Genomic DNA, 72,089 nt, shown 5'->3' with positions numbered 1-72,089 from the left:
CACTGGTCCCGCGGCTCGGGTGGACCTCCCGCAGACATGCCTGCAGATACTCCACCGGAGCCGCCGGACCAGCGAACCCTCCGCAGCTGCGGGAGGTCCACTGGAGCCGCGGGACAAGCGGATCCTCCACAGTCATGCCTGCGGGAGGTCCGCTGGTCCCCCGGCACCGGTGCACCTCCCGCACGCATGACTGCTTGGGGCGGCCAAATTGCTAGAGCTGCCCCTGCTTCCACTTTCAAATGTTCAACCAGTTCCTCTCTGTTTGTCAGAATCAAATCTAGCACAGCATCTCCCGTAGTCACTTCCACCACCTTCTATAATAAAAAGTTGTCTTCAAGGCATTCCAAGAACTTGTTGGATAATGCGTGCCCTGCTGTATTTTCCTAAAAGATGTCTGGGTAGTTGTAGTCCCACATCACCACCAAGTCCTGTGTTTTGGATGCTTTCTTTAGTTGTTTTATAAAAGTCACATCCACCTTTTCTTCCTGGTTAAGTGGTCTATAGTAGACACCTAGGATGACATTGGACTTGGTTTTTACCTTTTTTATCCTTACCCAGAGACTTTCAACAGGTCTGCCTCCCACTTCCATCTCAACCTCAGTGCTAGTGTATACATCTTTGATATACCAGGCAACACCTCCTCCCTTTTCCCCCTGCATGTCCTTTCTGAACAAGCTGTACCCTTCTATGCCAGTGTTCCAGTCATGTGAATTATCCCACCACATTTCTGTGATGCCAGATTATTCTCTAGTATTTCTAGTTCTTCCTGTTTATTTCCCATAGTCCTTGCATTAGTATACAGACATCTAAGATGTTCACTAGATTTCTCCTCTGTGTCCCCACTCCCCTCTACTCCCCAATCCCGACCCTTCACCCAGGTCTCCATCTTTTGGACTTATCTGTGGGCTTTTGTCTCCTGCCCCCATCAAATCTAGTTTAAAGCCCTCCTCACTAGGTTAACCAGTTTGTAGATACCCTTCCCCTTCCTTCATAGGTGGACCCCATCTCAGCAGTCCTTCATCTCAGAACACCATCCCATGGCTGAAGAAGCTGAAGGCCTCCTGACAACACCATCTGCGTAGCTATTTGTTCTCCTCCAGGATATGTCTGTCTCTGTCCGGGCCCCTACCCTTGACTGCAAGGATTGATGAGGACACCACCTGTGTCCCTAATGCCCTCACCCTCTCGCCCAAAGCTCTGTAGTCATTTCTGATCTGCTCAGGGTCATACCTTGCAGTATCATTGGTGCCTACATAGATAAGTAACAAGGGGTAGTAGACAAAGGTCCAGATGATCCTCTGCAATCCTTCCACAATGTCTTTGGTATGGGCCCCTGGCAGGTAGCACACATTTTGGGGTTCCAGGTCAGGCCTGCAGATGGATGTCTCTGCCCCCCCCCTTAGGAAGCAGTTGCTGACCATCACCATGTCCTATTGGGTGTGGTGGTTGCAACCCTCCAAACCTTGCGGGTACATGACTTCTTCTCCACCATTTGGGAGAGATTCCTCATCTGTCAGTGCCAGGGCAGCATACTGGTTTTCCATCTCTATGGATGGTGGGTGCAGGGGCGGCTCTAGCAATTTCGCCGCCCCAAGCATGGCAGCACGCCGCGGGGGGTGCTCTGGCAGTCGCCGGTCCCGCGGCTCCGGTGGACCTCCTGCAGGCAGCAAGTGGCTCCGGTGGCATGCCTGCGGGAGGTCCACCGGAGCCGCGGGACCAGCGGACCCTCCGCAGGCACACCTGCAGGAGGTCCACCGGAGCTGCCTGCCGCCCTCCCGGCGACCGGCAGAGCGCCCCCCGTGGCATGCCGCCCCAAGCACACGCTTGGCGTGCTGGGGCCTGGAGCCGGCCCTGAGTGGGTGGAAGCAGCGGTGGAATGCTGCCTGCTACCAGAAGTAAACAGAAGCCAGCTTCCTCTCTGTGAAGCAGCAGTTTCCTTCTCCCCGGGTGGTGTTACTGCAGTCCTCTCCAGGTGGATTGTTCAGCCTTGGAGGTCTCTGTATGCCTGTTTTCAATGAATTCCTCATGTGTATGTGTAACCCACACACCTCCTGGGTGTGGTGTTCTGTCCCATCTTGTGGCACCGAGATCACTTGAGAGAAAGAGAGATTAATGAGTCTGCTCTACAGCCTTAGCTAATAGCCATAGAGCTTTTAGCTCATGCCGTAGAGGTTCATGCACTAAGCTCCAGAGGTCCCAGGTCTGATCCCACCCACCGCTGACCAGGGTCTGTCAGCATTATACATGGATGGTTCTCAGCCTACATACCTCCTCCTGTAGCTCTCTCCCCTGCTTCCTGAACTGTTTCCTGAGAGAGTCTACCAGTAGGTACCTTCCTAGTCTGGCTTTCTATGATGGGGAAATGCAGGCCACTGTCTCTGCAAATCCACACCAGGACCTGGGTAGCGGAATCCCTGGTCAGGTTCTCTGTCTGCATATGGGTGCAGGAACAGTGTTGATACTGGCAACAAGGCCTTTCTGAACCATGCTGACTTTATTCTTTCTCCATCCTGTTAGCTCCCCTTGGTCCAACAGTGTCTGCCTTTTAAGCCCTTCTCGCCAAGCTCAGCCCTGCTCCCTTGTTAACACACTGGGGAAGGCTGATCACCAGAGTGATCAAGGATCAAAGGACAGGAGGCTAGAGCCCGGCTCTTGCCTCTGGCCCCCATTCCTACACAATTCCCCAACAGGCCACTCTCCAAACTTTAAGCAAGTCAAAAGAAAAATCAAACAGCCAAACGAGCTCGCCCACTCACCCCAAGAATTAATCCTTGCTCCTTCTTCAGCAGGGGAACTTCCTCCCAAACCCCCCACAACACAGAAGGGTAGCGTATAAAGAGGGTGAAGCCTAGCATGAGATTAAAAATAAACGTAATCTTTGCCTGGTCTATAAAGAGATGATAACGCATCATTCTTTTCACTCAAGGATGTTCCATTTTCTCACAGCTTGACCTAGAAAGCACTGCACAATAGCACTGGCAAAGATCTAGTCAGATTTTAAACCTGTGCTCAGTTGAGCCTTGTTCATTTCCCCTTGTTATTTCAAAAGAGGCTAAGCCAGAAGGGACCATTCTGACCATTTAGCTTGACCTGCTGTATAACATAGGCCAGAGAATTTGAGTTAGTAATTCCTGCTATTCATGAACCTTGGAGATGCAGGGAGAGTTTTCATCTATGCGGAAGTGAGACAGGTGAAAGACCTTTCCAGAGCTGTCCCTCCCTACTTCCCAGCTGCCAGAGATCCAGCCCGATCCACCATGGCCTACCAACCACTGGGGGCCTGTCCAAAAAGCCAGTCTCTGCTTTTCCTCTCCTCAGCTTTTAATGGTTAAGCTGAGAATAACTTTCCACCTGCTGGGAAATCTTGTGGGAAGCAGGGAACAACTGAGGCAAAAAAAACCAGAAATGGTTTTGCTTTAAACTAAACCAGCAAAAAAACCCTGAGAAGAACAAAGCGCTGCAGAGGTTTATTTTTAATATTCCAGCCTCCATAGCAGGCAGGCCCAGCTGCTAGCATGGGATGAAAGCAGACTTGGAGAGTGGGAGGTTAAGGAAGCATAAGAGAGATTTTTTGTTTTGCCTGTGCCAAAGGAGATTGTGTTTACTTTTCTGTTGCATTGGGCTGGCCACCTCAGAGCTTTTAAACAATACAGGAAATTGCTTCTCTCCTCAGCTGCTCCATGTGGTAACAGGAACTTCATTATTGGAGGGGACTACTGAAAGGAAAGGGCTTGGCACCTAACCTGCTTCAGGCAGAGGGCACTCATAACCCTGCCCTCTCTAAAATCGGTTGGCCAGGAGCTGAGACGTCTCACAGCAAAGGGGAACTCTAGATTTGTTGCTTGTCATATGCAGCAAACTGGGCCTGCATTCTGCAGTGACATCTCTTGATTTCTGCAGCACTCCAGGGTGAGGAGAGGAAAATGTTGTGTGTGGCGGGTTTAGCTGAATTCACAAACTGAGACTTATTCTGGTACCCTCCTTCCATGTAGCGTATTAGTATAGCACATGCAACAGATCCTACGCTCTACCCACACCTTTTCATGGGGAGTGGGAAACATGCCTGCAGGAGTGTAGACTTGCTGGGGAGGGGGTTGACTCTGCCCGAGGAGGTGGCAGTTCTCGCCTGTTATCAGCTCTCCCCACAAGGAGGCAGCAGTATGACTTGCGACCCAGTGGCTTTCCTCACTGAGGGGCTCCCTCCTGCTCTGGGCCAGCCCCGAATCCCCTGGGAACTCCCCACCTGCGAAACCCAAAGGCAGAACCATCTCGTCTCCTGATTGAGCTTCTGAAAAATCAGATGGTAGGTGAAAAATAAAGAGCTTGGCTGGTTTGTTTGAAAACTCATAATTTTGTGTGCGTGGGGCGGGTCCGACTCTGGAATGCTGAAGGCTTGGAATCAGCAATACTCTATTGCAGGCACAAAAGTACTATCGAGGCAAAGGGCAGGACAAAAATGTAACAAGGCAGAAGTCCAGACATTTACAGCTAAGCCTGAAAGTGCAGCTTGAACTCTCTGATTTATGCCTGAATCTAAGGCTTCACTTGAGATCATTTTAAATTCAAACAGTACAACTTACAATTACAAGCAAACCAGAATTGCTGCTAGCCCCACACTTGCTGTAACTGACAGTATCACACAGGCCCTCAGCACCGGGGCAGAGCTTCATAGCCCCAGCCTGGCGGAAGAGTCTCTGCATTTCTCATCTCGGCCACACCCAGTGCTCCCCTGTCTGTGATGGCAGCTCTGCCAGCAACTGCCCTAGCCCCTCAGAGCCCCACTTCCCCGTCAGAGACAGAACAGACAGTGAACCTGCCTATGAATCCCTTATTCATATTATTTTTCTGGCCTCCAAACATGGTTAGAAAATCCCAGAACCCACATTCCCAGGATCCATGGAGATCCCACTACCATTTTCCCAGCTCTCAGCCATGAGAAAACACATCAGAGCCTCACTGATGTAGGGCTTTCCCTGAGCTTGTTCCCCTGTTTGCACACAGCACCCTCCTCCCCCATTCTTCACTCACAGAACCTCTCTGTGCCCAGGGATTTCTATGGTTGCCTCTTGTTTTCCTCCCATGATGCCCACTAAATCTCTTCTTTCCTGTGGGTAATTTCTGGTGGGATGACATCACAGTGCCAAGCTGAGATGCTCTCCTTTCTGGCTTTTCCTTTTCACCCACAGCTAGGCAGTATTTTACTCCCACACTTTTTGATGGAAAGTATTTTCCTAATGGATAAGATGACAATGTCACTTCCACCATCCCTGCCATCTGTAACGGGGCAGCAGACAGTGGCTGTGGAGGTTTTGATCTCTCTTCTGGTACATTGGATGCACCATCATCCAGTGCCCAAGTGCTTCCTTTGGAAAATTGCTCCCACATGTTTTCACAGACCATGACCTATGGCAGGACACCAAGATCTAGGTCTCTAAGGCAACTGTTATTCCTACACTCCTTTATGGATGAGAAACTTATCAACAGCACCTCAAGAGTCTGGAGAAGTACCACCAATGATGCCTCTGGAAGATACTTTGCATCAAGTGACAAGATCGCTGCGCATCCTCACTGCAGCCAATGTCACCAGCACTGAAGCAATGATCCTCCTGCACCAATTCTGCTGGGCTGGACATTGTGTGTGGATGCCAGACTCTTGCCTCCCAAAACAAGCCCTCTGCTCTCAGCTCACCCATCGTCAGAGATCCTGTGGTGGGCAGAGGAAATGCTACAAAGACACACTGAAAGTGTATCTCCAGACAACTGATGTGGACATCACAAGCTGGGAGGAGCAAGCCACCAACCGACCTCAATGGCGCCACAGCCTCCATCAGGGAGTGGCTAGCTTTGAGGAGAAGCACCTTGTCCTCAAAGCTGAAAAGAGAGAGAGAGAAGGAAGGAAAAAGAAATAACTTTTTCCCAGCAGGCAGCTGACCCGCCAGGAAATGTCTGTACCTACTGAGGGCGGATCTGTGGTTCCAGGATCAGACTCCTGAGTCATCTGTAAATCTGCGGTAGAGATCATCCTTGAATTGTGGGATTGCCTATCATGATGATGCACCATCATCTTTCTCTGGGTTTCCATGGGTTTGGTGTCTCCCATGTTCTTGTTCCAGTTTGTGATCACCTATTTGCTATGCTGTATGGCTCTTGCCAGTTTTCCAGATCTCACTGTTGCAGAGGACCAGCTACTGGGAAGGTTCTGCTTCAGGATCTGCATTTGCTGACTGATCTTCCCCAGTGATTAGTTCATTCTCGTGTTGGGTCTTTGTTTAGTGTTTGGAATCTAACTCAGTTCTGAGTGGCACCATTTGCCCAGTTATTCTAGATGTCAGTGGGAAGATCTGGGAGTTGTGCAGCATCTGTCCTATCCCAGCAACCAGCCCTGTGCCTGCCACACCATGTTCTAGTGTTCTAGTGTCAATCCCATTGCCACATCCTCTCCAGCACTCAGCAATAGAGCAGATTCCCCAGTCTAGCTCCCCTGTTCCCCAGTCTAGCTCCCCTGTTCCCCAGGATCCATCACACACCTGGGTCCTTCACTGAGAATCCCATGTCAGCTGCACAGCTTGGGAAAGGACATTTCCCGTGTCTGTTCCCTCGGTTGTTCTTCTTTTCTTCCCATGCTGCATCCTGAACCCCATTCTATTTCTTTATGTCTGTTTTATTTCGCTCTCCCTCCCACTTTTAGATCTGGCTGGGAAATGGTTTTCCCATCTCTTGAAACTTTTCAAGATTTCAAAAAAATGTTCAATTCCCAATCAGGATGAAAAGTAAAAATCTCCAAAATTCTCACAAAGAAATTTTGGATTGGGTCTATTGAATCTTTTTGTTTTAATTTTGACTCTTTTTTAATTTCTTCCCTTTTTAAAAGTATAGATTTAAAGATTTTAATTAATTTAATGTCATTTCAAATTCAAAAATAAAACTTTTCCTTTAGAAAATGTCAAAACCAGGATGTTTTGACAATGTCAAAGCTTTATTGTTTTCAAAAAGATTTCGAATCAGGGGAAGCATCAAAACTGGCCCTTTCCTGTACACAGGTTCGGTTTCAATGAGTCAGCATTTTCCAACAAAAAAAGCTTCATCGGGGGATTCCCAACCAAGCCTATTCACTTTCCCCCTGTCTGCCCCAGGGCTACAAAACTGCACCAGTTCAGCTGGGTTTAGAATCAATCATAGAGTATCAGGGTTGGAGGGGACCTCAGGAGGTCATCTAGTCCAACCCCCTGCTCATAACAGGACCAATCCCCAGACAGATTTTTGCCCCAGATCCCTAAGTGGCCCCCTCAAGGATTGAACTCCTAACTCTGGGTTTAGTAAGCCAATGCTCAAACCACTGAGCTATCCCTCCCCTGCATCACTACAGTAGAGCAAGGCAGCTGAAGTGAACCGATGAAGCTGGCTCTTACTGTGCAATTGATGTATGGCTTTAGAGGGCTGTGTTGGTGAGACCGGAGCTGGGTGAGAGGCAAGGGTGGATGAAGAGCCCAGACACCCTGTCCTGATATTTTCAGGCCTCCCTCTGTACTGCTCGCCCAGCAGTGCTGCCTCAGTGTCTAGTGGAGCCCAGGCAGCAGTACTCAGGGGAGCCTTTCAGACACGGATACCCAAGCCAGCATGGGGTCACAGAACCTTTTAAGACTGGGCAAGTAGTCTACCTATGAGCACTCTTGCTAGCTGGAACCAGAGTCTCTCCTCCACTGAGCCATTACAACCTATAGAATTGATGCTGATAGCTGCAGAGGAAGGCTGATGTTTGCTTTAGTTACCTCCAGTATCACAATAGACCCACCTGAGCGGTTTACCTGCCCTCTCCATTGCTCATACAACATTCATTATTAACCTAGCATAATTACAACCTAGTTTGTTCAACTCCAGCCCATGCACAGGATTTCAATTAATTTTAGCAAAATGGAAAGTTTTAATAGTCTGCTGTTTCCCTATTAAGAGCAGACAGATGCAGAAGTTACATCTCTCAGACTAATTTTAACTCATAAACCAATTCACAGATTTCCTTGTAGACCCTCAGGAAATTTATTCTGTGCCCAGTGAGTCAGTGCTGCCAGTCTGGGGAGGAGATGCTGTTATTTTTTGTATCTAACAAAGAGATTGGATCCCTACCTTGAGTACAAACGGAACTGAGCCTGAACTATGGAGTCACAACCGGCAGCTCAATAATAATAGTTCTTATTTAGCAATAAGCTCAGATTCTCTCAACAGGGGTTTCCTCTATTTCCCTAATGCTATCTTTGCACATCAGTGTCGCGTCCGATTGCACTGGCAGCATGTGGTCTGGCGACTGCGGCCACTTCCACAGCTCATTAACTTCCTGCCCCTTTTTGGCACCGATTGGCAGCATTGGAGACAGGAAAGGCTCTGAGTGTATTAACTGAGTGTCACTCGCAGGCTGGAGAAGAGCTAGGACCAAACATCTTGTGCCCTCAAAGGAAACCGCAGGGTCTCACAGAACTGGCTTGTTCACCAGATGTGCTGGACCTGAACAGTCAGAAAAAGTGGCATTAAAATAAATTGGCTGCAAAATTCCAGCTATGAATTTCCAAAGAGAAAATATTTTGCCATAAGTTTTCAAGGAAGCACGTTTTAAAAAACAGCTTGAATTCCTTCATGTAATTGTTCCTTTTTGTTGTCTGAACAATCGTCTTGGAAACTGGGAAACAGCAGGAGTGCTCTTATTCCTGACCACTGCCATGAGTTCAGGCTGCACCTCCACACGTGGGTATGTCTACACTGCAATCACCAGGTGTAATTGCAGCACATGTAGCTATACCAAATCTAGCTTTGATCTAGGTAGCTCAGTTACCAACAGAAATGAAGCCACAGCAGAACGGATTTCAGCGTGGGCTAGAGGCCTGCATAAGTAACCCCCAGGCCAGGGTGGGCTTCTCCAGCCTATGCAGTTGCAGCTTCGCTGCTATTGGTATTGGTACTCACACGAGCTAGATTAAAGCTATTGTGGATATGTCTACACATACTGCAATCACATCTCTGATTGCAATGTAGACATACACACAGATGATGCAGAGCAGGGCAGCGACTAGCCCTTGCTATGCTGCATAGGGGAGGCGCTATTTGGTCCTGCACACCTCAGTACTAGAGGAATAGTTAAAGGTTCGATCCTGCAAGGAACTGAGCACTGCTGTGTGGTTTTGAGCCCCTTCAACGCAATGGGAGTTGAGGGTGCAAAGCATCACATAGCAGCTGCTTGGCTTCTGGCAGGATCAGGCCCACAGTAGGCCACAGTTCACCTCTGAGATAATGCCAGTGGAGCACATTGGGAGGCAGTGTGGTCTAGTGGGCAGAGCACTGAACCAGGAGTCCAGAAAGCTGAGTTCTAAGCTTGGTTCTGTGACTGACCTACTGTGTGACCTTGTCAAGTCACTTTCCTTCCCTGTGCTTCTTCGCCGCTTCCCACACTCTGTCTATCTGGTCTAATTAAATAGTAAGCTCTGCAGGGCAGGGAGTACCTCTCACTCAGTGTTTGTACAGCACCTAGCACAGCAATCTGATCTCCTCTAAGGGCTACAATGTCTATCGCAACTGAGGAGGTGACAGGCTGAGTTGGCTTGTATTCGCTAGCAGTTACTGAAAGTGTGCTCATTAGGAGTGAGAGGGTGAAAGGAAAATTTAGGCTGAATATTATTTATACCATGGCTTCCATTTAAAAGTTGTCAAAGTTACTACAGAACATCACCAGAGATTTCAGAGATTCATTGTTTTCTAAATGTATGTGATCACTCAGTATTACACCATGAGGAGTTTTAAACAAGTAGCCTTTACAACGTACAAGATCTTTACGCATCGAAATGGGAAAACTACTGTCTAAAAATTTATCACCAGTAAATCCTGACCACAAACCGACGCTGTAGGTTTGGATAGGCAGAGGGTTTGTTGAATGCTCTGCAGAATTCCTGCATTTTAGGGGCTCAAATGTACTCCTTCATCTTCGATTTTCCTTCAGATTCTTGCAGCACCTCCGAGCGCATCAGTTCACTCCTTGATTTGCACCATGAGGCCATTTCACTCTTTTGTTGACCACGATCCCCAGTTTTCTTGGATTGTTTGGACAGTTGCACGACAGTGACCCGGGGCTGCTTACCCAGGGCCGGCTCTAGGTTTTTGCCGCCCCAAGGAAAATAAAATTTGGCTGCCCCCACCCCAGCCCTGGGCTCCCCCCCGCACTCCCCCTGCTGCCCCAGCCCTGGGCTCTCCCCTGCCACCTGCACCCCCTGCTGCCCCAGCTCTGGGCCTCCTGCTTCCACCACCCCCCCCTGCCTCCTCAGCCCTGGGCTCTCCCCCACCTGAACCCCTGGCACCCCAGGCCTGGGCTCACACACACTCTGTGCTGCACCAGCTCTGGGCACCCCCTTCTCCCCACCAGTGCCCCCATCCCATGCCACCCCAGCCCTGGACTCTGCCCCCTCCACCTGCACCCTCCTTCTGCCCCAGCCCTGGGTCACTGGTAACTCGCTCCCAGGGCAGGTCATTCAGCAGGAATTTTGGATGTGCGCAGAACACAGACAGGATTGGTTCCCATATGGTTGCAGAACTGCAGTAAAGAGGAACAATTTTCTGCTTGTGTGATTGGAGGATATCTGGATGCATATTATAAGACTGTCCTCCATAAATGAGAAAAAGTCAAGGTGCCTTTATTATTCTTTTGTTCCACTCTTTGTTTCTATGGGGAATTTTCCAATGCAATATCACTGTCTTCCTTTTAAACAACTAAAAAAAAAGGGGGGGGGGCAATGACTGTTGAAAATAGCAATTCCAGTCCTAAAAACCACTGGGAAGCATTTCTTGCTCAATTTTATCTACTTTTTCTACAGCAAGTTACAGTGGATCAGTATATTTGATTTGGGAAACATGAAGTAACAGCTGCCCAAATTGAGCTTGAGCACTCCTGAATTTTGAGGTGTTCAAATCTGGAAGGCAGGTGCTAGATTCCCTTTCTGAATATTAGCTAAATCTGGAAAGGAAAAGTCAATTTCTGCTTCCATGGCTCAGAAGTGGAAATCCTCCTAAGTGCCTGGTACTGTATCTAAAGCTACCCAGGTCCAGTAGAGCCTCCCCTCCCTTACTTTTCATTTTAAATTCTAGTGGGATCCACATACCTCCCTTGCTAGGCTTCAGATAGAGAGGGGCACTGTCCATTTAGTCCACCCAAGTCCTTCTTTGGGGGCTGCAAGGTGAGGTCACACCAGTATCCCTAAGCCAGTCTGGGGATGTCTTCTGAAGGGGATACCCGGGGCAAAGCCGCCTACTCCTTGAGCACACTTGTTCCCCATTCACAGTGCCACCCTACTCTAGCAGTGAGCTCAAGCTGCAGCATGAGGTTTCAGCTACCATGCTCCCTCCCCCCTTTCCTGTTGGTAGTGGCCAAGGGAATGCTGGGAAATGTAGTTCTTTCCCTGCTCCAGGGCTGGTTCTATAGGCAGGGAGCTAACCAAGGAACTACAACTCCCAGGGCCCCTTGTTGGTTCTCAGCTCCCAGGCTGGATCCTTGCCAGCTGCCGCCCCTGCAAATGGGCTGCCCCAAGCAGCTGCTTGCTTTGCTGGTGCCTAGAGCCGCCCCTGTGCTTACCTCACTTACTGCCGGGCAAGAAACCTGCTGTCCAGTCCAGCCAATCTCATCTGAGATCTCCTTTATGCCGTTCATAATAATTATATATTTGCCTGTATTCTCCATATTAGGTTGGGTCAGCAGGCTATCCCTGCTGGGGTATTATAGTTGTTATTAGCCAGACTGTGGTACCTTTACTCAGGTTGGGTAGCACCTTACTGCACAGATAATCCAGTTGACCTCAGTGGAACTATTTGTAGAGTAAGGTACAATTTAATATGGGTAAATGCATCAGAATCTGGCCCGGAGATGTTAAGGTACAATAGGACAGGAAGCAAGGATTGCTATAGCTAGATGGAACTGTGAGTGAATTTAGAGTCCTATTGGTAGAATGAAACAGTGCAGTTAGAATTTGGACAGATGCTGGGGCTAGCACCCTACCCTTTTGAAAAGTGCCATAGCATATTTGATGACCACAGTAGGTCAGGACCTTGGTTTTAATCAAAAGACAGCACCTGCAGCCATGCGGTGCTGCCAACACTATGCTGAGGCATCAGAGCCGTGCTAGCTCAGAGGGAAAGCACCGCATACAGCAACCCCAGCCCCACTTTCTGCAGCACCCTGATGTTAACCAAGCCCGATGTTGCTCTGCTTGAGAAATCTAAGGTTGAGGCTAAATTCGCCATCATCAAGAAACTCAACACTGGCAGCTCTACTTCTAGGCCATTGAGGTTCCAATCCTGCAAAGGGTTATGCACATGCCAATCGACTTTAATGGGACTACTCCTGGAGCTTGATCCTGCTCCTATTGAGGTCAGTGGCAAAAGTCCTATTGGCTTGACTGGTGCAGGATTGGGCCTATGATGTATAAAGTTAAGCATTGCAGAGGTCTTTGCAGGCTTGGAGCCCAAGGTTGCAAGCATAGAGCAGAGCTGGCACTTCCTCCATAACTCATCCCATTGTTCTGAGTTTCTTGCTTATTCATTTCCTTTTTGTTTTTTAATCAGCAATTTTTAAAAAATATATAAATGTTAAAAATAACCCCCCCTCAAGGAGATAAAGGAAGATCAGCACAATCAGCTCACAGCACTTTTGTTGGACTCATCACACACGTTGGCATAACCAAGAATTTCAGGGCGGTTGCCTTGACATGCTTATTTAGGAGCTGTGAAAGCTGCAGAGCCATTACTAAATATGGCACCAGGGTGACTCTCAGGGGTGCTAACATGCCTGGTAAAAATTTGGTTGCAGAAAGCCAATTCTAGAGGGAGGAAGGTGAGGTTCATGACTACTGTACAGGATGGGGAGCTGGAGAGAAAATGGTTGTTAGCTGAACATACAGATGCTCGAAAAAAGTCTGTCCAAGTTTTAAAAAAATGACTAAGGCAATGTCGACTCTACAATTGCTAAAGTGGCACGGCGATGGCACTGGAGTTGTGTCGCTGTCACACCCTTGTGTAGATGCTTCCCACATCGATGGAAGCATTTTTTTCTATTGATGGCATTAATCCATATCTCTCAGAGGTGGTAGCTAGGTCAGTGGTAGAATTCTTCCATCAGCCTAGCTGTGTCTACACCAGAGGTTAGGTCAATCTGACCATGGGGGCTCAGGGTGAGAAATTTTTCACAGCCTTGAGCAACATCACTTTGAGCAATGTAGCTAGGTTGATCTAATTTTTAAGTGTAGACCAGGTCTAACGTCCAGGAATGGTGGTGCCATGTCTATCCAAACCACTTGTAGCTGTACATGGTGAGTAAAATTTTCCAAAGTGCCTAAGGCACTATTGATATCTATGGGAATTAGACACCTAAATACATTTGAGGATCTGGGCCAAAATGACTTAGGAGCCCATGATGGAACTTGGGGTCCCTCGACACTTTTTAAACTTTTGCCCTATGTATCCACGTGTCCCTTTCCATCTCAGAGACAAGATAGAGGCTGGGCTTTTTAAAGGAGCATTAGGGATTTAGGGTGTGAAGCGACCCTTGAAACTGAATGGAGGGTGAATCCTTTGCAATGAAAGGAAGGTTGAGTTTGGGGAGAGATTGAGAGGATGCAGGCCTGTTAGACTGGGAGAGAGAATAGCAGCATAGAAAGACTGACCAAATCTGACCTTCTCTGGAAAAGAGGGAACATGAAGCTTGCCGTAGTGGATCAGACCATCTTGTCTGGCACCCTGCCTCAGGCGTAAATGAAACATCTGAAACTGCCTGGTTTACTCTCTTTGTGCAGCAGCTGCAGTTCTTTACCATTCAGACTGCAAACTGACAGAATGAGTAGCTCTTTAAACAACATCAGGGTGCTTTGGTTGAGTGTTAGAGATTGGAAGAGAACTCCAGGCTATGTGAATTATACTTTAATCGCTGTAATCCCCCTGAGAGTTTAAAACTGGACTTGATGCGCTCACCTTGGGGTAAAATCTGATATAGCTAAAGCATATTTGAACGATGCTGTTTTGAATTACAATGGCGCTTCTATGGAAAACATCTGATGTTCAGAGCCAATCCCACAAAAATGTGATCAGTACCATTAACAGTGAGCACCAGATACCATAGAGTACATTGTAAACACGAGTGCCTTCCAAATAAAAGACACAAGCCAGTGGGCATGGGAGATGGGAAGATTAAAGGTATGTGAAGAAATAGTTTAGTTCTTTCAGTTCCTGCGTAATGGGAAAAGGATTCTTTCTTTTAACAGAAGTAAAAAAGCTAGCTTGGTAATGAATAAAACATATGCTATTCTGGAGGTATAACAATGACAATAAAATTAAGCTGCAAAATCCAGACTGGAGACATTGTCATGAGACTTCCCTTTAAGGTATTTCCAAAACCGTATTAAATCAAGTTGTTCATAGTAACATTTTTTAATAATGAGGTACAAAGCCACTGACCTCTTGGTTATTGATTCAAATCCAACACAGGTATGTAGTGACGTGAAGTCATTACCAATGGAGGCATGGGAAAAACTTCCATATGAAGAGAGAGAGAGAAAAGGCTGGGACTGGTTACCTTAGAAAGGACATGAATGAAATGGGATGTGATTAAAGGCATACAGATAGTGAATCCGCTAGAAAAGGTTAACCCAACCTGTAAGCGATGCAGGTGGGAAGAACTTTCCCTGGGGGCAAATTATCCCATAACCGCTGACTGCATGGTTCCTGCACCTTCCTCTGAAGCAGCTGGCCCTGGGCACTGTTAGAAAAAAGGCTCGAGCTAGATGGAGTCTTGGTCGGATCTGGTATGGCGATTCTTGTGTTCCGATCTAATAGCTCTTTGGTGACCTATGTGAAATCAGCTCAGTGGGCTCAATGGATCCCCATGACAAAAACGACATCCAGGTTGGCAATAGGCTTCTTGTTATCTGATCCTGCCGAGGGGCCGAGGACAGAATGGGCAACAGAGAACAAGCTCTAGAGATCGTCCTTCCCACCTTGCACTGCTGCTGCCCAGGGACATTCCTGTTCTGTACACAGACAGAGGACTTTAAATGCTGTTAATTGTGATTTCAGTGGTTTTTATACAGATGTGAGAAGTTGGACTGAGACCAATTCCTTTGACCCAGGTCACTGATCAGCAATCGTCTTCAGTCATTTGTACTGATTATCAATGCTGACCAAGCCCTTGGCCTACTACCATTTCCCCTGAGCCATCCAGTCACCACTCTGCCCGACTGTTGCTGGGGCTGAATTGCAGGTGGCCATGCATACTGCTGAACAGATTCTTTTGCATTAGGGAAGAATAAAATGCCTTTCGCATTCCATCTGAAGTGAAGCACCCCGCTTCTGTGACTCTGCAGCGAAACCTCATGATCGGGAAGCAATCCTTCACTCTTGAAACCCTTATTGGCAGAGATAATGTGGTATTTATGAGGTTTTCCTTGTTTACTACAGATGCTGATAAGCAGCTCTGGAACAAGCAAACTGTCAGGCTCCCTTTTTTTCTCAGGGGCTGACTAATTAAATAACTGGTTGAACTCTCAGTAACTGTTCTGAAAAACGCATGCAGCGATGACAAAGTCACCGTGCAAAGAAGTGTGGGATTAGATCTCAGCAACAGGGCTGATGTGTTCCTCCAGCAGAATGCTGAGTAGGACACCAGAGAGGTAGGAGCATTGGTCATTAATCCAGAAGACAGTCACTGGTGAAGTCAAGTGATCTTTCTGCTGAAACTAAATGTATGGCATAGTGTGTGGATCCTGCCAGCCTGAAGAATTGCTTGCCTTTTGAAGTCTTAATAATAAAACAAACATTATAGCATAGGTGGTTGGGGCAGGAGATAGTCTCATGTTCTATCCCTCCAGCCTGGAGAGCTAAGCATCTCTGGATGCCTCCCAAGAATTAACAGAAGGGGATCTTGATGGATTTTGTGAGGAACTAATGAAAGATAGATAATTGACATTGGCGAAAGTGCACGTTCCAAGCCAATGTGCATAGAACCCCTCATTACTAATGTGTCTTTTCAGTGTGCAAACAAGAGTGGGGAAGGGGGAGCTCCTTGTGACCAGCAGGAAAGATCGCTGATTTTGACTGATGATCAGTTTGACAGGATTCCCGAATGGTGCAATGTGCACCCATGAATTAGGAGATGATTGCTTTAGTAGGATTTTTTTTTCATTCAGAGACAAGACAAAAATCGAAAGCCTGATTCTCCTCTGCTACACTGGCCTAACTCCATTCAGTGGAGTTGTTCCTGATTTACACCAGTGTGTAAGTGAGAGGGAAATCAGACAAAACATATTTGAAAAATGTACATTTTTACCTGAGTCATACCTCAGGTTATGAAAAAAACAACAGGAGGGGTGTCACGGGTGTGTGACTAGTGGCCCAGCTTGTGTTCCTCCTCTCTAACTGACAGCCACAGCTAACCCAGCTGTGCTCTTGACAGCATCACAGTGAGATTTGGGTTGACTCACTGAATGAAGTGAGATCATTACAAACTGCTGTACGAACATTTAAAATGACAGATCTATCGCGGTCCCTTCCAGTCCACACTTCTATGATTCTGCGATTCTAGGGAAGGAGCTAGGTAGTTTAGGAGATTAGCAATACAATACAACACCTTTCATCCATCAGTCGCTGAATATACCCCAGATCAGGTTGGTAGTGAACAAAACGTGACAGCATCTTAAATCTGTTCAGTGGCTATGTGATATGATATTACCTCACCCACCTTGCCTCAGACAGATATCACAACTGTTCTGTGGGTACATGGAGTACTTCACACTTCCCAGTGGAACTATTCCAGATCCATGCTAGAGTAACTGATCCAGGGCATGATTTTCCCAGAAAAACCCAAAGTAATAATTCCTCAACATAATTTGTTAGGACATAGCCTGACAGAGGAACTGAAATTAATAGAAAAACACAAGTAAATAAGAAAAGAATTTTAAGATATAAAATCATCAACAAGATATATGTTGACAGGTAAAAACATTGAAAAATATGTTCATAATCAATTCCTCGTTCTCTTAGCAGTTTCAATCTGGGACCCTGCAATTCCCCTGCTACAAGATGATGTGCAAAACACAGTAAGAGCATAAGAATGTAAGAACAGCCATACTGGGTCAGACCAAAGCCCAGTATCCTGTCTTCCGACAGTGGCCAATGCCAGGTGCCCCAGAGGGAATGAACAGGTAATCATCAAATGATCCATCCCCTCTCACCCATTCCCAGCTTCTGGCAAACAGAGGCTAGGGACACTGTCCCTGCCCATCCTGTGTAATAGCCATTGATGGACCTATTCTCTATGTATTTATCTAGTTCTTTTTTGATGCAAGAACAGGAGCAGAAGCTTACAAAATCTAGTAACCTCCTAGGAGAAATCTTGTTGAGGTCTTTCTTTTGCTCAGTATGGGAGGTGCTGAGATATTGCAGTGATGGGTGCCAGAGAAGAACCTAGGTAGATTATCAGGGTCTTGATCTGTTTTAAGAAGTAGAGAATTCATCATTCATTCAGCATCACAGAAAAGACATAAACGTTCTCTGGTCATGTCAAATAAAAGGACCTTCAATTCACCTTTTAAATGCAACATGTTGGAGCTTTGGAAGCCAAGCGTATAGTGGGTCAGGGCGTATTTCTGCAGAATGCTTTTCTGTCTTGCTACACAATAGGCTCTGATCTAGTTGTGTAAGCAGCATTGACACATTTCTGGCACGGGCTAAAGGAAGCTGACCCAACACACGCCGTAAATCTCCAAAAAGTACAGTGGCACCGCTTGTGTGTGTGCTCGAGGGCTTTTTTACTGGAGAGGCACAGGTGTAACAGGGACATTCTCAAGGAGACATTTGTTACTTTGAAACATAAATAATATCTCTCGACTTCTAACTTGCATGGAATAACTACAGAGAAATGTCCGGGCTTGGACGAGCCAAGAAAACATTGCCAATTTGGCAGTTAATCGTATAAATAGTTATGCAACCTCTATTTATATTAATTACAAATATTAGGGGATTGAAGCCATGTGGCTCTAAATCAAAATGGAGGGTAGTTAAGACAACAGCATTATAACTGTTTACATACAGAAACGTGAAACTTAGCAATGGACAAAGTGAACAAAATAGATTAGAACATTTGAGGAAGGCAACATTCCATGGGCTTATAGGACTGAGAGATGGGAACGCCATGAAGGCCTAGCTCTCTGCCAATACAGAATTGTTCCTCACAATGTACTGTAACACATCCACAGCTGTGTAATGTAATGTACTGGTTAGAGCTGGTCAGATTCTTCATTGCAAATAATGGACCTGATTCTTCATCGCACGGCACCTTAGGTCATCAATTACAATTTGTAAACTGAGTCTAAAGCAGGTGGAAAATGCTGCCTCTGATCTGGTAGCATTTTATAGCCACTTTGCACTTTCTGTGTGTAGAGGGAAATGGCAATACGAGGTGTAAGGCATCAAGGATTGGGCACATTGTTGTGAATTTAACCCTTTTCTCTGTTTGCAGTTTGTGTGGCCTGCGTTGTGCAGGAGGTCAGACTAGATGATCATAATGGTCCCTTCTGACCTTAAAGTCTATGAGTCTATGAGTCTATGATCCTGATTTCTGCAAATATGCTGTCTCTTTGCAGTAATTCGTCATATTGTTCATTCCAATGTTAGGCTATGGCTTATTCGTAAACGGTTCCCTTTCACTGTTCTGTATGTAATGCTGTCTGGTTGGTCAACCGAGTCACATGGTGTTGCTTTTGCCTCATGACTGAGTAACTAAAAAACGTTTAAAGCTGAAGGATAAGAACTCTTCAAAGAGATAATGGTTCATTTCTAAAAAGCCTAACCAACCCTTTCCCGTCCCTTTTTATTACATACATTCGTCATGCTTTGGGAGCCTACTTGGTTGTCCCTGTGACCCAGGGACTTCTCAGTGTCACACCATACTGTGCAAACTGATAACATGCTGGTCATTGATACTGTGTGATGTAAGCATGGGTGGTGCATAAAGAATTATACATGTGTGCTGGGAATATATTTTTAAAAGATATTTTGCAAGATAAAGTGCACAAGCCCAGCATCCATTCACACACACACATACACACACACTCACACAGCCCAGCTCGGCCATCCTGAGGCTTTTTCTACACTTGGAGCTGGGGGTGTGATTCCCAGCTCACGTAGCTACACCTGCTTGGACCCTGGGGTCTCCCACTGCCCATGCTACCTACGCTACACTACTATTTTTAGCATGCTTGCTCAATGAGAGCCACTGCAGGTATGTCTGCACGAGCTGGGAATCACACCCGCCACTTCATGTGTAGACGTAATCTGAGAGAAAGCTACAAGAGGGCCTGGGGCCCAGGGCCGGCTCCAGGCACCAGCGAAGGAAGCAGGTGCCTGGGGCAGCCAATAGAAAGGGGTGGCACTCCGTCTATTGTCGAGGCGGCACGTCCAGGTCGGCGGCACTTCGGCGGCAGCTCAAGGTCCGCTTCAATCTTCAGTGGCAATTCGGCGGTGGGTCCCTCACTCCCTGTCTTCCTCTTAAGTGGCAGCTCAATCGGGGTTGTTTTTTAACCCCCACTTGGGGTGGCAAAAAGGCTGAAGCCAGCCCTGCTGGGGCCTGGCTCAGCTCAGCCCATCTGAGAGAGATAGAGGCAGGGATACAGCCCAGCTCCGACTAACTGAGTGAGAGAGAAACCTGCAAGGGCACAGCCCAGCTCATCCCATCTGAGGGAGATCCACAGGAGTAGCTGGGAACAGCAATAACAAGGAAAGTCCAGCATTTCGTCTGTAGCCCCAGGATGGTGCATGCTCTCTCCAGTCATGTGTGGGCGCTGTGAGGGGATGGAGCCAGCCAGGAGAGAAGGGATTTTTGGAGAATTTAGCTAGTAAATGTGAAGACTCTCTATTGATTGTGTGAACTGAGATTTTTCAGCAACTCATAACTTGGGTACATGTAGGTAAAATATCCTGGGGACAGCAAAAGGCACATCCCCGATGCCAAGTCGACCATCCTGCCAAATTTCAAGTCCCTGTTCCAAATCATGGGGAGGTTAGAGTTTCTCAGTGAAATGGTTTTAAGAATGTTGTTGTCGTGGTTTATAAAACCAATGTTTGTTTCTCCTAATCTTATTCGGAGAAATGGCTGAACAGTTTTAGCTGAAGTTTTCAAAAAAAATTCAGACACCCAGGAAATTTCAGTGCATATGACTGTTTGGCAAAGCCTTAAGCCACTGAAAACAGGTTGTATAATGGGAAGCATCAGGCAACCTTCACTGTAGATGGAGCTGCCAACGCTGCCTGTAATAATACTACAGATCCTACACAGGTGCTCTGATGCTACCATGATGATGATGGCATAACAACCTATATAGACTAAAATAACAGTATCCTTGGAGATTTTATGATTTATATCCAGAACAATTGCTATTACTGAAGCATAAGATTCAGAGCTCTATGACTGACATCTGTTCGGAAAGAGCTTCCTTGTAACTTGTTGTCAAAACACCCTTGGCGTCAGCAATAGCAAGAGTGACAGGTATTACATATTCGTTTATTTTATTCAGAGGTTTGTCATTTTCACAGCTTGACCCAGGGTGGCTAAGTTCCTTGGGTAAGCATAACACTCATTCATCATTCATGTTTATAACATGACACATAGCAAGACCACAGACAGAAAACGGCCTTGTGGTAGCTATTGCATTGCAATATGTAGAGATGTGTTAACACCACTCAAGATATGCGGTAACTGTGATTGAGGGCCAGATTTTGCAAGGTGCTGAGAACCCAACAGATAATAGGAGCTGAGGGCGTGCGGCATCTTGCAGGATGAGTCACACAGGTAATTGTACACGGTATCATTTCAGAAGTGGCATAGGATGGATCACAAAATCAAGCTTTGCTGGAGATTTCTGCTGGTTTGAATGTTCTGCTTCTTATTCTGGTTTCTAACCCATGGTTGACTTTTTAAGATGGAAAAAGCAATTTCCACTGAAAAATCCAGCTTCATCAAAAGCGAACTGCTTCTTGGAAATAGAGTGATTTTGACAAACATTTTCAGTGGGAAAATTCAGGCTGAAACACATATTTTCATTTCATTTTGAATTGCAATTTTCATTTTGTTTTGGATTTGGATTGTCAATGTTTGAATTTTTAATGTGACCCTCATTTTTTCATCCCCTCATCCCCCCATTAGCAAAGATGGGGGAAACTACAGAAAGAAAAAAAAGGAGAAGAAACACCCCCCCCCCATTTTCCCCACTTTTTCTCACCTTTTCCAGTAGGAAAGGGGGGTGGGGGAAAGAGATGGCAAGAATATGAGAGGAATGGGAAAAAAGGAGATTTCTTTACATTTTTTCTCCCTTTTCTACCCCCACTTCCTCCTTTTCCTATGGAAAAAAAGAACAGAAGCAAGAACCACCACCACCCCTAAAAAAAATTCAAAAACTGAAAATTGCAATGAAACAAACATTTTTGTTTTCAATTTTTTTATTAAAAGAAATCTATATTTTTTGTGGGGGAAATCTTACATTTCTGTTTGTTACTAACATTAATTTCCTACTGATATTTAAACATCCCCCTCTTGCACTCCCTGATGCCAATCCCGCATAGAGCCAGCCAAGTACAGAGGAGCTTGCGTGGATCCACCCCAAAAGGATGGGTTTCATCCGGTGCACTTACCCTGATAATTCCCCATTCCCAATGTACCAAAGTAAAGATCATGGCAGGTTACTGCTTGGGGAAGTTATGCAGAATCCCATCTGCTGCATTAATGCTTTTTTTTGCCTTTGCTAGCAAGACTGAAGGAGTCCAAGTGTGGCAGAGGCTCTTCCTAAGGGTAGAGAGTTTGGCTCTTAGTGTAATTTGTTTCATTTACACTATAATTCAAGTCCAGGAACAGAGGTGGACACAGACAGCATGCAGGCAAACCCTTCATTCAGGGATCTGAGTCCAAAAAACAAAGCCCTGTTCCCAGGAAGCTAATCTCTTCCCCCGCCCCCATATATGGCTCTAATTAGAAAGGTTAAGGCAGAGAGCAGATTTTCTTGCTGCTTGCCTCTGCTCTCCTGAAAACTGCACCACAAGATTATCAAGAGCACAGCATTTCTTATGAGACTGTACACTGCTCACACACTAAGGCCTGGTCTACACTAAGAAGGGGGGGTCGAACTAGGGTATGCAAATTCAGCTACGTGAATAGCATAGCTGAATTCGAAGTACCCTAGTTCGACCTACTCACCCATCCAGACGCGGCGGGGTCGAACTCCGCGGCTCCCCCGTCGACTCCGCCACCGCCGTTTGCAGTGGTGGAGTACTGGAGTCGACCGCAGCACTTCCGGAGTTCGAACTATCGCGTCTAGATCAGACGCGATAGTTCGAACTCCGAGAAGTCGAACTCACCGCGTCGACCCGGAAGGTAAGTGTAAACCTACCCTAAGAAAAAGATCTTGTAAATCTATGTGTAACAGTGCCAGTTGGTGATTCCAGTCACATTATTCCTTCTTTGTATAACAGTAGTGCTTAGAGACCTCAACCTAGATCAGGGCTCCTTTGTGCTGAGCAGGGCACATCCACATCATTTTCCCTCCTGATGTCAGTCTTGTCTATTGAAATTGTAACCTCTTGGGTGCGGAGAGTGTCTCTTACCTAGGCACAGAGAAGTAAAGTAACTTGCCTGAGGTAATATTACAGAGCCAAAACTAGAAAACAAATCTCCTGTCTCCCAGCCTAGTGCTCAGTCTACCACAGCACACTGAAGCATAGTACCAGCCCTGCCTGTGACACTGACTCTCTCTGTGCCCTTGAGCATGCCAACTAACTTCTCTGCCTCAGTTCCCACCACATGTAGAAGGGAGATAATAAAGGAATAATGCAGAAGGGAGATTTAACTTAGACATTTTTAAATCAGCAGGTCCAGATAACTTGCATCCAAGAGTTTTAAAAGAGCTGTCTGAGGAGTATGTTGGACCATTAATGTTGATTTTTCAGTATATCTTGGCACAAGGAGGAAGTTCTAGAAGACTGGAAGAAAGACAATTTTGTGCCAATTTTTACAAAGTGTAAAGAGGATGACTTGGGTAATTATAGGCCTGCTCCTGGGCAAGATAATGGGGTGGCTGATATGGGACTTGATGTTTAAAGAATTAAAGTAGGGTAATATAATTAGTGTCAATCAACACAACTTGTGGAAAATAGATCCTGTCAAACTCACTTGATACCTTTTTTTGATGAGATCACAAGTTTGGTTGATAAAGGCAATAGTGTAATATGCTTAGAATTCTGTAAGGTTAGTACCTTAGTACTGCACAACATTTTAATTTAAAAAAATCCACTAGAATGATATAAAATTAACATGGCAGACATTAAATGGATTAAAAACTGGCTAACTGATAGGTATCAAAATGTGACTGTAAATGGGGAATCACTGCTGAGCGGGTGTGTTTCCAGTGGGGTCCTACAGGGATAACTTCTTGCCTCTATGTAATTTAACATTTTTTATCAATCACCTGGAAGAAAACATAAAGTTGTCACTGCTAAAGTTGGCAGATAATGCAAATGTTGGGGGAGTGGTTAAATAATGAAAAGGACAGGTCACTGATTCGGAGCAATCTGGATCAGTTGGTAAACTGGGATCAAGTAAACTATGCATTTTAATACAGCTAAATGTAAATGTATACAGCTGTAATAATCTAGCAACAAAGAATGTAGGCCATATGCAGGGGTGCTGGAACCATTTTTATAGTGGGGGTGCTGAGAGCCATTGAACCACACAGTAAATGCTGTATATGATAGAAACCGCTTCAAACCAGGGGGTGGGGCAGCACCTCCATGACCCCTAGTTCCAGCACCTGTGATCTGAAGGACTGAAAAAGATTTGGGGGTCGTGATGGATAATCAGCTGAATATGAGCTCCTAGTATGACACTGTGGCCAAAAGAGCTAATGTGATCCACAGCTGCATAAACAAGGGAACCTCAGGTAAGAGCAGAGAGGTTATTTTTACCTCTGTCTCTGGCACTGGTGTGGCCACTGCTGGAATGCTGTGTCCAGTTCAGGTGCCTGCAATTCAAGAAGGATGTTGATAAATTGGAGAGAGGGTCAGAGAAGAGCCACGAGAATGATTAAAGGCTTAGAAAACCTGCCTTATAATGATAGATTCAAAGAGCTCAGTCTATTAAGCTTAATAAAGAGAAGGTTACAGGGTGACATGATCACAGTCTGTAAGTACTTACATAGGCAACAAATATTTAATAATGGGTTCTTCAGTCTAGCAGAGAAAGGCAATACATGATCCAGTGGCTGGAAGTTGAAGCTAGACAAATTCAGACTAGAAATAAGGCGTAATTTTTTAATAGTGAGGGTAATTAGAACAATTTACTAAGGATTGTGGTGGATTCTCCATCACTGACAATTTTTAAATCAAGACTAGATGCGTTTCTAAAAGAGCTGCTCTAGGAATTATTTTGGGGAAGTTCTATGGCCTGTGTTATGCAAGAGGTCAGACTAAATTATCACAATGGTCTCTTCTGGCCTTGGAATCTATGAATCTATAAAAAAAGTTACCTACCTCATATAAGAGATGTGAGGAGTAAACATGTATGAAGCACTATGTAATTATCAAGTATGAATGCTGAATGCAGTCTACAAAGGAAATGGGGGATGCTGGCACATTGATATGCTATCTAGAGCCCCAATACTTACCTGGGGCGGCGGAGGTTATTCCATGATTCTATTAGGCCCACTGAGATTCAATAAGATATTATGGCATTTCCAGGACATATTGGATGGATGGCACTGGTAGTGATGGGACATGAGACATTTCATAGTCAAGGCAAATAACTTACCATTGAACTAATCATACAGAATCACATCCCATTTCAGCTAGAGTTGTTAGAAAATGTATTTCTGTTTTAAATTTGAGGATTAGTTGTAGCAGATTTAGGGCTTAAAATAACATACGTATTTTAGATTTATTTCAGGGCCTTTGACTCCCAAACACTTAGCTTTAATAGATGGTTTTCTGGGCAGACGTGTCTTTCATTTTTCATCTCTATTTTACATTCTAGCACTTGAACAGTTCACGCAGGGGAAACCTGCCTTTTTCAAAAGCTGAACTTCTGTTGCTGCTCAAATGATGTTTTCTTTTCTTCCATTCCTGGAGCAAGTTTTTAGTCACAGACAACTCTGCACTTAAGACAATTCAATTGCCTGTCATTTAATAAATGAGAGTTTGAAATAGCTAATTCCCGATGATATCTGGCCTATTGCAAAGATTGAGTTCCAGATGTTCATGGTAGCACTCTGTCTTTTGCTTTAGAAGATTTTTTTTATGCAAATATATTTATTTCTTTTGATTTAGTGCTAGGAAAAAGTGCTGCACCTAGAGACTGAGATGTGATTTGCCAGAGCACTCAACATTGTCCGACCTTTGCTCCTGCTGAAGTAAGTTGGCTACTCTGAAGCTCTGATCATCTACTGGAGAGGTCCAGTCTGGGCAGTAGCAAGGGAAACGCTCTCTGTCCTAAACCCTGTTCTGGAAGGAATCCTACTGTAGGTGAGAAGGGAATTCAGTCTTCATGGCCTAGTCATTCCTTGGACTCTGTGTTGAGGATGCCAAATGTGGCCTTGTCAGGGCTGAGAGTTTGGAGTGAAATCCAACACCTTTGACCATCTGAGGAGGTTGAGTGGGGATGCTAACCTCGATTTCATGGGTATGAGCCAAACTAAGGGTATGTCTAACCCTCATTAGCTAACTCAGGTTAAAATACCAGTGAAGATATGGCATGTTAGCTTTTATCTTGGGTTAGCAACCCCATTATAGGCTCCCCTATAAGCTTTGATGTGAGCAGCTTACCCAAGTTAAAAGCCCAGTTGCCGTGTCTTCACTTCAGCTGAGTTTGCTAACCTGAGTAAAGAACACATCTCTTTTTTGCAGTGTAGACATACCCTAAAATCTCAAAGGTCCAAACAGCTCAGAACCCTGTGTGGGGGGGTGGGGGAGTTGAAATCCAGAGATGAGTTTTGTAGTCTGGGTCCATCTCTAGACACTAGCAAGTCAGATTGTACGTGTAAATGCAAAGGTGCTGTCTGCCAACGCCAACTGCCCAAGTCATGAAATTCACAGAACAGGCCTCCTCTGCAAAATGTTGCTTTTTGGTCCATTGATGTGAATTGACTCTGTGTTGTGTGCCACTAGCCATAGTCCATTTCCAACAAAAATCAGAGTTTTTCCACTGGATTTTGCTGAAATATTTGCATATGTATTACAACCTTCCCACCTGAGGCTGTGCATGGCGAGAGACTGATCTATCCAAGCTGAGATGATGTGCCTCGAGTTCACACAGCTGACTTACGATCAACCTCGCTAATAAAATTTAACTTGTAAAGAAGACAGCTTGCTCCTGACAGCTCCAAATGCTTTGGCACAATTTTGTGGAAATACAATTACTGATTGGACAGCTCTCAATTTGTTCTAGATAGAGAAAATATGGGTGTTTTATTGAAAAAAAATCCACTACCATTGACCAGACTGTTGTTTAGTTCAAGATCACCTCCTCGGCCGGACAGCATTGTGTTCATTGCAGATATAACTCAACCGATTGCCTTAAGCTCTGAGGTTAAAGATGGCCTATTGGCCACAGTGTGAGACTGGGATCCAGAACCGCCTATGATTTGGTTGCAGCTCTGACACCCATTCCCCTTTTGTGCTTGGGTTGTGGAAGCTCTCTGGCCTTTGTGGAACAGGGATCATGATAACTACAGTAGTTTCCTAACAAGGGCTTTGAGAGGATTCATTGATGACTATAGATGAAAAATCTTGTAATCCTGATTCTGATTTACACTGGGGATTTACTTTACCCCAACATATACTCATTTTAAGGCCCCTTTACATTGCCAGAGTGGTGTGCAGGGGCTTTGGCGTAAATGCACATCAAGCTCTGTGTTCTTAGTTTTTACCAAGGTGGCAGAAGGATCCCAAGGAAGGGCGCACTGCTTGGGAAGTCCAGCAATCTAATCCTGCTCTGCCACTGACTTGGTGTGTGTTCTTAGCACGTTAGGGCCTCTCTCTGTGCCTCGGTCTCAGCACCTGTGCCTTGGGCATAATAATGCTGATCTATCTCCTGAGGTGGGGCGTTCGGATGAATTAATGTTTGTACAGTGCAAAGCATATACACAGCACTATGTAAGTGCTAAATATTACTGTAGTGTAAATACAGCCTGGGGAGGCTGAGGTTTCTGAACAAAGCACTGACTCACAATAGAGGTTGGGACTGTGGGCTAAAAAAAAAAAAAAGCAGGGGCTTAAAAACAGCTGAATAAAGAAATATAGAAAACGCACATGACAAAGAGGCTATTGAGTTCGCACAATCCAAGCCCTGAGCTAGCTGTAACGATGCATCATGTTCATCACCCAGGAGAACTAGGCCAGCGGGGAGCCAGGGGTAACAGCGTGGGCAATGCAGTTAATGGAGGAGGCATGTTGGTGGATGGAAAACATCTGGTTTGTGTTTGAATTTAGATGGGCTATTTAACTCTATTACTCGGATTTGTATCTGTCTATTACTTACTCAGATTTATTAGCATGGGGCTTCCACAGCAAGGTCATGTGGGACTGAGACATCCTTGTGTGTTGGGAGCAGCAGAAAACTCCTAAGGATGGTAATAAAGTTGAAACAAATGCCTGCCTGGGGAATCAGTCAAGTCTTTTACGTATGCGTGTGTTTGTGTCTATTTGTGAGCATGTGTGTGTATCAGTGACTATATATTTTTGAGTGCGTTTCTTTTTTTGCATTTGGGTTTGTGTGTGTCTGATTTTGTGTACGTTTGTGACTATTTGTGCGAGTGGGTGTGATTGCGTGTGTATGTGTGATTGTCTATGTATATGTGTGTGTGTATGTGTCCATGAGACTGTATGTGTGTATCTGATTGATTGCACAGGTATGTGTAATAGTGTGTGAGAGTGTGCGTGTGAGTGTGTGCACGCACATGCATTTCCCTCACAGCCTTTAGTTCCAGGTCTGAACAAAGCGATGTGCCCATGTTATACATTTAGATCCCTTTCCAAGAGGCAATGCAGCACACGGTATGCGGTTACACTGTGATGATTTTATTTATTTCTCACAGTGGCAGATCCAGCTAAGGCAGATTGCTCAAGCTTCAGTCTCAAACCCAAGGATATGTCTACATTTAAAGCTCTACAGCCGTGCTGTAGGCAGAGAGATTCCCCAGTGGGCAGTGTCGAGGGAAGAGCTGACCAAGGCAGGCAGCAGGGTTCAGGTTGAAGGTTAGGGTTTGCGTATCGCACCACTTGTGAGCTCGGCCGACATAAGCAAAGAAGTGTGTGACCCTCTAGTCTAAACACAGAGTGACAGACACTCCTTGACCCAGAATTTACAGTCTAAACAGATCAGGCTGGAGGAGAAGTGACTTGCCCTCACAGCAGGTCAAAGGCAGAGCTAGGAATAGTACACATGTTCTCTCCCCTGCCCACTGGGTCAGCCTGCCACACTACAGGGACTAATGCTAACCCCCAACAGACACCCCCTCCCAAAGTAACTGTCCCCCTAGCGACCCTATCTCCACAGGCACTGAGACCCACAGTCACCCTTACTGTCCTGACCCTGTTCCCTGCTCCATCCTAGGGATAGGTGGCCTCTCATCTGGCCTTCTCCAGCACCTTCTTTATGGGGTTCCCTGATAACACCCCCTCCTAAGCCTCTAATCCGTAGAGCTCTGCAGGGAGCAGCAGCCCCAGCTGGCCCCATTAGAGGACAATGAGAAAGGTGAAACACCCCTTTACCTGCTGCCAGCAGTGCTACACCAACCCCTCGGGCAGGCAGCACCCCTTACAAGGGTATGATCCAGTGGTTAAAAATCATCGGTGTCAGGATGCTTATGCTCTGTCCCCAGCTCTGACACTGACTCGTTGTGTGACACGGGGTGTATGAATTAACCTCTCCATGCCTCCGTCCGAAATGAGAATGATGTCCTTTCTGGTGCAGTGAATCAATGGGCAGAGAGAGGAGGGGTGTTTTGGGGTGCCTGCCCCTTCTTTTTATAGTCCTGTCTCCCCTTCGAGAAGCATTTCCAGCTGGGAGCAAGGCAATGGCAGTCTGTGTGGAAGGAAACTCCATGCTGTTTCTTTGCTAAGATGTAGAAACCCTGCCCCCTTTCCTGCCAAAGAATGGCCACTTATCAGATAATGTTCCATCAGCCTTGCTGACACCTGGCTGAGGTGTCATCTCACCCTTTGTCTTTGAGGAACTGGTTTGGCCACTCCCCAGACTTACCTGGGAAACATACTTTTAGTCATGATCTCAGCTTGTGTTCATAACTTCACATATGTGCATTTTGCCATGACATTATTGATCAGCAAATGATGAGTTTCCAGATGATATCTCACAAGGCATACCTTGTACAAAGTTTATTACATCAGTGTGTAGGGTGTGGACCTGGGTACATTCCACCACAGCAGGATCTTTGCTGTTTGTTATTCTCGCCATCAAGGTTCGTCTCACTGAAGTAGCTGGGCACCTCATAAACAATGACTTTGCTTTCATGTCATCTTTAAGAGGCAGGTTGTATTATCCACATTATACAGCTGAGGAAACTGAGGCACGAGGAAGTAAGGCCAACATTTTCAAAAGTGACCTCTGACTTTGGGTGTCTGTTTTTGAGTGCTTGAGATATCTTGGGCCTGATCTTCAGAGGTGCTGCATCAATTAAAATTTGTGGGAACTGTGGTGGTGATCACCTCTGAAAAGCAAGCCCAAGTGATCTAAAACTGGGCACCCCAGATCAGAGGCCTCATGAGGAACATGGTTGTCTGCGACCGGCCCCAGATCACCCAGGAGGTCTGACAGATCTAGGAACTGTACCCACACAGTCAGAACGCCATGCTAGTACTGCAGCCACAAGATCATCTGGACTCCTTTAGTGTCTCACTTGAGACAATTCAGTCATCTGGTCAGGGAGCACAGACTGCAAAGAGTCAACACAAATAGTTTGCAAACAACTAATTGTGTGAAAGTATTAGTTCTACTGTTCTGGGAATCCCCAGGAATCCTGAATTCATACACCACTAGCAGAAGTGTTCTGTGGACCCTCAAAGCTCTAAAATCATAGAAGATTAGGGTTGGAAGAGACCTCAGGAGGTCATCTAGTCCAACCCCCTGCTCAAAGCAGGACCAACCTCAACTAAATCATCCCAGCCAGGGCTTTGTCAAGCTGGGCCTTAAAAACTGGTAAGGATGGAGATTCCACCACCTCCCTAGATAACTCATTCCATTGCTTCACCACCCTCCTAGTGAAATAGTTTTTCCTAATATCCAACCTAGACCTCAGCCACTATCACTTGAGACCATTGCTCCTTGTTCTGTCATCTGCCACCACTTTGAACAGCCTAGCTCCATCCTCTTTGGAACTCCCCTTCAGGTAGTTGAAGGCTGCTATCAAAGCCCCCCTCACTTTTCTCTTCTGCAGACTAAATAATCCCAGTTCCCTCAGCCGCTCCTCATAAGTCATGTGCCCCAGCCCTCTGATCATTTTTGTTGCCCTCTGCTGGACTCTCTCCAGTTTGTCCACATCCTTTCTGTAGTGGGGGGGGGGGCCCAAAACTGGACACAATACTCCAGATGTGGCCTCACCAGTGCCGAATAGAGGGGAGTAATCACTTCCCTTGATCTGCTGGCAGTGCTCCTACTAATGCAGCCCAGTATGCTGTTAGCTTTCTTGGCAACAAGGGCACACTGTTGACTCATATCCAGCTTCTTATCCACTGTAATCCCCAGGTCCTTTTCTGCAGAACTGCCACTTAGACAGTCGGTCTCCATACTGTAGCAGTGCATGGGATTCTTCCATCTTAAGTTCAGGACTCTGCACTTGTCCTTGTTGAACTGCATCAGATTTCTTTTGGCCTGGTCCTCCAATTTGTTTTGGTCACTCTAGATTCTATCCCCATCCTCCAGAATACATACCTCTCCCCCCAGTTTAGTGTCATCTGCAAACTTGCTGAAGGTGCAATCCATCCCATCACCCAGATCATTAATGAAGATGTTGAACAAAACCAGCCTCTGGACAGACCCCTGGGGCACTCCACTTGATACTGGCTGCCGACTAGACATCGAGGCATTGATCACTATCTGTTGAGCCCAATGATCTAGCCAGCTTTCTATCCACCTTATAGTCCATCTATCCAATCCATATTTTTTTTTTACTTGCTGGCAAGAATACTGTGGGAAACCATATCAAAAGTTTTGCTAAAGTCAAGATATATCACGTCCACTGCTTTCCCCGTATCCACATACCCAGTTATCTCATCATAAAAGGCAATCAGGTTGGTCAAGCATGACTTGCCCTTCATGAATCCATGTTGACTGTTCCTGATCACCTTCCTCTCCTCCAAGTGCTTCAGAATGGATTTGTTGAGGACCTGCTCCATGATTTTTCCAGGGACTGAGGTGAGGCTGTAGGTCCCCAGATTCTCCTTCTTCTCTTTTTAAAAGATGGACACTATATTTGCCTTTTTCCAATCATCTGGGACCTCCCCCGATCACCACGAGTTTTCAAAGATAATGGCCAATGGCTCTGCAATCACATCAGCTAACTCCCTCAGATGCATTAGATTCGAACCCATGGATTTGTGCATTCCAGCTTTTCTAAATAGTCTTTAACCTGTTCTTTCACCACAGAGGGCTGTTCACCTCTTCCCCATACTGTGATGCCCAGTGCAGCAGTCTGGGAGCTGACCTTGTCCGTGAAAACCGAGGCAAAAAAAGCATTGAATACTTCATCTTTTTCCACATCATCTGTCACTAGGTTGCCTCCCCCAGTCAAAATGAAATAGTGATCATTTCAAGACTGCTAGTCAGCCAGCTGTAAGCAGGTGGAAGCCTAGGTTTAACGATGCTGAGACCAAATTGTTACTTAACTGAAACTAGAACAGTTTTTTCTCCCAATCCCCTTTAGTTCTTCTCGGATTTTAGCTATAATTCATCATGCTTATGCCGTCTGAAGTTAACTTAACTCCCCTAGAATTCCATAAATAACACTTTTCCTGAATAGCTTATTCACAGTGTAAAAACGCCTTCTTCCTCAGATTTTTCTCTCCATAGAATGAAACCATATGAGCTGGCTGAGATTTCCATGGGCAGGTCTGGCAGCCTTTGCATATTTACTGGGACTGTGAGATATAAATCAAAGCAAGGCCTCTCTCCAAGAGCAGGTTATTTGTTATCCGGGTGAGAGTGTGTTAGTGGATCAGTCTTGATAAGATGTTTTGTGTCTAATTGCTCTGGGTAGGTAGGGTTTATATTGTTCTGTTCCGATTTCCATGTTCGATTGTATAATCTGTTTCTTTCTGATGTATTTTTTCACAATTGGCTAGGGGGCATTCTGCGTGACAAATGTTCATTCAGGGGATATTTAAAAAAACAACCCTAGAAGCAATTTCTCTGTATAATTTACAGTCATATTTCCTTCTGTAAAGGCACCCATTGAGGTCACTAATAATAAATGTATTGACTTCAATGGGATCCAGATCAGATTCTGATTCAGGGCTCAGCTCTGTGATTCTTACTCACAGGAGTGGTCCTTGGGAAGAGTCCCACTGAAATCAGTAGGACTGACTGGTACATTTCCACAGGATCAGACTCTAATTCCTTAAGAAATCTTTAGGCATGTCAGAAGCAGAAAACATCCAGGAATTACCATAGTGAATCAAAGGGGTCCATCTAGCCCAGTATCCTGTTCCTGGACCCAGCCAGTACCTGATGCTTCAGAGAAAGAGGCCAGAAACCCCATAGTATACAATACTGGGATGACCTGCCCACAGGGACATTGAGATATTTATGAATATGTTCAGAACCTTGTCTTCTATAGACTCATAGACTTTAAGGGCAGAAGGGACCATCGTGATCACCCATTCTGACCACCTGCACATTGCAGGCCACAGAACCTCACCCACTCCTGAAATAGACCCATAACCTCTGGCTGAGTTACTGAAGTCCTCACAGCATGGTTTAGAGACATCAAGTTATAGAGCACCCACCATTTACACTAGTTTAAATCTACAAGTGACCCGTGAACCATGCCCCATGCTGCAGAGGAAGGCAAATCCCCTCACACACATACACCGCACCCCATGGGTCTCAGCTAATCTGACCCTGGGGAAAATTCCTTCCCAACCCCAAATATGGCAATCAGTTAGACCCTGAGCATGTGGGCAAGACCCACCAGTCAGATACTTGGGAAAGTATTCTCTGTAGTAACTCAGAGCCCTCCCCATCTAGTGTCCCATCTCCAGGCACTGGGAATTTTTGCTACTGGCAGTCACTGATGGGCCACATGCCATCATAGGCAGTCCCATCATACCATCCCCTCCAGAAACTTAGTTTTCCTAGCTCAGTTTTGAAGCCAGTTAGATTTATTCATTGCATCATGAATAAATATTGAAACAATTAGGGCCTGATCCTACTCCCACCTACACCAGATTTACAACAGTCTAATTCCTTTAACTTCAGTGGAGTCACTGTGGATTTACACTAGTTTAAGTGAGAGGCCAGTAAGCCCATTACACCCTGATTTTTACAGGTCTTGCACTCTTCAGCATTGCAAGTCCAAAGTGATTTAGGATCCAAAGTCTCATTTTCAAAATTGATTTGGCCATTTTAGGTGAGTTTATTAAAGGTGTTTTATTATTCAATAGTGAGCTTTTCCAATGTGCTGAGACTCCAAACTCCCATGGATTTCAATGGGACTGAGGCAGCCAGGAGCTTTTGAAACTCTTACTAGGTACCTGTGTGCAATTTTAGGTGCCTAAATACCTTTAAAAATCTGCTCTTAAAGGCCAAAGGCCAAAACCTAATCTCATTTATACAAGTGTAAATCTGGAGTAATTCCATTGACTTTAACAGAGTGATGCCAGATTTACCTCTGTATAATCGATGGCAGATTTTTGTCCTGTATAATGGATGGCAGATTTTGTCCTATGGTTTATAATTTACAGAGTGCAAACATTAAAGTGGCTTATTATCTGTATGCAGTTAGTACCTCGAGGCCTCAACTTGAGATCAGGGCCCTTAGCTGCTGTACACACACTTAGTGAGAGATGGTCCCTGTCCCAGAAAGCTTAGTCTAAACTGACAAGGTGAGAGAGGAAACGCCCCATTGGCCCCAAGGTTCCCCAGGTGCCACTGAAATTTAATCAAGAATTATCTCCCTGCAGCAGAGCTCGGTGAACGTCCTTCCAGCCTGGTGAAAAGACCTCATTCGTGACATGGATTGCTGCTCTGTATTTTTGACCTAACAATTTCCCAATGAGACCTGGGGGGTTGTTGAAATTTTCCATGGGAAAATGTCAATTTTGATGAAATTTTCTGATTTGTCACTGGAAAACTCTGAAATGAATCATTTCATTTCCATTGGACATTTTGAAACATCAAAACTGGCAACACTTTGCAACAAAACAGTTTTGATAAAAAATGTCAAAGCTTTGCATTTTGACATTTACAAATCGAAAACTGTCAGAACTCTTCATCCTGTGAAAATGGTCAATATTTTGACTTTTCCTCACAAACCAACACTGAAATATCAGAATGTTCTAGAGGATGGAAATTCCATTCTCTGAACATCCTGTACATCCCATAGGATTTTAGAGGACTTTCTATAGAACACTATTGTTTTAATTCCCATTAAATTCCATAGCACCTTCCCATAAGAATTGGGGGCGTTTATATCTAAATCCAGATCCCAACTTTACCACCCATCCACATCTCTGTGTCCAAACTCCAAGGGCTGCAGCCTCTCACCTGTGTATATTATTTATTTCATTCCTTTTTCACATGAAATTAGGCCTTTCCCCCATTGCAGGAATATTTCCCATGAAATCCAGTAACGGGTCCCTTTCAGTTGCTTATTTTCCCTTTGGTTTCCATTTTTGTTGGTTTGTCTGTTTTCCTTTGTAAGGAGATCCCTCAAATCAGCCCTGTGCTCAAACACCTTTTCTACCGTTTGTTTTCCAAGGTGTAGGGCTGATCCTGCTCCCATGTTAGTTAGTGAGGTTTTGCCTTTGGCCTTCAGGACAGCACCCTGTGTGCGTGTATTTCAACTGATCAAAAGTACAAAGACAAAAAAAAGAGAAAGAAACAAAAATACCGTGAATGAGTTTGGTTTGGCAAGCGCTTCAAAGCCGCATATCTGATCAGAGTTGTTACCTCTCTGCTTTCACTAACCAGTTCCACTGCAATCTACGTTCAGAGGGTGTTAAATGAAAACTTTTATCTTGGCTTTCCGTCTCCCAAAGGAGCTGCTTTTTCCTGCCACTTTCACCTCGTGCTACTTGTACAGAAACACCAGGGGAGATCAAAACCCTACATTTAACAGCTCCATTTTAAACCCGGTGTGTAAATACGCCTATTTGCAGGCACCATTATTAATGATGGACCATGCAGGAAAAGCCCTGACAGGCCAAACAAGAGGTGAAATATCACACTACAAGGAAAACATGAGCAACTGCAAAGGATCAGACGTGTCTGGATTATAGCAAAGAGGCCAAAGCTGAAAAATATTTCAGCTCGTGGAACTAAAAAAATGGCTTTGAAAGGAATTTCACTATGAGCCACTGCAGATCATGTTTTGGTTAGGAAGGCAAGGTCTAGGACTCCATCCTGCCAGGTCCTCAGCTCTCTCTGACTAGTTATATATTACTAGCGCCTATGAAAGACAATGGAAAAACCTCTGCTGGCTTCAGAGGGAGCTGGATCAGGCCCTGATACAGATTCATAAGGTCCACATATGTATGCAGCATCAGGAAAGCCACAGAATCTATGAGCATTTGGTAATGAATGTGGTATGTCGATGCTCTACACACAAATCCAGACCAGGTGATCTCTCCTGGGGATTGGGTTCTAGAGTTTTGTACATGTAATAGGAGAATTACTGACTCTTTAAGCCACCGGAATTCATGTATCTTTGCCCTTGGATCCTTGCCCATCAGGAGCTGCCATAAACTTAGCTATGCCTTCTGTGTCTTTTCGCTCTCTATCATTTCTACTTTCTGCTATAAGCACGGGTAAGGAAACCCCTCACAAGGTTATACAGAATCAAGGCGGGAAAGACATAAACAGATGCCGAGTAGCTCTATGGAAAATTGAAACCAGGAGTGAAGTTCAGTGAAGTCAGTGTTCTCGGTCGGTAATGCTTCCCCCTGCTTGCAATGATTTCTCAGGGCCTAGAAAACATATCTGGACAATTGGCGTGCTTGTTATTCAAAGGGAAGCCATTTATTAGTAATGGTTTGTTTCCATATCACATATCACCCCTAAAGTGTTTTGTAAACTACACATAGGATTCCAATGAAATGAAACCATCTCTGGGGTGGGGGGTTGGGGGGGCAAAGCCACCTGGTACATAGCCTGGTGTGCAATAGCAAGGATGAGATATTTGGGCCCAATTATTATTATTTATTGTGATCATTGCAATCATGGTAAATATTAATACTTTACAGAGCCCCATGTCTGCTGAATGAGTCACTTGAAATTCAAATGGAGCGGGTCCCTGGGTTAAATGTTTCACCCTAAAGAAAGGAAGTTGATGGCTGAGCAAGGAACTGAATGTACGTTTTCTGACTCCCAATACAATGCCCAACCCCCTAGACCATAATTTCTGCTCCAAATACTCTAAACCTGATGCTTACATTACTGAGCTAACCCCTCTGGGATAATAATTCCATACAAACAAAGACAAGGTTTTTGAATCAAAGGTCCTGGTCCTGCAATGGCTTAGGTATGTATTTAACTTTCAGCACATGAGCAAGTCCATTGAAGTCAATGGGATTGGAGTACTCACACTGAAAATTAAGCATGTACACAAGTGTTTCTGGGATGGGAGAGATCAGGACTGTAAAAATATTGCATGAAATTATAGCGTAAAAGTATCATTTGAGAATCCACATGTGTTTCTGTACATACGTACACATGACTGTGTTTCAAGACGGTACATAAGTCAGGGCAGTTAAGAGCATACAAGCTTAACATTAATTTAATATAGGTTTTTCTGTGAAATTCCCTTTTGGTCATAAATTCATAAATTCCAAGGCCAGAAGAGACCATTCTGATCATCTACCCTGACCTTCTATATAGCACAGGCCAGAGAACTGCCCCAAAGTAATTCCTTTTTAAGTAGAGCAGCTCTTTAAAAAACATCCAATCTTGATTTAAAAATTGCCAGTAATGGAGACACCTCCATGATCCTTGGTATTTTGTTCCAATGGTTAATGACCCTAAATGTTAAAAATTTACACCTTAGTTCCAGCCTGAAATTGTCTAGCTTCTCGTTTCAGCCATTGGATGTTGTTATACCTTTGTTTGCTTTGTCCAGGAAGTATTATTCACCCCATTTTAAAGGTGGGGCACTGACAGACAGAAATTAACCTGTGTATTGTCCAATCAGCTGCTGAGCTATGGGAACATTCTGATGTGCTCAGAGACATGTGAAATGTTTGTGGGTGTCAATGCTACTGTGAGTCTGAGGCCCCACAACCAACTGAAAACTTGATTGAGGCTGAAAAAAGTGAGGGTCAAAGATGCCAGAATAACAGCTACTAACAGCAAAGCTTGAGGTGTAGTGGGAGCTGGATTTTTCACATCCAGAATGTTTTCTATAACCTCTCTCTTATGAGTCAGCATGTCTGAGCCAAACAATTTGCAGTAGTAAAGGGGTGATGATGATACCAGATATGTGTGAGAGGAGGTAAATGTGGATCTGGAATGAGGAATGCCACCGCAATGAGAGACAGGTGAGAGACATCATAAAAGCCAGGTGCAGGGACTGGCACATTGTCTGCTTTCCATGGATCCAAAGAACACAAAATGTGTTGACAAGTTTCTTTGGCAGTAAGTCTTCCCTCCTACAACTGGATCAGTGACCCAATCTCAGAGCACTCAGGAATAGCAGAGCTGGATGCAATATAAATACCAAGTGAGAGAGATGGAAAGCTTCCCATTTAAATTGGAAGAAATTGTGTGCAGGCTGGAAAAAATAACCAAATGGGAGCAGGCCAAGGGGCAAAGGGCCCAGTTCTTTTCTCAGGCTCTCATGAGGGAATATGATGCTGTTATGTCACACTTCTGAGATACAGGGAGGTGGAGTCAGGGGCTGGAGCATACGGTTTAGTGGTGGAAGCATCAAGTCTGAAATGCCTATTTTCCTTGGCACCATGAGTGAAAATCTCAACTGAGGTAACTCATAGAATCATAGAAGATTACAGTTGGAAGAGACCTCAGGAGGTCATCTAGTCCAACCCCCTGCTCAAAGCAGGACCAACCCCAACTAAATCATCCCAGCCAGGGCTTTGTCAAGCCAGGCCTTGAAAATCTTTAAGGAGGGAGATTCCACCAACAACTCAGCTTTGCAAATGGGTCAAATTGAGCTAGTTGTCATTCATGAAACCTTTCCAAGCTTTTTCCCTCCCATCTTTGATCATCCCTACATCTCCAGTCATTATAATTTTGCAATAGGAAGGGATTGTCTCAATATCCACGGGCAAAATTTCGCCTTTGTTCAATGTTGCTATTTTGCCAGCTGCCACCTTTCAGGCCAGAGGTGGTTGCATTTAGAGCTGTGCAAACAACTGATTTTTTCAATTCAGTACTGGATCTGAAAATTAAAATTAAAATTTTTTTTCAGGTCAACCCGAAACCAAAAAAATTTCAGGAAATTTAAAAGTTGAAAAATAATTGTTCTGATTGAAAAAATTAAATAAAATGGAAGGACATTTCCTAACCAAAAGTCATTTTGAATAGAGAAATGAAAAATGTTTTGCTTCAAAAAAGTTAAAATGAAACTTTTTGATTTTTTAAAGATTTTCTTAGGGGGGTTCCTTCAACCAAAAGAATTCAGTGAAATTGACATGAATTCATTAAATGTTTCAGTTGACCCGATCTGCATATTTCACCAAAAGAAAGTTTTGGCAGAAAAATTCCACCCAGCGCTAGGTGTATTTCATTGATGCTGTGTGTGTGGAATTAAAAAAATGCTTTGAATCAAAAGCTGTATATAACAATCCTGGAGCCTGAATGTGTTCTGAGGCTATGGGAGAAGCATCTTGTTTGCATTCTCCCCCACCAAAAGAATCTTTCCTTTGGTATTTGTCAGGAGAAAACTCCTTTGCCTGCCACTCAGAACCCAGTTCCGCATAGCAAAAGTAGTATTTGTCTTTTACACCCTACATACACCTCTACCTCGATATAACGCTGTCCTTGGGAGCCAGAAAATCTTACCGCGTTATAGGTGAAACTGTGTTATATGAAACTTACTTTGATCCACTGGAGTGCGCAGCCCCGCCCCCCTGGAGCGCTGCTTTACCGTGTTATATCCAAATTCGTGTTATATCGGGTGGCATTATATCGAGGTAGCGGTGTATTTCCCTCAGAGGATTTTACACCTGTGGATTAGAAAACCATTTTAGACATTGCCATTCAAGGTGACTTGCTGCTTGAAACAAAACATTTAAAGCCCCCGGTTGAACTGTTAACAGGAAAATGTAGGAGTGGATTCCCCCCGGTTTTCTTTCTTCTTTCCTGCTCCTTGTTTGTATTTATCTGCCTGGCTGCCTTTCTCTCCAGAGCACACAGGTGTGTTTCAATGCACTTTACTGCAGGTGAAGTGAAACCAGCAAACAGTGAGCCTGGAGGAATTAAACCGGAAATGACCCCTGAAAAGGCAGATACTTTTATTGCTTCGGAGTGTCACCACATGGAATAATCTAATGCACCTTCAACACATGTGATATGCATTGTGTGTATTTTTAAGCATGCTGTACTTATGTACAGGCAGCCAGAGGAAGGGAAGTGAGTTTAAGCAAACAATAGAAAAGCAGACCAATCTAAAACCAGATATTTTCCACTCATGCGTTGCAGTGTATCTCCTAGTGCTTATTCTCCAGTGTAAGCATGTGGCTTTCTCAGAGATATTGAACCATGAGATGCTGTGCTAACTTCTGGCCCATCCCTCCCTCCTTTGATGCCAGTTACATTTTGCATAACAGCTCAATTTTCTTTAAGGCAAAACAGAAACAAACTCAGGTTTCTTTCATAATGAAACAATTGATTTCCCAGAACATCTCCCATTCAAACTGAGCAGCTACAGATGGGATCACCACACAGCTGGAGAGAAATGATGAGGTGTAGGCGGGGTTTGGGGTGGGGGGAGAGAGGTGCGTTCAGAGGACATTAGAAAACAGGTGGCGATTCAGTGAGATGGAATGTTATGGGGCAGCTGTTCCAAAGCATGGGAGCTGTAAAGGAGAAGGCTCTTGCACCAGCAGGGGTCAGAGTGGCAAAAGGCACAGAGAAGCGGCAAGTGCTAGAGGTGGGAAAGAATAGAGAACTGATCTGTGATGTAGGCTGGAACCAGGGCTGGCTCCAGACCCCAGCGCGCCAAGCGCGCGCTTGGGTCGGCGTCCAGCGGGAGGGCGGCAGGCGGCTCCGGTGGACCTCCCGCAGACGTGCCTGCGGAGGGGCCACTGGTCCCACGGCTCCGGTGGAGCATCCGCAGGCATGCAGGAGATCCACCGGAGCCGCGGGACCGGCGACCGCCAGAGCGCCCCCCGCGGTGTGCCGCCCTGCTTGGGGAGGCGAAACTACTAGAGCCGCCCCTGGCTGGAACAACTCAGAAAGGGGTTTTAAAAACAGGCTGAAACAATGCTCTGGATTGGGGCATCTGTAGGGCTTGAACCAGGGGCCTCTGGGTCTTTTAAAAAAAAATGAAAAAGCACAAAGCTCATGCACTTGAACTAAAGGGCCATCTTTGTAAGTACAAAGGCGGTAGCAGATTCATAAACCTCTGTTCATAGTGTGGCCACTAGAGGGGAACACTGGGTTGGAAAGGCACACTCTGTATGAAGGGAAAACAATATATAGTACACTGGTTTTCATGTATGGAATAAGAGCATGAGCCTTAAACCTCCATGTGGTACATTCTGGGAACTAGATTTTCTGATCCTCCCTTGGGGCCACACCCTGTCCTCTTTGCCTATGTAGAAATCACACTAATCTCACTGCATCCAGTGGGCACTTAGGGCCATTAGTTTAAATGTAAAGTGATTTTAGTGCTTGTGCATGGTCCCAGAAGGACAACTGGAGGTAGCTGTTTGTCTGCAGCATGTGTGGCATGCGTCATGACAGTGCAAGATTCCCCCACAGAGCCCTGCAGAGGTGCAGTAAAGGCAGCCCAGTTGAGAGTGAGCATCCTTAACTGTGTCCCCATGTGTCTTTAATTCTACCCCTTGTGCAAATGCTGCATTCTTATACACTTCTCAAGAGGAAGTGCTGTAACTCTTGGGGGGATATGCTGTATTCTTCATATGTAACCAAGAATCCTTGCTTTACGTGCAAAATGCAACCCATCTATGGAACCATGGCAAGGGCGGGCTGAAAATGTGCTGTCAAAACTTAAAAAAAAATCTTGAAAAGTGTCTCTTTTCCCAGAAAATTTTGACAAAAAACTGAATGTCAAAAATGGAAATATTTTTATTCTGAAATGCCACCACACTGCCTCATGGGAGTTGTAGTTTGAATGCATCATGCTCCCCATTCTCCTCTTTAGGACAAGCTCCCCAGCTGGACTTTATTCCCCATGATTCACTTTGGCCATGTGACTGCCACAAGCACCATCTCCCCTTACAAAAGGCAAGACCATGGTGCATCATGGGGGATGTGTTCCAACTTGGGAGCCTGGCCTAAAGAGGAGAATGCGGGCCTGGGGAACCCAAATGACAACTCCCATGAGGCATTTCAGAATTAAAGTATCTTGGTTTTCAGATTAAATATTTTGCATTTTGATTTTTCCCCTTCCACAGATCCTAGCATACACCCATTCCAGGCCACACAGTAGGACCGCTATGAGGAGAACACAAACTTCAGTGTTTCAAGCCCCTGGAGCCTGAACAAAGTCCAGCTGCTGGCCCAATCTCAGGGCCCCTGGACAAACACTCAGGGCACAGCCCTTCTATCTGTCACCTCCTGCCCTGAGTGTGGGAAACTGCTGTCCAGCCACCTAGCCCAGCACTGACTCTCTGGCACTCAAACACAACCCTGTCTAAGAACTCCACCCAACAGGTAAAGTACAGGAGAGTACAGATCATATAGAAAACAGTAAAACATCCTAAACACAATGTCTCTCACGAGCTCAGCCTACCCTTGGGAGTCCAGGGGAGCCATTTGTGTTCTGGTCAGGGGCGGCTCCAGGCCCGAGCACGCCAAGCGCATGCTTGGGGCGGCATGCCACGGGGGGTGCTCTGCCGGTCGCTGGGAGGGCGGCAGGCGGCTCTGGTGGACCTCCCGCAGGCGTGCCTGCGGAGGGTCCGCTGGTCCTACGGCTTCGGTGGAGCATCCGCAGGCGTGCCTGCAGGAGGTCCACCGGAGCCGCGGGACCAGTGGACCCTCCACAGGCACATCTGCAGGAGGTCCACTGGAGCTGCGGGACCGGCGACCGGCAGAGCGCCCCCCGCGGCGTGCCGCCGTGCTTGTGGCGGCGAAATTGCTAGAGCCGACCCTGGTTCTGGTAGGCAGGCTGGGTCCTCTGCCTCCTCCCTACTCTGCCCCGTCCCTGCCACAGCCTCTTTCGTCTTAATCTGGGGCAAATTGACTCTTCCTCCAGTTCTTCCCATGAGTCCCTTTCTAGACGCCTGCTGTGGTCACCGGCTTCTTTTCTTCCTCCTTTTGGTACCTTTCCACAACTTCCAAATCCCCCTCCCTTCAGACAAGAGGAGGCAATTCCAGTGAAGCACACCCATTGTTTTCACTTGGAATAGACAGGTGAGTTAAGCACTGATCACCCACCCTTGTTTCTGGCCTGGCCGAGATGTGACACAAGCTGCTAACTCAGGAGGGAACCAGGTATGCAGCAGCTTTCCATGACACAGTAATTTCATGATCCAACTGCACAGCACAGTACAGGAGTGGTACACACAGAGCCCCCAAATCATCACATGGTCAAAAAGTCAAACTTTTCTGTGGAAAAAAATTATGATCTTTTTTTCCACTTTCATTAGAATTTTGCATGGAAAGAAGCCCATTTTCTGACCGGCTCTACTATGATGTCATCATGACCAGTGCCTCCGTAATAAAGGCACATAAATCACACTGCAAGCTGAACTAGTTGCTTCCAGACCCTCCATAATAAATAGATTTCAGCAGTCGTAGCAAAGAAAATCTTCAGTTCGGAGGCCCTTCAGCACCTGGCGTGGATGGTCTCAGACTTGGGGTAACTTGGAACCTGCTAAAGTCAGCTGGCTTAAACCAGACCCTTAGCCTTATTTTCAAATGATTCCTTGTGTGTGACCAGGGCGTGGGGCTGGGAATGCTGCCCTTGGCTGACTTTTCCCTCCTCTTTCCAGTGTGGCCCCAGGAGGGCTTTTTTTTTTCTGTTTAGAGAGATTTAGGAAACTTGTGGTTTTATAACAAAACAACAGAAAAGAAATGGTGAGATTCTAATCTATGAGTCATTTTTGGTAAGTCAGTCCCTGGCTTGCTGACTACAAAGGACATGCAAGGTTCAGGAGAGCTGAGTGTCACTGCAATGATTGCCTACTTTGGGGAATGCTTTGGCATGGGGTTTAACTGTTTGCTGCACTGAAGCATTTTGCTGCTGAATGAAATCCAATAATTGCCCTGGGTCTGCTTTTCTCTGTGGCTAATGAAGTCTCCTGCATATTTCCATGGTTGACAAAGCCAACGGAGTATGAACACTGATTCTGCAAAACAGTTTTCCTCTGTGATTAATCCCGCCAAATGAGCGCCAAGGAGGTTTGCAGAGAAATGGCTTTTGGCTGAAATGGGCCAGTTTGTGCCTACTTCTCATTTTGCACAAGTTAGAAAAAGCAATCACTAGCATTTGATCTGCCCTGGAGTCTTCTGAAACCCAGCAGCACCACATGCCATAAACAGAGAGAGAGGGCCCAGTTTTCAGATTTGTGTGTCTGACTGAGAAAGAGGCGAACTGAATCCCAACTGATTGAACAGGGGGATACACAACTGAAAGACTGAGCCTCTGTAGCTACAGCTAAAGAGCCAGTGTCTGTGTGGAGGATGACATGTAACACACACTGAACGGTAGGTTAAATACTTCCTCTGGACAGAGGAAGCTCACCACGCCTGAGGCCCACAGCAGTTTGAATCCGAGATGAGCCCCTGCTAGCTTGGCAGACACAATGCAGATTGAATTGGCGACCGCCAGAGCTAAAATCATGATACTCTGTAGCTGGAGATTGGCTCAGGTGCTTAAATCTCAGAGCTTGGTGCTTTAAGCGGAAACAGATGTCAGGGAGCCTAATTGGCCTTCTGAGCACCTCAACAGGGGACTTGGCATCTCATTTTACCCCCACCCCCATATGGAATCAGAGTTTAAAGTCAACTCAGCAGAGGCTGCACTGAGCACTTTCCTTGGGGTTCGCACCACAGACAAACCCAAATCAAAGCTCAGCTGGGACTACAAGCTCAATGTGTTTCCAGTGTGAACCTGTGAATCAGACCAGGTCGGCCTGGATCGCAGGCTCTGCCCCAGTCTAAGAGGTTCACAAGCCTTGTAACATTTTGCTGCCATCCTGGCCCAATTTTTAGATTTGTGATGTAAGCTCTGAGGCCTGAACCTGAACAGGGCAAGAACCTCTCTTCTCCTGCCTGTTATTGAGGTACGACTATAGAGAGAGCTTTATTTGCAAAAGTTTTCTACCCAGCATTCCTCCAGTGACATTCAGAGCCACCATGTACTCCCCTAAACTCAGCACCAGTGGGGACGTGGTGCTGAGCTGAGGGAGAAGAGGGAAAGGATTTCTTCCTTATGATAATGTATGTGTTCTCGGTGGTTGGGATTCTTCTCAAGAGTTCTAAATGTTCTTTTTTCTTCTCTTCTGAGGACCCTGTACTGTTAAGCGGACTCTTCGATGGCAGAGAGAGGAGAGAGAGAGCTCTTTGCTGAAGCTATAGTAGAGCTAAGTGAACTTGGGTGAGGCCTCTTCTAGCCAGTCAGTAAATAAAACTGACATTACTATAGCTGGGTGACGTGGTGGAACCTCAGTCAGGAAGGGACCAGGCAGCACTTCCCAAGGGGCTGGAGACAGTGCCTGTCAAAGTCTGGGACTTGCGACAAACTGACAGCAACCCACAAGTGGGGTTTAGTGGATGGTGAGGGAGAAGGGATGCAGTAAAATAAAGGATATTTGTCTATTGGACTTTCACACTGAAATGTGAAGAACGGAGTTAATGCACTTGCAAAGTTAGTGTGTGTGTTTTATTTATCATTCCGTTAGCTGAGAACATAAGAGGGGGCCTGCTGTGTCAGACCAAAGGTGCATCTGGCCCAGTATCCGGTCTTCCAACAGTGGCCAGTGCCAGGTGCCCCAGAGGAAATGAACAGAACAATCATCAAGTGATCCACCCCCTGTTGCCCATTCCAAGCTTTTGGCAAACAGAGACTAGGGACACCATCCCTGCCCATCCTGGCTAATAGCCATTGATGGACCTATCCTCCATGAACTTATCTAGTTCTTTTTTGAATCCTGTTATAGTCTTGGCCTTCACAACATCTTCTGGCAAGGAGTTCCACAGGTTGTCTGTATATTGTGTGAAGAAATACTTCCATTTATTTGTTTTAAACCTGCTGCCTATTAATTTCATTTGGTGATCCCTAGTTCTTGGGTTATGAGAAGAAGTAAATAACACTTCCTTATTTACTTTCTCCACACCAGTCATGATTTTATGCACCTCTATCATATCCCCCCTTAGATGTCTCTTTTCAATTAAGATGATCAGTAACAGTTAATGCAGATAGAGGCCTAGTAATGTGCTATAAAATAACAGAAAAAGAAGAAACAAAATAGATCCCGTTGCCATAAAAAAGCTTTCTCTCAAGAAAAGAAAATGGTATGCAAGTGCCTGGGATATGTCCAGCTGTTCCAGTAATGCCACCGTCCAGATGGGAAATTAAGCTACATGGAGTTCTTAAAACACCATGGCAGATTTCACAAGAGCTTGGACTGGCATGGTGCCCAAATCCTTATTGTAGTTAGTACATACTAGTGGGCCAAGTTCTTCTATGAACACTCATGAACCTCACTGGCTTTATTGGTTACATTTGTGAAATTCCCCTGACTTGATTAGTGACATTGGTACAATCCCTGCCATCTGCAAGATTTTACTGACTATATTCATACAAAGCTAGTGCCTTTGTCCTTGGTGTCAGAGGAGACTCAAGCACTTTATCTACTGCTGCCTTTTTTATCAATTAGGCATGTGGTGTCGTGCAGAAGGGAGAGATGGGTGCTTCGATTAGAAATCCCTATGTTCAAACTGCTGACAACTCTGGAATAATAAAAGGTCCTTGTGTGATGAAACTTGGGGCAATCCACTGATGTGTGTCTGTCACAGCCCTGCATAGGAAGTGCACCTCCTCTGTAACAGGTCACGCTTTTAGCTCTGGAGGGCCCCAGGAGCGCAGGGCAAAATATTATGGACAAACCTTTTTTTGACCATGAAATACAGATTCGGGTTGACTAAACCCTTTTTGCAAACTTGTGTCACATTCAACAAATTGTTTTGGTTGAAATTAACCCCCCCCCCCAAAATAATAATCAGAAAATATTAAAATGTTTGGATTTTTCAATTTGAAATTTTCTTTGGAGTTTTACTTCAATTTTATTACAGGTTAAAAACAATCAGAAATGAAATTAAACATTTCACTTGATGTGAAATGATTTTTTATTAAGTTTTTCAGTTCATGAGATGCCTAGAGCACCACTATGGCAATGCAAATAAATAATAAGTAGTAAGTCAATGAGCGAATTACATCAGCTGAGGATCTGTTCCAATAACTTCAGCACTGGGTTCTTGAAATCAGCTTCCCCATTTCTCAAGTCACAACAGCAACCAGAAGCCACTGGCAAACCTCACTGAGTTTGGGGAACCTTCAGCGTGTGGGACTGATCCTGTAGGCACTTCTAGCGTTTGCAGGAATGGGACTTGATTTGAGAGTTCCCATTTCTAATACCGATTCGTAAACCATTCCCTCCTTCTCTCCAGTAATTTCAAACGCATGCATGTTCAAGGGTGATTCTGTTTTAAAAATAAACCCGAGCAGAGCCGTGGCTTGTGGTGTGTGTCAAGGAGAGATGAGCCAGCCCAAATTATGCAGGCCCAAAAGGTTGCCCTCTGTACAGTTCCTCATTAGGTTTTGTGTGTCTCCTCGAATTTGCATTGTCTTTTGGGAGAGGATGACAAACACAGCAGCATCCAAGTGAGGCAGGCTTTTGGCCTCACCTCTTGAGGGAGTTCAAGTCACACTCAGCCATGCTAATTAAAAAAGCCTGTCCTCTCACTCAGAGCCACGAACATGACTTCAGCCACTTTTGCTTCCCAGCTGGGGGAGTTTGGTCAATGGCCACAGGGGTGAAATTAGGGTGACCAGACAGCAAGTGTGAAAAATCGGGATGGGGTGGGGGGTAATAGGAGCCTATATCAGAAAAAGCCCCAAATATTGGGACTGTCCCTATAAAATTGGGACATCTGGTCACCCTAGGTGAAATATCCCTGCTGGGAAATGAGTCTTGACTCAAGTGGTCTGTTTATGGTGAGCTACTAAATACAAGCAGGAGCAGCTGTAGCAGGCTCTGCTCTTTTCTTGGTGGCTTTTAGAGGAGGATCCCATCTCCCTTCTACTTGTGCCAAGCTCTGCCCTGTAATGGGGCTTGGCACATGTGATAGACATAGCTTGTTAGAGTTCCTTCCATTCATGCATCGAGAGTGTGGAACATATTAACTGTTTCTCACACCGCTGGCTTAGGATCTGTTGTCAGTTGGTGTGCATGTCTTCTTTCCATGGGCTTTCCCCAGCTCTATGCAAATAGCTGGTTCAGCAAACCTCAATAGTACTGACCGGTGTTGTTAAGTGCTGGAGGCTGGAATGTCATTGCCTTGGTAGCGCTGTTTAGGCTGCTCAGTGCTTCCTTCCTTGGAGAAGACAAGGAAGCCTGCTCATTCAGCAGACTTTGATGTGACTCATAAAGAAAGACCACAGGCACTGTTCAGTGACAAAGGCTGTCGGCCAGGTTTATTGCCATCAAGACACAGTCCTAGCACCCTGACTCCGTGGTTATAGGTACACTAACACATGTGCGCCCCATGGGAAGGAACAGCTGAGTCAGCGCTGGGCCTTTCCACTGCCTCATCAGCCAAATAAAAAATTAAGGAGAAGAACCCCAACATTTATAGGCTAAAACAAACAACTAACATACATAACTCACATACCATCTTAAGTATTTCATGACATCTGTTCATTACTTTCCCTTATTCCTAATCTCTTGGGCACAACATCTGTATTCATTGTTTTGTCAAACCGTCTTTGCTTATACTAGATTGAGATGTATCTGTACTAGCCTTGAAATATAGTTATGTAAATATCTGGTGTCTAACACACTAGCAACAACTTTGCCAAGTTCATGTACTGGACAGTGAACTTGTAAGCATCAGCCTGACTTTGGTTCACAGCTTCTCTGGTTCAGGCCTTAGATCTTGCACCAAGCCCAGTGCTCAAGGCTCGGTCTCACTACTACAGGATCATTATCCCCACTGGGCAGATGGGGAACAGAAAGGTGGGAAGAGACTTGCCTAAGCCATTCATAAAATCGCTGCAGTGTCAGGAATAGAGCCCCCAGCTGGCACTAGGCAGAAGGTTTGAGCTGCACCTTTGATGCACTAAGAATCTGCCTCATTTGGAGCTTGCACTGCACTTGTGTGCTATGTTCTGCTCCAGTCACTGACCTCACACCCCTGTCTGGAACTGGTGTGAGCCAAAATCGTGTCCGTGAGCTTCCTCTATGGTCAGAACTCTATGGTCAGAACGCACTAAACCTGGGCTACTCACAACCATCCTTGTTAAACAGCATGCAGGTCACACCCTGAGTGTCTGTTCCCAAGACAGTGCTGGATCATCAGTTCTGACTCCAGCAACCTGTCTACAGCCCCACTCTGGCTTCCCCCCCACCCTGCAAGAGATCCTGACCAAGGAAAGGGTCAGCCACTATATTGCTGGAAGAAGGGGGATGGGAGTGAGAAAGGCCATCCTTAGAAAGTCTTGAACCAAACCTTGCTAGAATAAGTTTTAGACTTTTTGATGCAATTTCACTGGTAACCATTTCTAAGGTTAAGTGAATTCAGTAATAAGAGAGAAAGTCCTGTCTTCTTTTGTTAATAAACCTGTTGTATTTCATCTAAACCAGCAGTGCTGTGTTTGAACTGAACTGTTTGATAACTCCAGTTAAAGTAGCAAACTGTTAAATATTGACACATTGCTGGAGCAATGGATCTTAATACCTAGACTGTCCAGGAGAGGGCTGGACTGTGCAGAACACAGGCTTGTGGGAAAATCTGGGACTGGGAGTGTGCTGGGGTTACCCTGCAGATAGTAACCCAGGCTGCTGGAAGCCAGAGTGTGGCTGGTGTGTTGCTGTCAGGCTGCTGGGGTCAGAACTGCTGGACCGGGGCTGTGCTATACACAGACACTCAGGGTGTGACCTGCCTGCTGTTTGGCTGTTTGTGAGCAGTCCAGGTTGGGAGTGACAACATCAAAGCATTGTGAGGCACCCATGGTAGTGGGGCAGGCTGCGACACAACCTCTCCTGGGTCTGGACTGCTGAACGTGACACTGCCCTCTCCACATATACACCCTTCCCAGTAATGTCAGTGGGAATCCACCAGCAGCTGCAGAACTACTGTATCTGCTTAAAATGTGCTCTGATTCCAGAGGGGGCTCTATTTCTCTTTGTGTGGCCACCCTCAGCTCCACTATTCAGCACTGCTCTACCCCACATGGGATATAGGGCCAGTGGGTCCACACCATGCATAGACCAGCCTACTTCCAATCCACCCTTGCCACAACCAAAATGGGCTCTCTCGTCTGCATTCCAGGCTTGCCTACCTGCGGGGCAGGGGTGGAGTTCACACATTGTGAAGGCCCAATAAAGGGGGTTCAGGTAACATAGAATGAAAAGGTTCTGTCCAAGTTACTAGTACCATGCTCCCCCTGATTCATTGCTGACAGCTTTGGGAGCTAGTCCAGAAAGGCAGGGCAGCCCCTTGTTGGAGGAGGTGACAGGAGGGAAGGGGGAGGAGAGGACTCTGATGCAGGCCTCAGCCATGCTTTTTGACATTACCCACAGAACATAATTGGGACCAGGCCTTGAGTAATTTGCTTAGACTAGCAATAACACCCGCTGGGGATGGTGCAGAGCGTGGGGTGACACCAAGAGGTGACTGGGAATGGAAGTGCCTTAATTAAATCAATATGAGTATCCCGAGTGCATAGAGCTAGCCAGTTATCTAAGCACCATCATCATACACTGGCAGGGAGAGAAGGGCTGCCAAACGTATCAAGTGGGAGACTTTCACATGCCTGGGTTACCGCGTGCCCTGTTATCTCGACATTATTTCATCCCTTGACAATAATTTCCACGCTCAGAAAGCAACATGAGTTGTAAGTGACCTGGAATCATTTATCAAATCTGGAGACATTGTTATTCTATTTTTGGCAGGGTTCAGCTCTTTGATTATGTGACCGCAGATGTGTACATTGCAGTGGCTGCTGTTCCGCTCAGGCACTGCAGATGGGCCACCAGGTTTTTCTTTTCAAGCAAAGACGGAGCTTGTAATAAGTGGAATAGATTGGCAGCCCCTGGGAATAACCAGAGGTGGTCGAAAAATCTCAGTGGAACAGTCGCTCAGAGGAAAACACTATTTCGTCAAAACTGAAACTTTTTGTGGGAATGTGTTGATTTTGATAAAATTTTTGATGACATTTTCTTTCTTTGCTTCAGCAATGTCAAGGTCAATACATTTTATTTGGACTACCACTTTTGATTCATTTTGTTTCAACTTTTAATACTACAATTATATTTATACTAAATCAAAATATTATCTATTATAGTTAGCATTTTTATGCGATTATACTGTTTTGGCATTATTGGAACAAAATGATTTGATATGATCAAAACAAAATGCGCTGATGGTACCCAACTGAAATTATTCATAATTTCTGTTGTGTGAAAAATTTAACGTTTAAACTTTTCACACACTTCTAAATGAAAACAAATTTCAAAATGTCAGAATTTCCTGCAGAACAGAAATTTCATTTTCATACCCTGTGCGGGACGGACAGCTCGGACTGTCAGCCCTGGGGCAGTGGACTCTGGCTGTCAGCCCCGGAGTAGTGGGGCTCTGGCTGTCAGCCCTGGGGCAGTGGACTCGGGCTGTCAGCTCTGGGGCAGTGGGACTCTGGCTGTCAGCCCAGGGCAGTAGGGCTCCGGCTGTCAGCCCTGCACAGGGCAGGAGGGCTCCAACCGTCAAAGGCAGTGTAATAGTCCGAGGTTGGGGCCGTGCCCTCTCAGGGGCCGTTGGGAGCCAGGCCGCCTCACTACACGGCCCCAATCAGTCTCCGGGTTCTGAAGGTTTTTGGGGTTCTGCCCCTCAAGCAGGGGCGGAACAGAAGGCACACAGTTACTGCAATGAGTCCCAGCCCTCAGTCAGGGCGGGACAGCAGACACTAGGTCTAGGCTCCGGTCCTGGCAGCCGGAGCTGAGCAGTTACAGAGGCAGTAAGCCCCAAGCCCTAGCTCAGGGCGGGGCAGCACCCAAGAATCCAGGGAGCTCAGATCCCCCTGGAAGCTGAGTAGTAACACAAAGTTAACAAGCTAAGCCCCGGCCCTTAATCAGGGCGGGGCACCAAACACAGCCGTTCTAGGCTCAGCTCCTTACAGCAGGAGCTGAGCAACAATAATAGTTCAGGGCTCAGGTCCTTGCATCAGGAGCGGAGCAATAATAATAGTTCAGGGCTCAGGTCCTTGCATCAGGGGCTGAGCAATAATAATAGTTCAGGGCTCAGGTCCTTGCATCAGGGGCTGAGCAATAATAATAGTTCAGGGCTCAGGCCCTTGCATCAGGGGCTGAGCAACAATGGTCAGTAAGCCCCAGCCCTAGGTCAGGGTGGGGCAACAAACAATAGTCCCAAGGGGCTCAGGTCCTTGTCTCAGGAGCTGAGCAACAATAGTCAGTAAGCCCCAGGGTGGGGCAATAAACAATAGTCCAAGGCTCAGGTCCTTGTAGCAGGAGCTGAGCAACAATAGTCAGTAAGACCCAGGGTGGGGCAATAAACTATAGTCCAAGGCTCAGGTCCTTGTAGCAGGAGCCGAGCAGTCATAACAATACCGGGGCTCAGGTCCTTGTGTTAGGCACTGAGCCACAGCAGGTAAGTGCAGGCTTCTCTGCCTGACCGCTGGTAGGAGGGGGAGTCTGCCACCCGTGAGTGGGGTGGCAGGGGGGACACAGGCCCACCCACTCCACTGTGTCCCAGCCCGGGGCCCTAACAGCGGCGTGGATCCGCTGCAGTCAGTGGGGATCCTGGCCGCAACACACTGACATGGGCACGTCAGTGCCCTCAGCCGGACAGGGGTCGGCTACCCCCGGGCTACACTCCATCTCCCCCTCCATGGGTACCTGCTCCTCGCTGGGCTCTGCAGCGGGGTCCCACACCATGGGCTCCTCGTCGTGCTGAGGGCTCTCTAGGTCGGGCTGCTCCTCCGGACTCGGGTCACGGGAACACTCGGGCAGCTCCTCGGGGTACCGGGCTTGGGGCAGGCTCGGCTAGTCCACCTCGGGGTACCTGGCTCGAGGGAGGCTTGGTCGGTCCACGTCCGGGTACCTTGCTCGAGGGAGGCTCGGTCCATCCGCGTCAGGGTACCTGGCTCGAGGGAGGCTCGGTCCGTCCGCATCAGGGTACCTGGCTCTGGGCAGGCTCGGTCCAGCAGGAGCCTGAACAGGAGCGTCCGTCCTCTCCGGCCGCTGGGCTCCAACTGAGTGTTGAGGCTGGGCTTTTATACTTCCTGTCCCGCCCCTTGACTTCCGGGGGGCGGGAACAGGCGGCAGTGGCTCCGCCCACTGAGGTGGCTCCGCCCACTGAGGAGGCTGTTCTGGTTCCTCTCTCTCAGGGGCCGTCGGGAGCCAGGCCGCCTCACTACAGGCAGCAATAGGTGATGGAAGCAATGCATTGCCTACACGGGCACCAGGGGTGGCTCCAGGCCCCAGCACGCCAAGCGCGTGCTTGGGGCGGCATGTCACGGGGGGTGCTCTGCCAGTCGCTGGGAGGGCAGCAGGCGGCTCCGGTGGACCTCCCGCAGGCTTCCCTGCGGAGGGTCCGCTGGTCCCGTGGCTTTGGTGGAGCATCCGCAGGCACGCCTGCGGGAGGTCCACTGGAGCTGCAGGACCAGTGGACCCTCCACAGGCACGTCTGCGGGAGGTCCACCGGAGCCGCGGGACCGGCGACCAGCAGAGCGCCCCCCGCGGCGTGCCGCCATGCTTGGGGCAGCGAAATGGCTAGAGCTGCCCCTGACGGGCACTGCGTTGACCTAACTACATTGACCTAAGTGCTACGCCTCTCACGGAGGTGGAGTTATTAGGTCGATGTAGCAGGCAAGTTAAATTGGCGGGAGGAATATTGTAGTGTAGACACTTACTCGGAAGTTGACTACACTACAAGTTAAGTTGACTTAATGTAAGTTGACATCCATTCTTCACAGTAATTAAGTTGGTTGTGCGTGTCCACGCCACACTCATTGTGTCAGAGGGACCTGGTAGTGTAGATGCCTACATTATTGGGTTGACTTAAGGCGGCATCCATTGACCTAAGTGTGTAGTGTAGACCGAGCCACAGTTAGGTTGACATAAGCTGCCTTACGTTGACCTAACTCTGAAGTGTAGACTAGGCCTCAGTTTAACCAAGTAAAGCATGGACACAATAATACTTACCTTCCTCTCATAAGTGCTGTGAGCTCACCAGAGAGAAACTGTGAATTGTTAAGAGCTTTCATAATCTTGTTACTACCTTTATTTCCTTCTCTTATAGATTTGAATCCATGTTTTCTCTGGAACGGAAGCTTGCCTGGCACTTTTCATAAAACCAGGGATTATCCTCAGGATCTGCCCAATGGTGCTGGGAGTCTATAGTTTGTGAAGAGCTTCTAACAACAGGTTTAAACACAAGAACAAGGGGGTATTCAGTTAAATTAAAAGATGGCAAATTCAAAACTGCTAAAAGGAAATACTTTTTCACGCCTCAGAGGGGTAGCCGTGTTAATCTGGATCTGTAAAAAGCGACAATGCAAAATGCGTCGGACGAAGTGGGTATTCACCCACGAAAGCTCATGCTCCAATACTTCTGTTAGTCTATAAGGTGCCACAGGACTCTTTGTCGCTTCTTACAGATTCAGGCTAACACGGCTACCCCTCTGATACTTGTTATCTTGTGGATAACAAGAATATCCGGAGTTATCATAATGAATGACAGCTAATGAAGAGAGATTAAACCTCATGCATCAGGGATTAAGCTGATCTCTTAACTATTCAGGATCGGAATGAAAGCCTCCTGGGGGACAAATTATCCCCAATCTACTACTGCAAGGTCCTTGCACCTTCTTCTGATGCAGCTTAGTATTAACACTGCTGCAGGCAGGATACTGAACTAAATGGCATGGCATTTTCTATATTCCTATGCTCTATACACCAAAATAAACAAGTAAATATCAAAGTAAAATATTATTGCTTTATCCTATCACTCACCTCAAACTCTGTATCATGAGAGCCATTTTTAAATTTATTTTTTAGAACATAAAACATCCCTATGATGGCTCCAAATCCCAACATGTGGATAGTATAGTCACAGGGCTAGATTTTCCCCTGGTGTAAATCAGGGTAAGTCTATTAAAGGAAATGCAGATACTGATTTTCACTGGGGGGGTGGGAGGGGAGATACCTGCCCATAACAGAGGCAGGTATCAGAGATGGACTGTCAGACCTGCCAGTCCATCCCCCCTGCCAATGCAGTATTGTACCTTACGGTAGATCTTCTGTGCCAACAGAGCTAATATGATCCTGAGATGCATAAATAGAGAAATCTCAAGTAGGAGTAAACAGGTTATTTTACCTCTGTATTTGGCACTGGTGGGACCTCTGCTGGAATACTGTGTCCAGTTCTAGTGCCCACAATTCAAGAAGGATGTTGATAAATTGGAGAGGGTTCAGCGAAGAACCATGAAAACAATTAAAGAAAACATGCTTATAGTGATAGAGTCAAAGAGCTCAATCTATTTAGCTTAACAAAAAAAAGGTTAAGGGGTGAGTTGATCGCACTCTGTAAGTACCTACCTGGGGAACAAATATTTAATAATGCCCTTTCAGTTTGTCTAGCAGAGAAAGATTTAACAAATCCAATTGCTGGAAGTTGAATCTGGACAAGTTCAGACTCGAAATGCAGCATAATTTTTTTAATGGTGAGAGTAATTCACCATTGGAATAACACTTCTCCATCACTGACAATTTTTAAATCAAGCTTGGATGTTCTTCTACAAGACCTGCTCTAGGAATTATTTGAAATGTCTCTGACCTGTGTTATACAAATCAGACTAGATGATCACAATGTACCTTCTGGCCTTGAAATCTATGAATCTATTTATCTGTGCAGTCTAGGTGTATCTATTAGCATCTCAGGTGCCACAAAATTCATGTGGCCACGCTGGCTGCCTAGAGGAGTCCTGCTCCAAGGATAACCTTGTTGGCTGCCATGCCAAACACATCAGCTAGAAGAAAGAACCATGCTCTAAAACTCCTGCCCTTCATCCCAGAAACTTTACCCTGGCCTTCGCTCTGCCATCTCCAGTCAGAAACCATGTATCACCATCGGGCACAATGCACCATACAGAGCAAGAGCATTTTGCTGCCCACCAGTGCTAGTTAATTTGCCCCCAAACACAGAGAATTTGGGGAGTAACCGTGACCACTTGTGCAGTGAGTGAGGAGACAGCACTTCTGAAATTGCCCTCCTAGTGGAACTGACTGACCCTGTGGTTGGCAGCCACAGCAGGGAGGTCAAGGGCTGAGTAGGCTGTGGAGCTCTTACAGTAGTGGTGGGTCCCTCTGGGTTCAGCTGGAGACACCCTGGCAGAAAGCAGTGTCTGATGGATACTTACCCAGCTGTGACTGTTCCATGCTGCAACTGTGTGGTCTCCTGGGCTCTCGTCTTGGCTCAAGCCCTGACAGCCACTTAAAATTTATAGTGGAAAAATGACCCTTGGCAAGCCTTGTTCTTGGTGGCACCGGCATAAAGTCTGTGTCACTGCACTGACACCAGGGCTGTCACTCCAAACAACACAAGCTGGACCCAGATCTTTGGGTCTAGGCCCCACCCAAAGATCTAGAGGGGCCAGGGGGTCTAGGGATCAGGGGGTTTGTTCCAGCCTGTTAAAGAATGAGGAGCCAATTGTGAAAGGTGGCCCTGGTTCTGGGTTTGTATGTCCAGCTCCCCTGAGTTGCTGGGATCTGGTTGGGCCCATCTCTGCTATCCAGTGTGATGAATTGCTGTGTCACACCCAGGGAACTGTCACATGACTGACTAAATCAGAGAAAGGGGAAGAGGAAGAAACTCCAGTTAGGGCCATATGCTCACTCCTGAACCAAAAGAGTCTGGTATATGTGGGAGGGGGAGTATGAGTTTACACTGCCTGAACCCTCTTCTTCCCCCAACCCCTGTTTTCAGTGGGGAAGAGGCTTGGCAGGGAGGCGAGGACAGAGCCTGGGAACAGACACACTCCCCTGGCCAAAGGGCTGAGCCTCTCCCTGAGGAAAATCCATGGTAATCTAGGATTGCTCAGGGTGGCAGGGGAGAACAACCCACAGCCACAGATGGGCCACCAGGCAGGAGTGGGGCAGCCAGGGCTCTGACTGCAGGGTCCTGCACGCCACATGGATTCCCCAAAACTGTTGGGATGGGGGCAAGTTTTCCAGATGGGTCTTTGCCTGTTTGTGGTTATGAAGCATCCTCTCTGCCCCCGCCATGTGTCGATATCACCCCTTCCCCTCAGGGGACATAACATCAGTGTAACTGGGATAGGATCTGAGGTCAAAAGAGGAAAAGAACAAGTTAAGAATTACTTAGACAAGTTAAGTGTCTTCAAGTTGGCAGAAATACATCCTAGAATACTTAAAGAACTAGCTGAAGAGATCTCTGAGCCATTAGCAATTATCCTTGAAGACACCTGGCAGATGGGGAAGATCCCAGAGGACTGGAAAAGGGCAAATATAGTATCTATCTATAAAAACAGCAATAAGGACACCCCAGGGAATTATTGACCAGTCAGCTTAACTTTGGTATCCAGAAAGATAATGGAGCAAATAATCAGCCAATCAATTTGTAAGCACCTAGAAGAAAATAAGTTGATGAGTTACAGTCACCATGGATTTGTCAAGAACAAATCATGTCAAACCAACCTAACATCCTTCTTTGACAGGGTAACAAGACTTGTGGCTAGGAGGGCAGTAGTAGATGTGATATAATCTCAACTTCAGTAAGGCTTTAGATACTTTCTCACAAGACATTCTCATCAACAAAGTAGAGAAATATAGCCTAGACAAACCTACTATATGGTAGGTGCGCAACTGGTTGGAAAAAAACATATTCAGAGAGTAGTTATCAGTGGTTCACAATCAAACTGGAAGGGTATATCGAGTGGGGTCCTGCAGGGATCTGTCCAGGGTCTGAATCTATTCAATATCTTAATAAATGATTTGGATAATGACAGAGAGAGTATACTGTGGAACTCATTGCCAGGGGATGTTGTGAATGTCAAAACTTATAATTGGGTTCAAAAAAGAATTAGATAAGTTCATGGAGGATCAGTCCATTAGACAAGATGGTCAGGGATGCTACTCCATGCTCTGGGTGTCCCTAAGCCTCTGACTGCCAGATGCTGGGACTCGCCAACAGGGGATGGATCATGAAGCATCTGGCATTGGCCACTGTCAGGATTCTGGGCTGGTTGGACCATTGGTCTGACCCATTCTGGCCATTCTTAGGCTCTTACTTCTAAAGTGTGTGAACGATACCAAGCTGGGAGGGGTTGCAAGCTCTTTGGAGGACAAGATTAGAATTCAGAATGATCTGGACAACTGGAGAAATGGTCTGAAATAAATAGGATGAACTTCAATAAGAACAAATGCAAAGTACTCCACTTAGGAAGGAATAATCAATTGCATAAATACAAAATGGGCAATGACTGCCTTGGAAGGAGTCCTGCAGAAAAGAATCTAGGGGTTTTAGTGGATCACAGACTAAATATGAGTCAACAATGTAACACTGTTGCAAAAAAAAAAAGAAACCTCATTCTCGAATGTATTGGCAGGTGTGTTGTAATCAAGACACACGAAGTAATTCTTCCATTCTACTCTGCGCTGATAAGGCCTCACCTGGAGTATTGTGTCCAGTGTTGGGCGCACACTTTGGAAACGATGTGGACAAACTGAAGAAAGTCCAAAGGAGAGCAACAAAAATGATTACAGGTCTAGAAAACATGACCTGTGAGAAAAGATTGAAAAAACTGGGTTTGTTCAGGCTAGAGAAGAGAATACCATGGGCGGGGGAGACGATAATCTTCAAGTACCTAAAATGTTGTTATGAAGAAGAAGGTGATAAATTGTTCTCCTTATCTACCCAGGACAAGAAGTAATGGTCTTAAATTGCAGCAAGGGAGATTTAGATTAGAAGTTAAGAAACACTTCCTAACTGTCAGGGTGGTTAATCACTGGAACAAATTACTTTGGGAGGGTGTGGAAACTCCATCACTGGAGGTTTTAAAGAGCAGGTTAGACAAACACCTGTCAGGGATGGTCTAGATAATACTTTGTTCTGCCTCAGTGAGGGGGACTGGACTAGATCACCTATTGTGGTCCCTTCCAGTCCTATATTTTTATGATTCTATGGGGAGGGGGGGAAAGATGATCTGAAGTGAGACAAATTGATATGAATCAGATGTCTGTGAATCCTCCTAGGGTGGCACCTGAAGCCCTCTGGGAGCAGCAAACAGCATGGTTGCCAACAGCATTTGGGCTATCATCAGCACATTGCTACATAAATAATAGTAATAATGCCAGTCTAGATCCTCCTCTGGGGACGGGTTCCCAGAACATGGGCTCTCCTTGGCAATTGTGGGATGTTTGTTGCTGTAACCCTTCTGCCAGGTGTTGTTGGCAGCAACAAGGGCTGGGTTCCAATAGCTAGGGGAGTCCCTCAACATAATACACTGGCTCAAGCCCCACCCAGAATTTCTGGGATCAATAACTAACTCCCCAAAGCTCCCTTAATAGGCAAGCACTGAGTCTGTGTATGAGACCAGGAAAGCTGTACTGGGGGAAGGGAACAGAGGGTACACAAGTATCAGGAGGTAGCCATGTTAGTCTGTATCCTCAAAAACAACAAGGAGTCCGGAGGCACCTTAAAGACTAACAGATTTATTTGGGCATAAGCTTTCATGGGTAAAAAAACCCACTTGAAAAACTCCTGCATCTGAAGAAGTGGGTTTTTTACCCATGAAAGTTTATGCCCAAATAAATCTGTTAGTCTTTAAGGTGCTACTGGACTTCTTGTAGTTTTAGAAGGTACACAGCATCAGCTTGGGAAACCAAAGCAAGGATCGTGACTGGTGTAGAGAAAGTAAATAAGGAAGTGTTAGCAGCAAAGAATCCTGTGGCACCTTATAGACTAACAGACGTTTTGCAGCATGAGCTTTCGTGGGTGAATACCCACTTCTTCGGATGCAAGGAAGTGCAAGGAAGTGTTATTTACTCCTCATAACACAAGAACTAGGGGTCACCAAATGAAAATCAACAGGCAGCAGGTTTAAAATGAACAAGAGGAAGTATTTCTTCACACAACGCACAGTCAACCTGTGGAACTTCTTGCCAGAGGATGTTGTAAAGGCCAAGACTATAGCAAGGTTAAAAAAAGAACTAGATAAATTCATGGAGGATAGGTCCATCAATGGCTATTAGACAGAATGGGCAGCGATGGTGTCCCTAGCCTCTGTTTGTCAGAAGCTGGGATTGGGCAACAGGGAGTGGATCACTTGACGATTACCTGTTCTGTTTATTCCCTCTGGGGCAACCTGGCACTGGCCACTGTTGGAAGACCGGATACTGGGCTAAATGGACCTTTGGTCTGACCCACTATGGCCATTCTTATGTTCTTATCCTGTTCAGCTGAATTGCAATATTATGGGTTTAAACTCGAGGGGTGGGGGGGACATACAACAGATTGCCCTACATGTGTGCACATTTTCAATTACTATCTCTGCCCCAAGAGAAATCCTCAGTCAGTGAGTGAGAGGTCCTCCTTTAGCAGCATGCTGGGGTGGCAATTCAGATGGGAGCATAAGCATCCTTAGTGCTACATGAGAATGGAGAGATGCCCGTTCTCTCACTTTTTGCTAGTAGTTACATTCTTCTGAAAGGCCCTTTAGGGTATTTCCCAGATGTAATTGCAAAAGTTCTGTCCCCATACCCCGTGCTTAACTACTGGCCCTCAGTCAATGTGGTTTATCGGGTTTGTTTCAAAACATTTCCACTGGAGCTTGGTACGGACTGTACCAAAAATCCGAGTTTCAAAATGCTGCCTTTGCAATTGTGATATTATTGTTTCCTAGTCCTTTCCACTATTTTTTTCCTTTTGATATGGACAAGCAAGAGACTTGGGAAACAATAATAGAAATGCTGTGTAAGTTTATCTTGGGTATATTGGCTCTAGGAACTTTGCTGATTATCTTGGCTGGCCTTGGCCATTTCCTATAATTCCTATAATTGATTTAAGAAACACGCACATGAGAGCCAACTCTTAATACTGTAGATTCAACAACTCGATTCTAGGTATGCAGCCAAGTTCTGCCCTAGCCTTCGCTAGCGTTGCACCAGTGTAACAAAAAGCTGGGGCTCGTCCCACAATTCAGGGGCATTTGATTTCTCTGAGATATATTCCATATTGCTTTTAGTAGTCTACCTCTTGGCTACAGTTTGAATTTCTAGGAGAATTAAGTGAGGAATGGGAAGGAAATTATGCAGCATCAATCTAATCTAATTTTTTAAATCTGCTTTAAAAAATCAAATCTAAAATCTTTCATTTCATCAAAAAAGGGACCCCCCCAAAATCTGGATATTGGCCCAAATCCTGATACCACTGAAATCTATTGGGGTGTTGCCAAGAATGTCATGTACCATGGACTCAGTATAGCTCAGTCCTGATACTTACCTTAAAGGCCTTTGACTAACGCTCAGGACTTTGCCCTGAGTTGTAGATTGTATCACTTGTTCACTGCAGCTTTCTCTGTGATTTCTGTATGTGCCCAGTACAAAGTAATGTCAAGTTATTGTTATTTCTATTTCTAATTCTATGCTACTGTGGTGGCATCTTGGGGGGCCCAGTCATAGATCAGGGATGAAATCTTGTCCCCATTGAAATCTATGGGAGTCTTGCCATTGACTTCATTGTGGTCAGTATCCGTTGGGCTAGGCACGGTAATGACACATAAGCAAAGGACGGTCCCTGGCTCTTACAGTCTACTACACAGTTGTACTTTTACCTTCAGCATTAATCCTAATTTAAGGGCGCAGAGCAGTCTGCAGCGTCAGACATACGGGAGGGGCATTCTCACAGATGGAACTACCGCCTTTTCCTAAAGACGGGGAGATCTGTGCGCAGAGTCCCCACGATACCCCACATGGAGCAGCCCCCCTGTAAAAACCGCAGGATCTGGCCCATTGCCTCAGCAAACTGGGGTGACATCTTTTTCAAACGGAGTGCGGTTTAGCTGCTACTAAATTAATATTAATATTATATAATAAAGGGCCCTGATCCTGAAGCCCTTACTCTAATGGGCCTGATTCGGAGCTCAGGTACACCAGCAAGAATACAGAAGTCAACTGAATTCTTCTGAATCCACCCCATCGCAGCTGAGAGCAGAACCTGGCCCAGTGCATTTCAAAACAACTCTTGCCATCTGTCAAATGGTCTTGGACCAATGGAAAAATAGGATGAAATTCACACCTATGCAGGGGCTCAACACAAAATCTATGGACCCCTCTGCTGGTTTCCTGCATTGGAGAGGTGCCTTTCGCCTTTGGAAAAGGGCAAATCGGAGTGAGAACAAGATTGAATCTGAAGCCACATGTGGCTCAATGCATCCCTAGTGCAAGCCCACTGGAGTCAGTGGATGACTTTGGCTCACACTGCTTCAAGCATGTTGTATGAATAAACTGCAGACACATTTGCAAGCAAAAAATCCTTTCATTGTACCTGCAGGTAGAGGGGCCACTGCAAATGGTGCACATCTCCTGGGAGGGTAATGATCCAGCTTGGCTGCAACTGCTCTTGAAGGCCAAAAAAAAAAAAAGGGGGTGGGGGAGGGGAAAGGAAAAATATTTAAATGCCTGTAGGATGTGCTGTGGTTTTACAGTGGCTGGTGCAGGGCTGGTTACCTGGCAGCTCTGGAAACAAGTAACAGATTGCTTGGTCTTAGATTTCACAGTCACCCAGTAGGGGATCCAGGCCTGATGTCCAGCCCACATGCTAGTCTGTGAAAGGGAGGCCGTCTTGACAGTAGCTCCAAGACAGATGTAAGTTTTCAAGCTAGTTTCCCTACTGAGCCCGTTTCCACTATTTGAATAACATGAGCAGGTCACGTTCTTGGCTCGTGTCAGGCGATGCCATGTTTCTTTCAAGGAATTTCCATTGATTAAACCGAATGAGTTTTCATTGTCATCAGGGGAAATCTGGGCCAGAAATGCTCTGCCAAGCCCATGGAAATGTGTCAGCCGGCTTTGCATGGCTCAGCTTTCCTGTTTATGTTGGGAAAGGTCCATTTCCAATGAGGTCTCTGGGCCCGATTCCTCTCTTGCTTACAGGGGTATGAATCATGGCTGACTCCATTGATATCAATAGGGTCACAACCACACCATTTTATCTATCAGCCTAAAGGTTCCCTGTTGCATGGCACAGAACTGCTGCCATGTTGTCTCCTTTCAGGGGCTGGCTGACCTGATCTTGGTGAGCCCAGAAGTTCACAGAGCTCCATCAGGTGCTTCCAGACAGGTGGGCTCCATCCAACAGAGAGGCTGATTTGACTGATTGACAGTTTCAGCAGCCTGTTACCAGGCTGTATTCTCTTCCCAGAGCCCGTGTATGAATCCAGAAAATCAAATGCAATTAGAAATTATGTCAATGCTTCAAGAAAACAAGCCCCAAAGTGCAGGGAGAGGAAACCACCCAGCTCATTACATTTCTCAGCGGAGGCAAACACTAATGAGCCAAAATTCTCACATTTACATCCATGATGCTCCCATGAAATCCAGTGGGTTTCCCAGGTGTAAGTGAGAGCAGAATTTAACTGGAGCCACAGTCGGAATCCAGGTCTGAATGTTTCCACCATTAGGGGCAGGTGGGATGCTGGTGTTTGGTTTGGCCCATTTTAGAGCCAGGGGTCAGCCACAGAGTTCAGACCCAGACCCAAGTCAGGGGTGTTTGGAGACAGGTTAACAAGAATTCTGCGTATCCATTCTCCCAGTGCAAGATCCATGCTTGCAGGAAGAGCGGAACATCACATGACTTGAATTCCACCATGCCGATCCAGGAGCAGAATTTAAGTCCAGATTCGGCTATGTTATTCTGTTACAAACATTGAAATTTATTTTTATCTGCCACTTTACATCCTTTCATCCAGCTAGGGGGACTTTGCTTCTCACTCTGTTGAACTAGCTGCCTCTGTTGGAAGTGTGGCCCCTCTCTAAGACAGCATGGTGCTCTGTCCTCTAATGGCTAGACCAGGCTTATGAGTCTACTCCTGCCTCTGAGGTAATGGCCTTGGTTGTGTAGCGCAAGCAGTAAAACCTCACGCTTTTAAAGTCAGAGGTCCCAGGTTTAGTCCTCACAGACGGACCCAATCAGGGACATCAGTACAAAACTAAACTGAGGAGGTCTGGGTGGCTACAGCCTAACCTTTGTTGTAGTCCTACTGAGGGGATCTAGTGATGCTCTCAGATATTGTATTCTGGGACAACTGCCAGCCCCTCCACATACTCTGTGCAGAGTTGTGCCATCTTAACTTTCCTGGAATTCAAGGCACATGAATAACATTCCCTTTCCCCTCACACGTCTGTTGTTCCAATTGCATTTGCTTTTGTTCTCCACAGTATCGTTTGTATGTGAGCCATGGAGCAACGAAACCATAAAAATACAAAACTCACAGTGTCTATCAAGAACAATTCCTTAAAAGCAATTTTGGAAAGAAAAAAATCCATGATGTCCTGGCCCCAGAAGTAAAATGTCCCTCGCTGGCAGGCCGTGAGACAGCTAATATTCACACAGCACAGAGAATGGCAGGCGCGCTCCCTCCCTGTACCACCCACAGCTCAAGTGTGTCAACTGAAGATACCACCCTCAGGGCTGAGGAGGGAGTTGAGACTCTATGGTCCATTCCCTCCTTGGCCTTGGCTACTGACAAAATGGCCAGTTGTTTGTGAATGAGGTCATCTATCTGTCCACTAAGAAATGGACTGATACAGCCCAGCTCCAGTAGCCTCCCCTCCCCTACCTAAGCTATAGTGTTTGGGACCAGTTCAGGAACATAAGAACGCCAGACTCAGTCAGACCAAAGGTCCATCTAGCCCAGTATCCTGTCTTCTGAGAGTGGCCAGTGTCAGATGCTTCAGAGGGAAGGAACAGAACAGGGTAATTATCGAGTGATCCATCCCCTGTCACCCAGTCCCATCTTCTGGCAGTCAGAGGCTAGAGACACCCAGAGCATGGGGTTACATCCCAGAACATCCTAACTAATTGCCATTGATGGACCTTGCCTCCATGAACTCATCTCATTCTTTTTGAACCCAGTTATACTTGTGGCCTTTACAGCATCCCCTGGCAATGAGTTCCACAGGTTGTTGTGAAGGAATATTTTTTGCCATAAGCTTTCTTACCAGGGCCCAGACCCCCATCACAAACACTGATGACATCTCAAAATAGAATGTAATAAATCCAAAGCCCCCTATGACTCTCAAGTGTGAGATTTTCAAAATCACATGGTGCTGGCCTAACTGTTCCCACTGAAGTCAGTGGCAGTTCAGCCATTAATTTCAATCAGAGCAAAGTCAGATGAGCATCTCACTCACATTTGTTATTGTGGTGTACACCATGCCTCCTGGGGTGACATCAGGAGACTCACGTCCTTCTATGCCTTGAGCCCAGGTTTGCTATCTGCCACGTGCACTAAAGGAGAATCTCCATTAGCTGTTAGAAATACAGGGTCTATGGCACTGGGTTGAACATGCCTGATTCCAGCTACTAGATGATGTTGGTACACACCAGCCAGCCCATTATAATGCATTTCATTTAATATAATTCATAATTTGCTAGCTCTGTTATAAATTGTCTCAGAATACATTCTTACTGTGGAATAAAAACGTAACTTGGGGAATGAAAACAGGTTCTCCAGTCAGATGACAAAACAAAACGTCAAGTATTTTTGCTGTGTATTTGATGTTAAATACATTTGACCTCCAAACGGAAATTGGAAATCGACCAGCAGCTGGATTTACGTCAGGTTTAGAACAGGTATAACTCAGTAACAATCCACAGCGTGTTCTTTTTAAATAACTGGTACCATTTTATTTGATTACATTGGTTCATTCTCTCCCCAGCACGGGCTGGATTCTTACCTTGGCTTTGGACCTGCAGCCCCCACTGATTTCAGTCAGAGATGAGAAGCTCGCAGCAAAGATGTCTCCATAGTTCTCCAAGCACGAATAGGCAGTAGCAGCCAGAGCACAAGACTGGGAGCAGAGCACCTGGGTTCTATATGATCTTCCCAATTCACTATCTGCCTTTAAGTAAATCACGTATGGGCTGTCTTTTAGTGTTAACTCACCTCCCACCATTCCAATGCACCTCTGACCAGTCTGGCCATGTTCTCCTATCTGAAGAGTCAGACTAATAATCCTTCTCCACCTCACAAAGAGATGGGGAAGCTGAATGTATCTTTACTAAGGGCTTTGAGATCCTTCCATGTAAGATGCTATAAAAACTCAAGGCCAATATGCACTTTTGTTCTCTGAGTCACTGGCCTCTGCCCTGGAGGGATGTGCAGGGGTCAGCCAGGGAAGGAATAGTCACCACTAGAGCTGGGCTAAATTTTGTGAGCAAATAGTTTTCCTATCAGGAAAAAAGTGACTTTGTTGACATTGAAACGGACAGTCTCCTGCAGAAAATGTCAAACAAGTTTTCTTTTCCATTTTCCAAATGGAAAATTTGAAACAAATAATTTGTTTTCAATTGATATTTTGAAATTTTTTAAAAAAAATATGCTAGAGAAAAATGGGGAGAACCCTGAAAATGCAGAAAGTGGAAATGGAAAACTGAAATTTTTGTTTTCTAAAAATGAATGTGAAAAAAATATTTTAAGATGAAATGAAACCAAGAGGTTAATTTCAGAATGCCATTTTGAAATGAAACAAAACAAAACAGGATTTTTTCTTTCAACCCCTCCTCCCCCCGGTGCAGAAAACCTGATATTTGTAATGGAAAAATTTTGAAAGGGGATTTTTGCCATAACATTTTTCATGGGGAAAGTGTGGGTTTCCTAGCCAGTTCTACACTCCACAAGCTACAGAGCAGCAGTGGCCTTTAGAGATGGCTTCTGAGGACGGCTGTAGGGCACAACAGACTCCACAGCTCCAGCATTCCCATTCCATAGTCTTTAAGTCGTGGATCGTTAGCCCTGCTCCATCTCAAACCCACCTCCTCCCTGGCCCCAAGTCCTTCTCTCTGTAACACAGGGTTCACCCATAGAGCTATGCTGCATAGACCATAGAAGGTTGAACTAGCTGTTTCGGCCCTGGCTTTGTGCCTGTATGATGAGCAAACAAGAGACCTCCTAGTCTGTGGACAGTTCCAAAGTCCCTGTTGCTTGAGCTTGTTTCGCGGTGCTGCTGGTAGGTGCTCAGCGCCTTCTCCTGGTGTGCTAAAGACTAAAGCTACTTGTCGGGGCTAACCATGCTAAGGGAGTGGCTACCACACTTGAGCCCACAAATAAAGCAAACCACTTAAAACAATATCTATAAACTGCATATTTCTCTTTGCTCAAACCCTGCATACAAGCAATACAACTATGACATGATAAAAAGCATTATTAATATTGCTAATCATTTAATATTACCAAAGACCATGCTGGCAAGCACTCTCGGTCATGTGACCACACACTCCCTCAGTGTTCCTACACAAAAGTGTCTCTCCACTTCTGGGCTGTTTGGTGCCCACGTCTCATGTACCTGGATGGTCCGTGTGGAGATGCTGCAGGCCTGGCAGGAGATGCTGTTTGACACACACTGTATTGTACTGGGAACTGACAGTGCAGGGCTTGATGACCCAGAGAGATGAAAGCCCTGTTGCAGATGCAATGTGCCATAACAGTGCAAGATTAAACTCGACCTATCTATAATTCAAGGGACTCACTCGGATTCCTTTTCTGGTTGAGTGATCAGGAGAGTGGTGCAGGCCAGCAGGTCCTCCCTGGGGATTGCTGGAACCTGCGGATTCAGTTGTGAGCACGTTGGGTCTCTGGATCCAAACTCCTGGATTCGGTGTGGGCTGGCTGCAGGCGGTGGCAGGAGGGAGGGGCTGTCTGGGGAAGGAGGACAAGATTGTCCCATCCTGCTGGCTTGGGTTACAGATAGGCCAGATGCAAGGGCTGCATGTGGTGTGCTGGCCAGCTGCAGGGAGCCTTCTCTCTCCCTTCTGCTCCCCGGTGGGTCTCTGGCGCAGGCAGGGAACACTGGGTTATTCACAGCCTCCCTCTCCTTTCCTGGGCATCCGGGCTCTGCACCCACCAGAGAATGCTTGCAGTCTGCCTTGTGGTCTCCTGCCCTCTGACTGGGCACTGCTGTTGTCTACCCTCCTCCCATTACTTGAGGGAGGAAGATTTCCGGGGTAACTGGAGGGGTTGTGTCCCCGTCCCCCTTCCCCTTCCTTTCCCTCCTGCTGTTGGGGAAGTCACCAGCGCAGGGCGCTGCCATGCTCCCCCAGGGGCCCATAGGTATGTCTCTTCTCTTGGGGCACCACCCCCTTGCTAAGGGGTGGGAGGTTACACCCTCCTCCATCACCCTGTGACCCAGGGTGCCCCCTAGAGCTGTGCTGCACAGACCACACCACATTGGGACCATGCTGGCTTCTCCACCCCTGCACAGCAGAACCACATGCATTTCAGTGAGGCCAAACCGCACAGAGCACGGAGGTGGGGGCTATTTGTTCCTTAATAGGCCACTTGTCTCCTGGGAGCCGGAGGAAGCCAGCGCGAGTGTCTGGAACAGGCGCTAATGAGGAGTGTTTGGAGAGTTTTCCAAGGGGGAGTCAAAGGCGGGGGAGCGAGAGGAGGTCCCATTGCCGGTAACATATGTTTGCTGTAAGCCAGCCTCACTAATTCACTGCTCAACATGACTTGCCATTCAGAGAAGAGCCTCCAGCACAATACCAGCCAGAGCTGGCGTGGGCACAAGCGCAATCGTTTATATAGTTCACAGATGAAACATGAAAGGGTAAACACCAGTCCCTGGGTGCCTCTGCCTCGCAAGCATCGCTCCCCAAACAAGGCCAATTAGGCTCAGAATGCAATTGATTGATGAAATCCCCCCTTGCACTCAGCCCTCTGGCTGAAATAGACCCGAATGGGCATGTAGCACAGCCTATAAAATAAATACTGTACATGGGTTTATTTTTTAAAGCAGTAAAGAGTGAGGCTTTATTTTGATTCAAAGCAAACAACCGCTAATGATCCCCCGCCCTTTGCTTCCAGAGTCTTAGGATTTGGGACTTTTTACAAACACTTGTAAATAACTGTATTTTGGCCAAACACAGAGTCATTTTTCATCCTAAACAGTATATCAGGGATGGTGAACACACAGAATGTTTGTGGCAGGAATTCATTGGTTAAAGATGCTGTACACATGGGACCGTTTCTGCGTCTGGAAAATCAGGACTAGCATTAGTTTTTAAGACAGTATTTTAAAGACTGGATTAGATAATAAAATCCCCAAACTGTGCCTAGCAGAAGAATTCACGCTCTATCAAGTTAGAAATAAACTTGGAAGCTGCTTCAGTGAACTCCATCGCCTTTCAGGCCCCACAATACCATGTGATCAGAATTGTATGGATGGATCATTTTGCGTCATTCGCTCAGTCACCCACCAGGCAAGCATAAAGAGCCTTGTATTATGTACTGAGGCAATCAGAAATAGTAGGTCTATTATTTTATTTCTCTGAGTGAAGTTACTATGATTTGGGCAGAGCTGCATGAGTGATGGGCTGGTTAATCATTTATGGGAAGGCCCACATCTTTTCCAGCTTGTCCTGCAGGACAAATTTGATTAAAGGTAAAAAGTGCCGATGACTTAGGAACCTAAGTCCCACTTTCAAAAGTGACTTTGAACACCTAAGCCTCATTGACTTTTAAGGAGATTTTGCCTCTTAAGTGCTTCAGTCAGTTCTGAAAATGGGACACAAGCGCTTTTGAAAATTTGACTCTAAGTCCCACTAACACCACCCACGGATTGTGCTGACTTGGGCTGGTTAAAAAATTTTTAACAAAACATTTGTCAGAAAATGAGGCTGCTTCAAAACTCAAGTTTTCCTCTGGAAAAGATCAGTTTGGGTGGATTTTGCCATTGGGAAAATCCTAATGAAACATTTGATTCAGTAATGTCAAACTGTTTTGTTTTGGAGTTGACATTAATCTCAGTGTTTCTCTGGGCACTCCGCTGCCTCACAGGAGTCTCAGGAGGTACTGAGGTATCTGAACCATAGGGAGAAACCACAGTGCACATCATCAGATGTAGTCAAGTAGGAAGCTGATCCAAAGGGGTGAACAGAGGCCTGAGAGCCCAGGAACTACAACTGCCAAGACGCACCGTCACAGCTACAGGAGTCGCATACACTAACATCCAACCAAACCTTAACAAAACGTTTCAACATTTCTGAATGGAAATTTTTGTCCTAAACATTTTTTTTTTGGCAGTTTTGACTTTTTGTCCTAGTTCAGGCTGAAAACAAAAGTTGAAATAAGAGAATTTTCCACAGAATGGAAATTACATTTTTTTTGATCCTCCGTATTGCTGACAGCTCCAGAGGTCCTGACTCTCGCTCATAAGCTCTAGGTGCTAGACCATGATATTCTAGATGTGTCACTTCTGGATTATGAGAAGTAAGTTACTTTTTCTATAACCACATGGGGGCTTCTCTGTGCAATGAAAGCATGGCTAGCTCATTGGCTGGACACAAATTGAAGTCACCCAAAAGAGAGGCGTGACTTTCAGAGGACGCATGTTCAGCACTTCTTGAAATTCAAGTGTTTCAAGTTGGGCACCCAAAATCCAATAGTCACTGTGGACAATCTTGGCCTAAGACCCTAGCGGTATGTTTATACAGCAAAATATCAACACTTTCACTGCAGATTTCACAAAACTCAAAGAAGGTACCAATATGAGATTTCTAAAGATAGCTACAGCACTCAACCCAAGGTTTAAGACCTTGAAGTTCCCACTTTCAGGTGACATTGTAAACAAGAAACGGGCAGGATTATCTCCTACAAATGTAAATATATTAGGGCTGTCAAGCAATTAAAAAATTAATCGCGATTAATTGTGTGATTAATCACAGTATTAAACAATAATAGAGTACCATTTATTTAAATATTTTTGGATGTTTTCTACATTTTCAAATATATTTATTTCAATTACAACACAGAATACAAAGTGTACAGTGCTAACTTTATATTTATTTTTGATTACAAGTATTTGCACTGAAAAAAACCAAAAGAAATAGTGTTTTTCAATTCACCTAATACAAGTACTGTAGTGCAATCTCTTTATCATAAAATTTGGACTTACAAATGTAGAATTATGTACAAAAAGAAACTGCATTAAAAAATAAAACAATGTAAAAATTTTAGAGCCTGCAAATCCACTCAGTCCTACTTCTTGTTCACCCCATCGCTCAGACAAACAAGTTTGTTTACATTTGTAGGAGATAATGCTGCCTGCTTCTTGTTTGCAATGTCACCTGAAAGTGAGAACAGGCATTCTCATGGCACTGTTGTAGCCGGCATTATCTCCTGTAAATGTAGCAGGGAAGCATTATCTCCTGTAAATGTAAACAAACTTGTCTTAGCAATTGGCTGAACAAGAAGTAGGACTGAGTGGACTTGTAGGCTCTGAAGTTTTTCATTGTTTTGTTTTTGAGTGAAGTTCTGTAACAAAAAAAAATCTACATTTGTAAGTTGAACTTCACGACAAAGAGATTGCACTACAGTACTTGTATGAGGTGAATTGAAAAATACTATTTCTTTTATCATTTTTACAGTGCAAATATTTGTAATAAAAATAATAAACACTTTGATTTCACTTACAATATAGAATACAATACATCTGAAAATGTAGAAAAACATCCAAAATATTTAATACATTTTAAATGATATTCTAATGTTTAACAGTGTGATTAAAACTGTGATTAATCGCTATTAATTTTTTTAATTGTGATTTTTTTGAGTTAATCACGTGAGTTAACTGCGATTAATTAACAGCCCTAATATATATATATATATATATTGTGGCAAAGTTCCTCCTCTCCTCTAGTAGGTCCTGCGCTTATTGGCGGATTTCTTCCCCTCAGTGGTTTTCCCCTTGGATGAAACCCATAGTCTGGATCAACTACTCCTATGTCTGATTAGGAGTAGCGGGGCTAGGGGGGAGTTTCCACAGAGTGAACAACTCTCAGCTGAGTAAGCGCCAGCAGCTCAAGTATGAGACCCGGCTCATTGTCAGACTTCTCAAAACGTTCACCTCTCAGGTTATTAAGTTTGGTCTTTGCCCCCATGAGACGCATGAAATTAATCAAGTATCAGAGGGGTACCCATGTTAGTCTGGATCTGTAAAAAGCGACAAGGCGTCCTGTGGCGCCTTATAGACTAACAGACGTATTGGAGCATAAGCTTTCATGGGTGAATACCCACTTCGTCAGATGAATGTAGTGGAAATTTCCAGAGGCAGGTATAAATATGCAGGCAAGAATCAGGCTAGAGATAACAAGGTTAGTTCAATCAGGAAGGATGAGGCCCTCTTCTAGCAGT

General features: G+C 45.7%; 1 long non-coding RNA gene across 1 annotated transcript; it reads left to right on the top strand.

The window, feature by feature from the left end:
- Positions 1 to 43,145: 43,145 nt before the first annotated feature.
- LOC120369219 lies at positions 43,146 to 45,287 on the top strand. The gene is made up of 2 exons (XR_005583007.1): positions 43,146 to 43,277; positions 44,928 to 45,287. It is a non-coding gene; the product is annotated as an uncharacterized LOC120369219 (long non-coding RNA).
- Positions 45,288 to 72,089: the final 26,802 nt, after the last annotated feature.

Source organism: Mauremys reevesii, linkage group 7 (assembly GCF_016161935.1).
Source record: "Mauremys reevesii isolate NIE-2019 linkage group 7, ASM1616193v1, whole genome shotgun sequence".
NCBI lineage: Eukaryota > Metazoa > Chordata > Testudines > Geoemydidae > Mauremys > Mauremys reevesii.
Note: the sequence above shows the minus strand (reverse complement) of the source record. Positions and strands in the feature narration are given on the sequence as shown.